This window comes from Synchytrium microbalum, assembly GCF_006535985.1.
Source record: "Synchytrium microbalum strain JEL517 chromosome Unknown SmJEL517_scf0010, whole genome shotgun sequence".
Lineage (NCBI taxonomy): Eukaryota > Fungi > Chytridiomycota > Chytridiomycetes > Synchytriales > Synchytriaceae > Synchytrium > Synchytrium microbalum.
In genome coordinates, this window is record NW_022158359.1 from 81,619 (window position 1) to 142,566 (window position 60,948).

Genomic DNA, 60,948 nt, shown 5'->3' on the forward strand with positions numbered 1-60,948 from the left:
CATACAGACTCCTAGCTGGAATGTTTCCATAACTGGCAAAATTATCTCAATCTCTCTCTTTTTGATCACAAACACACTGTTGCAAAAAAGGTGGGAATGTTGTCAGATGAAGTGAGTCTGATAGGTGTGGTAGTATCCAGACACATGCCATGCTTCGTCATCCCCATTTGACGCGATAGCCAGTATACGAGTAGCACGTTGGCCATCTTTTTCAGAATAAGAAATCTCTGCAAACTAGAGAATAGATCAAATGTCAGAGACAAAATATTGTCCAAAACACATTGTGCAGATATTGTGGAAGGGAAATGGTACCGCTCTACAGCTGTCAGTAACTCTGAGAAGCGACGAAATCGCATCTTGCGTCGCCATTTGCTTCAGACAAAAAGGACTGTCATTTGTTTGAAACTGCAGAACAACACGAAGATTTGACGTGCCGCTTCTAACAGAGCAACTCAGAGTATATTTGATATTGTCTCTAGTCTCCGAAAATCGCCTAGTTACCAATGATCTTACGCTTGACTGACCGTCACAATCAGTTCCTTGCAGCAAACAACCAAACCAACCCAAACTTCTTTCCAACACTCACAGGAGGAGGGCAATTCTTCTTTAAAGCTAACGTTTCCCGTCTAGCTGACTTGGACTCTGCAAACAGGGCAATGTCAAAGAACGCAGCTTCGTCATGGTTGGACACTTACAACCAATCGCTCTCAGTGAGGCCGATGCTGACGAAAGGTATGTTGAAGGCAGACCTTCTCGCCGGATTTGTATTTCTCTCTTGCCAAATGATGAGAATACACGTCTTGCCACCATACATCTTGTTGGGAATCCTTCTAACTGTCCAAACATTCATATTATAAGGAGTAACTGTGGGATCTATCTACTTGATACAAGAGATCGCTTCATCGACTATCGCATCATCAAAGCCGTCTATTGGGCGTGCACTGAAGATGTTCTTCTATGGTGATAAATTCTGAAACGCGGTTGCTCTGCACACGTACTGAATCGCTGACTTTATTCAATTCCAAGGACTATTGGTCTCGGCGCCTGTTGGTCATCGGCTCAGCGTCGTTCAATCGAAAGTCTTTGAAGGCAGGACAGGGAGACTGTGGACTATCGTGCAACTGTTGTCAGGTATGTCTTTGAGGAATCACATCTCACTTCCAAAGTCACTAACCCGCTTTTGATGTAGGAAATCTTGTACTCGCAACTATACAAAACACTGGTTAGTTTGCGCACTCTTGGGCACTTGAAACTCTGATATTGAAAGACTCTTCTAGTTTATCTGGCCTCGATGGCAATCCTAGCAGGCGAAACAAGCTTCTCCAAAATCTCCCAATCCATACAGAGAGGGCTGTGGCCAATAAGTAATTTTGAATTTTCAAAGCACTCTGTTGCACCACGCAGCTCACCCACACACTTGCTTTTGTGTCTGCAGTGAAGGTTACCTGGTTAATCAACCCAGCAGCCCAACTGTTCGCCATAAACTTTCTGGAAAACAAGTACTGGGTTCCCTTTTTTAATCTAGTCGGACTGGTAGTTGGCCTTACGATTTCGACTAGTGTGAAATTGCAAGCAGCTCGGATCAGACGAGCTCAAGAGTCTAGGAAGGCCCAATCAGAAAAACAAAAGAAGAGACTGTCACCATGACCATATGTTGAATATTGAGACTGTACATAATAATCTATTTTTTGTCGGCTCTAAGTACAAACGCTTGCACCTTGAACCTCCTCGTCACTTTGGTGTAGCATTATCACCAGAGTGATGGAGTGCAGAGCAGCGCGATAGACCTTTGGCCTAAACTGCGTATATCCGGGACTGTTTCGCTGCAGTGGTGGTGCAGATTCATCGATCGTGCACCTTGTTAGTTTAGTCGATCATGCATCTCGTTAATGTAAACAAGCATCGTGTTTGAGGTTTGAGACAGGACGTATTCAGTGAAATCCATAATCCCTCCTATTTTGCATTGTACATCGTCAGTTCGCCCTAGTGCGCCGGAGTTCTCCCAAATGCCTTGATTATGACATCCGAAGCATGGGTTGTCACAGACGTGGTAGGAGCGCTACAAACAACCAAGCGGCACCGACCTCTTGATCGAGTGCACTTTGCACTGAAGGACAGCCTCGCAGGAAGCACTGTAATCCATATTTTTGGTTGAAGGTCCCTCGACGATACGACAGGCAAAGGGAATCAGACATGGATTCCCAAATTCATCTCTGCGAGACACTGGAGACAGCCAGGGCAGATCTAATTATCATCGCAGGATCTTCGATTCAAAATTTGAGCTACGTTCGAGTTGAATCTCGTGCAAGCAAAAGGTACCATCGCAACCAACACATTTTGCATGTCAGTTCTTTTGGCTCCCACCCAAACCGTCATGCATAAAACTAAAAGACATCGTTCTATACTGCTCTAAAGTAGTTGATCCTTGCTGTTTGGTGGACGTTCCCCGACGTTCTGATATATTTGACACGTTTATTATATTCATCTGCCCGATTCTTACACCGCCAGCTGTCTTAAATGTAAGTTCATTTCGAAAAAGAGTGAAAAACCACACACATCAACGGAATCCAACAATTCCCTATTTTTCCTTTTATGTTTAAGTGTTTGCTCGCAAGTCTAACACAACATTCTTTGATTCGTTTTTACAACAACACAGCATGCACCTATGTCAAGAGGACGCAATGGAACCATCTATGCAAGTGGTACAAGAACCGGCTTCCGAATCGCCGGAAGGAAGCAACCGTCAACATGACAATGACTACCAGAACGCGTCGAGCCAACCCACCTCGCAAAGCAGTACGATGACTACCGAATACAGCCGAAACTCTCGCTTACGATCTCGAGCCCTTAACGTACCTCTTACCGGTCAACCACTGACGCCTTTATGGTCATAACACTCGGACCGCTACTCTTTCTATTACAGACACTCAATTTATTTCGCGTCAGAGTCAGTTTGTCTGCACTGTGACGTTTGGCAACATATAGAAATGAATTTGTGGCGGTTATGCCCAAGAATGTCAATAATAATACACACCAGCTTTACAAATTAATAATATACAATACCTTCCCTGTGAATAGAATAGACTACACTAAACGCAACAGCATCAGTAAATTGGGGGTATCAGACAACGTCTTGCTTGCAAGTGTAATGCGCAAAAATCAGAGTTCTCAGACATCATTTATATAACTGAATTGTTTAGCACGTATTAATTATTCATCTACAAGGTATCTAGAGAAACTTTAAACTGTGTTTTACATGGTCAGACAGCATCCACTGCTAGGCTCTTTGGTTTCTTGCGCTGGTTTGGTTGCCTCTACTGGTTTGGTTGCTGTCGTGGGTTCCTTTGCGTCCATTTTCACTTCCAATGTTGTTGGCAAAGCACCCTTCGACACTTCGGCCTGAGGCTCCAGCTTCTTGTCCTCCAGCACAATTCTCGAAGGAGTAGTCCCAAAAGGACTCGGTTCTCTAGGCGTCTCTTGCTGGAGAATAATAGTACCCATAGAATCCATGTTCCTGACATTCTTGCCTTTGCCTGTCGTCGTTGCGGATCGTTCAAGACTGAAGGTGCCCATTCCAAAAGAGAAGGCGGGCAGTTCTGGTGGTGTGTTGGATGCGGCTACTAGGTTATTTCTACTGCCCAGATCGGCTTTGCTTCCGGCTTTGGAAGATTTGTTGATCTTCTTTGCGGAGGATGCTTGTTGTGATGAGGATAGTTCACTGATAGTGAACTGCAGAGATAGGATTTCCTTGCGGTATTTTTCGACCTCGTCTTTTTGTCGTGTGCTGTCCGTCTGTATTAAAGTCTTGAGAACTGTGACTTCGGAGGTGAGTTCAGAGACGGTTTGTTGAGCAGCATATAGCCGTTTCTAGTAGTGAAACCGTGTAAACATAATTCTTCCTCAGTAGCATATTTGCAAAAGCTGTTACATACCGTTGCCTTATCTTCTGACCGTGCAGCTTCATCCCTCTCACCCCTAACTTTGGCCAACTCGGTCAACAAGATGCTTTCCTCCATCTTGGCCTTCTCAAGCCTCTCCCGTAAGTAATCGACATCGTATCCACGTTCAGACATAATGCTAGCCTGTGACTTTTTCCGAATACGTTCGTCAATGACATCCAATGCTGGTGAAGCGATAACTGATCTTGCAGGTCGAGCGTCAGCAATATCCATTTCACTTTCCTCCTTGCTATGTTTGTGAGATGTTGAAATGTCTCCTTCTTCTTCCATGATTTCGGTTATCAGTGTTGGTAACGGTGGGAGTATTGATATTTCCTTGCTGTCACCGGTAATGGTAATAGTGTCGGCCTCCTTCTCCGAGTATTTACCTTGATTTGAAGTGGACGATGATGCTACTGTTTCGTTGTGGGCATCCAAAATGTCGGCACTCCCAACCAACATGTCAGTGGACGCAAGTATGTTTTCCTCGACTACGATTTCATCTACTTGCTCCAGTGACTTGATTTCGGCTATACTGGGCTCATCGGCACCCGAGAGTTTGTCGTTTAGGTCTGTGCTCGTCATGTATCCATTCGATTTCGATACTTCAATGTCCATTGTTGCTATAACTTGACGTGGTTTGTCCAACACGATCAATTAATTAAATTTAGGATTTACTGAACTAATAAGAAGCGAAATGACGCGTGAAAAATTGGTGTGGTTGCTGTGGGTGAGAAGAGAAAAGTGTAACCCAAACCTAGACGAACCAGTCAACGAAAACCAAAGCAACACACACTGGCCAACGTGCTTTTCGATATTAACGAAGCGACACGCTTTGCATTTATTCACCCTCTGCATTTATTTGATCCAACACAGCACACAATTTGAATTGGAAGACGTGGTTTCTCCTCTACGCATTGGGATCTCCGGGATGCCCGTTGTGAAGCAAATGGCCACCAGATGCGACAGCTGGTAAATGACTTGGCAGCTTTTGCAGATGCACTACAGGTCCATGGTGAGCAACACAATAGTGTGGTATAGGTCTCACAAATCTGTATGGCAGTAAATTCATCTTCCTTCTATCAGTATCAGTCGAATCATTGACATTCAAAGTCCTTTTAGCTATAAAGGAGCGGTATCCATATGCGAATGAATCGGCATTGTTGGGCTTTTCTACAGGCTTGACTGGTAGCGTTTCAGCCAAGAATTTGATTTGCTTTGGCTTTTGGGATTTGTGGGCTGCGGCTGTCTCAGAAGGTAACCGCGATGGACTCCAGTATCCTTGACTATGAACGTAAGAGAGTGAATATTTGTAACCTGAGAACTGCCGATCAAAGCAAGTTGCACACGTTTACCTAGCAGATGTAGTGTACTTTGCTTCAGCATCAGACCGGCTGCCTTTGGGCTTTCGACGACGGGGTGGGGGTTGAATGACAGCAGTATGTAGTCGAACTCGATCGTCCTTTTTCGTAGCAGTGCTGATATTGGTATTGGATTTCTTTGGCGAATCGGGCGCTTTCTTTCGTTTCTCTACAGTATCTTGACCGGGGTTGGTTGTGGAGCCTTGTAATGGTGTAATCGCTTCTGATGAATCCTCTGTCAGCTTGATGGCCTCATCTGATACGGATGCTGATGAATCTACAGGTGCATCGGGTTCTAGTGCAGACGCATCAGGTTCTACAAACTCACTAGAATCACTTGGAGATGACTCTTCTTGGTCTAGGCTAGCTGAAACAGGCTGTTCGTCTTCATTTGACATAATTAGTCTAGGTCAATGTTCCAATCAAACCACTGTAGGTCGATGTTCCAAAGAAAGGTACGGGCGGCGCAGTTCCAAAACCTGGAAATCCTTTTGGATCAATCTAGTTCAGTAGTGAGGTTTAATCGAATTTTCGCTGCATCCTCTTCTCCTTCCGCTTGTCCTTATCCAATGATTTTCTTCAGTTTGCGTACTGCTCCAGTTTCCTTTGAACTCACATTTCTTGCCCTTCTAACCCATAGAGAGAGAGAAAATGCAGTACGTATCGAACGATGATATAGCAGATCTCAAGCCTGAAATTAGTATTCCTGAGGGATGTCGGATTCTCGAGATAAATGACTTTCCGTCATTGTCAATTGGAATTGCTGAGTATCGAGAACAGGGAACTGGCGGTACTGTCTTCATTTTCAAACCTAAAGATGGACAGCCGACCATGTCAGTGGATGATATTCGTGGTGGAGCTCCTGGTGAGTCCCTCTTCGAGCTGTCGTGGAAATCACAAGTGTTGTCGCACGGTTACATTTCTGTTGCCATGTTTTGATGCGTCAAAGTCGCAAGTATTTTGCGACGAATGCTCAGTTTCAGACTCAAAATTGTCTTGTATTTTCTGGTAGGTTGCTTCAGCCCAAAGTCCGCCACTCCGTCTGCTGTTGGATTTGCTGGTGGTAGTTTAATGGGGCTAGAGTTTTGTACGGGTGTACATGCCGAATTGTTCAAGCAGTTTGGATACAATCCTGACTGGAGAACTCTGGACAAGCGAGTCAAAGCTGTTACATTCGTAATTGAATGAGGTCCCATTCTTACTTACACACTTACTTCCAACAGGTTTTCATGCAAAGGTGCCATTATCTACGATTATCCTGCTAGAGCTCCGAGCTCCGTTTACCCCGACAATCGTCTAGGTACAAGAAGAATTATAACACGATTGCGTTGAAACCAGTATGTTCACGCCAGAGAATGATTAGGACGAGCTGCTGTGAGAGCGGCCAAACATGGTAGCTTCCCTATGGGCAGAGTTGGTGCTGGGAAAGGAGCGACATGTGGCAAATGGAGCTTTCCTAAGGGAGAAGTGGAATTTGCTGGTCAAGGAGGCGCTTTCATGGCCATAGGCAAGATACGAATCGCCTTTTTCACGGTTGTCAATGCTGTTGGTGCTATACATGATCGCGATTCCAAGGTCGTTCGGGGTGGACTCAAGGACGGACAGCGAATCTCATTTGGTGATGATTTGAAAACTCAACAAGCTCCTGGTGGAAACACTACCATCTCTTTATTGGTTTGTGTTGCCGGTTGAAGCGCAAGTGCACAGAAGACGTCGTCGCTAAACTATATATGATCTTCGTTAGGTCACGAACGCCATCATGCCGAACGAGTTTGTGTTTAGGCAAATCATTCGACAAGTGCACTCGTCAATGTCCCGTGCCATTCAGCCATTCCATACTATATCTGATGGAGATGTCTTGTATGGTGTGAGTACCATGGAAGTACCCGTGAATTTCAATGAAGGGGGTCGATCCAGTGCTATCACACACACCGCCAGTACTGGAAGTAGTAGTGACAAGGACGTTGAGGAAATCACCAGTATGGCGTTCGCGCACTATTGTAGTGAGCTTGCATGGGATGCGGTTCTGAACAGCTTTGATCCATAATTTTAAATGTAGACAATAAAAGCTCGTCTTAGTAACCCGTGAATTTCAATATTAACAGGACAATAACTCGTAAATTCGTCTCTAAGTATGTTTGACGAGAATTTAGTCTGATCAATGCAATTTCATCGTCAAATTCTGTATGTATCAATCAACAACACTACATGTTACCGTTCCAACGATTAACTCGTTCCCTCTTCAGCAAACCCCCTGCATCAGCTTTATCTTGTACCTATAAAATGTCTACTCTAAGCTTCGTTCACTCTGACAAGGCACCAAAAGGTATGAATAGCTGTAATTTCTTTTGAGACTGAGCAACGATCCAACAAAGTTTTTAACAAACGCCTTCATTGTAGCCATTGGACCATATTCTCAAGCTGTGATTGCAAACAATATGATCTTCTGCTCTGGTCAAGTCCCCTTTGGTGGGTGTTTCCTCTGACATCAAAAATGTAGCAACGTTGTGGTTTTGACATCCTGCACATACCAGTTCCTGAAACAATGGAGATCGTCGAAGGAGATATCCAAGTTCAAACTCGTCAAGCTCTGACAAACTTGAAGGCTGTGCTTGAAGCTGCTGGTTCTGACATGCACCATGTTGTCAAAACTACCGTTTTCATCAAGGACATGAATGGTACAGTGTTTTGGCTAATGGGAACGTTTTCTTTGACAATACTAAGTACATCCTATGTAGAATTCGCCAAGATGAACGAAATCTACGCCGAAATGTTTGGAGACCATAAACCAGCCAGGTCAACTGTTGAAGTCGCTCGTCTTCCAAGGGACGTCAAGGTTGAAGTCGAATGCATGGCTATTCCAAAGTAGATCGTTTGATTCTGGGATCTTTATACATTTCTGGTGCCATCGTTTACATACAAAGATACACTACTTCAAATCTACAAGTGACAAGGCCGACATTGGTTTCTGATTCTTTTGACGGTTTTTGTTACTGGGGGAAATCACGGAAAGTCTGTATTCCTGGCATCTTGTTTTGCTCTTCAACGTGAAGGAAGATTCCTCTTTGACGTGCATATGATGATTTGAGGGTTTTCTCGTCGACGGAGATCTTGAAAATCTGCTCAGAGCCATAGCAAAAGCCTGTCGTAGGGATTTTTCTAACGGCTCCTGCAGTAGATGTAGGTGGCAAGTCCATAGTTGTCCATCCTGGTAGTTTGTAGTCTCGTTCATGTGAAGTAATGTATTCAGCACCATTGCTGGCGGGGGTCTCTGGTTGTTTTGCTGGTACTCTGTGGGAACACGAAGAACTCAACATTACTTGTTGCATCTCAGCAGTAACAGACACTGGACGTACCTTCTACGTGCTAACTCCGAGTCTTCCAATTGATTCTTCAGACCGTGTCTTGCTCGACTCTTCATTACGCTACGTGTTTCTGTTGAGTGAAGGTGAGGCTTGAGATCATGGTATCTTCACGGTTATTCTGCATATTGTGCTTGCCTGCTTCTCGCACCGGATCGACCATATTCTTCACCGAGTTGGTAGTGAGAAAACGCTCATTTGACGCAAAGCCATAATCCCAGGCGCTACTACCAGCTTCGAAAGCACGCAAGTGCTTCTTGGGTATCTGAATTCCGTGAGTATTGATCATGTTTGAGTCGACGGGGTTGAATTCAAAAATTTAAAAAGTGTGTTTCTGGTTGTCCAATCACGTATAGGATCCTTAAGTTCCGAAGATCTCGAGAGGTTTTGAAACTAAGTCTCAGTAAGTCTCACTTTGGAAAGATCTACAAAGGCAACAACGCGAGGTCAAAAGCATTAAAACACGTCGTCCTATGCGGTCGCTTACGACAAATGTCAAAACACGTCCTCCTATGCGGTCGCTCCCTCTTTATGTGTAACTGTTCCCTCTAAGCCGGTTGACCGATTTCGATGCTGGATCTTCAGCGATCGTCTCAATTTAGTGAACGTATGTGCTCTCCAAATCGTGATCTGCTTCTTTCTTCAACTATTCGAATATCATCCACTAACTCACCATCACATTGGAGCCATGCTCAAGGCTCTAAAAAGAAGCTTACTCAAGCAAGCCACAAATTACAGCTCAAGGCCCTTCCATCTATGCCAAATACCCCACATCTGTCGCTCAGTAACAAACTTTTCAAATACACGCCCAAAACCAAGTTCACAATCAAGCAGGAATGCGCAAGTGTATATCAAGTCTAGGCGCCCAAGTAAACCTTCATACCCGAGCATGAGTGGACCAATGTATATAAAATCAAAGCAGTTGACAGTGGGTGATGAATTTCACAATCAACCATTATTGGGCTTCTTGATGGCATCTAGCCTACACTTTTCGAAAAACGTGGCAAGATGGAAGGTGATCAAGGCTGAAGTCACGATAGATCGAAGTGGCAAGACATTTACTGCATCGGCGGATACGAAGGTGTCTACAGGTGATGTAGTTAATGTGATGATGGACAGCTCGCCGTACAAACTGGTTGGGAGGACTAGTAGGAGCGCATCTGAGAAGCGTGATGGTATTAATGAACAGATTGCTGTAAGTTTCTTATTGTGTCATCCAAGTTCACTCCGTTTTTATATGATCGATTGGCTGAAGCTAAAGCTTTTTGTAGGCAACGCTCGAGAAACTGCAAAACTCGTAAGATCATGTTGGATTGATTTTCAGAACTCTGTGTTTCAACTGTTGGAATCCGTCGCATAGGGTCTTGTATCGCGATGCAGACATCTTGGCCATCAATAAACCACATGGCTTGCCAGTGCAAGGTGGCTCCAAAGTCTGGATCCATGTCGACAGATTCCTACCAGATCTCAAATTCGATTCCGAGAATGTGCCCAAGATTGTGCATCGTATAGACAGAGTAAGTCTCGGTGATAAAATGGCAATCCGTCGTATTAACGCACATTAACAAAACAGGATACTGCTGGCGTGGTATTATTAGCCCGAAACGATGCAACAGCCGCCCGACTATCTGACCTCTTCCGCAACTCTGAAAACCGTCTCGAGAAAACATATTGGGGCATCCTCGTCGGTCGTGTCCCTGGTGTCCCGTCGTCATCATCAGAATCAAATCCAACAAAAGAGATTGTAACAGGCATAACTGAAGTGAAGGAACGTGGAAGAGACTATATGGCTGTATGTCCCGCACCTAATGAATTGATTAATGATGGGCAACTAGATCACGAAAGTAAAACTGCTGTGACAAGGTATGAGATTGTTGCTACGACACCAAATGCGTCGATGATACACTTTCATCCCATCACGGGGAAGAAGCATCAGATACGGGTTCACGCTGCTTCGGTATTGAGGGCGTCTGTTGTTGGGGATTACAAGTATGGGAATGGTGTCAGTGACAGATTGAAGGTGAGCTTGTGTCTTGGGATTGAAAAGCATACCGATGAATCTTAACACCTTTTTTGGTCGTATCTAGCCCCTATTTCGAGATCCGAAAACGATACCACTACACTTGCATCTTCGAGAAATCACGCTCAAAGTATTCATCCTGAAAATATTACTTTCAAAGATGCGATTCGTTTTTTTGTCTCACTTCATTTCTCCTTGTTTAGAACTGGTTTGGTCCTAACGCTCACTTGAAGATCACTGCACCTGTACCAAAATACTTTGAACAGACAATGAGACTGCTGGGATTTGACAGGCGCTGAGAAATGCTGTTTGCATGTTGATAAAAACACGCTGCATATGTATTTAGGTATTTAATTTAAAACAATGTTTGCATCACGTACTAGAAAGGACCTTTGTGGTATGTGTCTATAGTTATATATGGTAGTGTGGTGTTATGTATACGCTGCGTTCGGGAGCTGGGGTAAGTTCCTTGACCTATCCATTAGGTCGTCTTTGACCGCATCTTCGAGGTTTTTCACCATTGCTGGTAGCCTGAGAAAACAAAAGCTTTGGTAAGGGGGGATCATAAACACGACCTTTGTATACAAAAATCATACACACCGTATTTTTGAAACCCATGACGATATCCAAGACATCAGAGCACCCTCAGATGCACTGCCAGGATCTTCAACATACGTCAGCACGACCTCCGTGCCCTTATTATCTCCCGTAGCCCTCATAGCGATAGACTGCCGAAACACGGGCACCCTCACAAAAGTCGAGTCGGTGACTATCCCCCTGTGCTCTGGTTTTGTCTCGCTAAGTATCACCACCGTCTCTCGCCCATCATTCTGGTGTAAGAAATGCTGGTGTCCTATAGCATACACGTATTCTCGTGATTGTAGTGGAAACGGAAACGGTATTATATGGGTGTATATGCCTGGTTTGTGATGGCTTATGTTTGATGATGGTAGGTGTTGTTGGGTGCTGCTAATGTCTTCGATTCGGGTGCTCCGAGGCGGTGATTTGCCCCATGATTTCGTGTATTCGTATTCGGCAAATCTAGGAAAATGCCACCGTTTAGCATTAATGTTGTAGGATTCGCAGAACTTTTAGACCTACACTTTGGCTAACGTCCTTATAGGATATTCTTTTAATGTTCCAATGAGACGATATTCGTTCAGCCGAGTATCGAGCGGCCATGGCCGTTTCAGTATTGAAAATCCTCTAACATGGGAATAAGAAATGGGTCAACCTTTGATTTGGTATTAATGTTGAGATCAACGATGAACTCTTTTATGATATGTTGGATTGTCATCAAGGCAGTATACATATGACATTCCTAACTTACCGAGCTTGAAATATCTGTCTGGCATTGGTAAATGTAGCGAATCCGTCGTCCAGATCTTGAGCAACTTGGAAGAACTGGTTGTTTGTAAACACCATTTTGTCAACGACGGTCGCTGTTTTGTTACCAGACATTTAAGATTTATAGATGCCAATTGATCAGTCTATAATGCCTCTAGAAGAAACTTGCGGGTGGTGATGCGTGGGCGGAAATTCGAAAGTTTAATAGTTAACACGTGGAGAAACGACGCAGATGATTTGTCGGCGTACCCCAACCTTGGTAGAAGAGGGAAGGAGCTGTTACTGAGGAATTTGAAACTTTTGCTCCAATTCTAAGGTCTACTTTTGGTTGTTTGATCTTGTCTGCAACCCTAAACGTCGCCAGTCCCAATGAGACGAAAAAAATCCATGTCAACTTTTTTCTACTTCAGTTACAGAAAATACAATGAGGAGATATATATACAATGATCGTCAGTACTCCATATACGCCCAATTCTTGCCCTTCATACCATACTTGGCTGGCCCTTCTTCATCTTCCTCGGGTGTACGAGGATGGGTGATGTACATTTCCAAATGAGCCTTCCACAGCACCGCCATGGTCTCAGCAAAGTATTCAGGTTCTTTCGCTTTCAAAGTCGTCAATTTTTTCACTCCTCCAAGGTACGTCTTTTTCGTTTCACTGCGTTTGTTGTGCCAGTAGTTGTCAGAATGGGTAAGACAGTAATCAGTCTGAAGAGAGACAAGGATGAGTTTGTCATTGTTCACATATCAGGTTGAAGTAACATAAGGGTCTTACAAGTGCCACTACAAGAGCTATGGCGTGGATAGGGAACTCTGTCCATCCTAAAACCTTGGCATGGTCACGATATGCAAAATGTAGAGCTCTTGCAAGGATCGGAGATTGGAAGACCTGCACGACAAATTGTTGTTTTTGTGTAAGCAGCAATGCCAGTAGGGGTTCTAACAAACGAGAGGAGAAGAAAGCGTGTTGTCACCTTCTCATTCTTTCCGTCTTCACCACGGACATAAAGAAGAGACTGGGCAGTGACGATTTTCTCACATGCGGTTTTAAGATCTCCTTGGTCACTCTGATAATCAATAATGACTTCCAATTTCTTCCCTATCTCTTGTTTTATTGTGCTTCTAAACTTTGAAATTTGGGTTTTGACGGCCTTGGGAGAATGGTGAGAAAATATATACACGTATTGCGAAGTGAATCAGATACATCCAATTGACTCACAGATTCAGATGAGATATGTTTCCTCCACGCATTCTTATCACCAAACGCCTCAACTGACGCATCCTCCACATAATTCGGCACTTCCCAGTCCGGCCATAGGGATTCAGTAGCAGCTTCTCGACGAAAGACGTTCCAAAACCTCATAACCTTGTCTTTGATGTCTTCGACTTCCACTTCCTCGTCAGACTCGCATTCTTCAGCCTGTTTGGCCTTGAGGTGCTCAGCATAGCGTTCCATAGCCTCCAACTTTGCATTACTGTTTTAAGGAAACGGCAAAGGTGTTAGAGGCGATATCGGCCCATCGTTCCAAAGACTTCATTTCTCATAGCTCCTTGGTTTGACAACAAATGGCAAAGCTTACGCCCATTGCTCAAAGTGGTCTAGTTGAGCGTCCATCTTCTCGACTGCACTCAAGACTTCATCTTTTACTGGTGAGAGCCTTGGTTTCTATTCACGGCAACGAAGTTAAATGTTAGCAATCACGTAATATGAGCTACCTAGTGACAGAAGGGCTGGATGTCTCATGAGAAGGTCCAAACAGCACACAGTTCCGCAAAAGTTGATGTCAGGGGCAATACAAACCAAATCTGGCCGACGTCTTCCAACCAAAACAGATTGAGTGTAATTTGATCGAGGCGTCAAGCAATCGAATCGTCCGAAGCGTCATTTACCTTTCTTGGTCTCTCCATTTTCAGCAAATCACCAAAAAGTCAGAAAGCTACCTATCAGAGCGCACTGCCCAAGGGAGGAATCGTCCAGCGAATAAAATTATGAGTTAATTTGTTAGAGAAGATGTCTAGACGCCGGCTTCCTAGCATCTCATACGCAAAGCGTATGGTTCTGCTGGAGTTTGTACTGACATGATCAGAGCTTAAAACAACGATCAAAGTGTATACACACTACTATCAAGGAAACACCAACAATGAACCAAAACATTTTCGTGAATTATCTAAAATAAATCATAGTTGTCCGATTTCAAGCGCTGTTGAATGCTAAAACCTCTCGCATCTTGCTGTAGCGGCAACTTGCGCCAGCGAAAATGTGTTGTAGGAGGCTTTTCGCTCAAGGACTATAGATCTATATACAGAAGATGCACAGCATCCTCAAAACACTAAAATGTCGCCGAATCCACGTCTTCCTGTCGGTTATGAGGGTAACTTGAAGCTTGCAGTCCGTGTTTGTTGTGGTTTTGGAGCGCCAGCCAATTGAGTCGGTTTCCCATCGAATTAGTCGCTCATTAAATAGTCCATGATAATCATGTCGCTTATTCACTTCTACGTTTGTCTATAGGCGCATCATCACAACTGGCATCAGAGCCAGAATTGTTGGAAAGCTCTTCTTCTCCATTCGGTGGGAATGTAGAGGATATAAGCACGGTGAATATGTCAACTTCCATAGATACGCCAAGGAATCATTATGATCCGCCTGAAGAGGTTGTGGAACCAAAGCAGTCAAAAGTCGCAGCAGCACTAGAAAACCAGGAGCTCAATGCTCAGGCCTCTCTACTTCCGGATGTTAGAATTTTGTCATCACCAGATCTGTCTCCAGATAATCATAGTGGGGAAATTAATGTTATGGATCCCCATATAGCTGGATCTTCAACAAATGCTTCACATCCTCAGCCTAATTTTGGATCGACGTCTACTGTGAATACGGGTGACGAATTCACGTCTGTAGATTTTCTGAATATATCGGAGCCACTTACCTCTGGCGGTGCTATACCGGCAAACGACACAGGCGATAACCATGTAGCTTCGCCTGTTTCAGCATCAGCAGAGACATTGGCTGAGACGGCAAGTCCTGGTATAGAAGAGAAGCCACTACTAGCAGATCCGGGGAAGCTTGTTTTAACCGTTCACGATGAGATTGCACAGCGACGGAGATGGAATCGCAGTAAGTTTTACACAAGTTTGAAGCCTACGATCAGATTTCGTTCCAAAGGTTTGCTTGATGAAATTTCAAAGTATTCCAAATGAAGGCTTATATTTGTTCTCTTAGGCTGGCTTATATGGCTCGCATTCGGCCTTACTTTGGTGATTGCTGTTGTGGTCGTAATTGTCGTCGTAGTGTTGCAACAGGCGAACAGAGGTACTGGTGCAAGTGCCTCTCCTAGTGCAACAATATCACCTTCGGCGCCATCTCCTATACCCACAGGGCCGGCACCGTCTCCCGCAACAGGTCCAAACGTGTTTATAAACAGTGCTACGTCTGGACCAGTGGTTGATCCTGTGCTGAACTCCAATGCCGGTGCGCTCTTCACTACCACAAAACCAGCTTCTCCGATATCAGCCTACGGAGTTTCTGAATCAGGAGTCCATTTTGCTACAATGCAGCATCAAACTGCGAACGGATCAATCGCCTGGCAAATCAAGATTGGAAGTGGCGGGCAGATCTACTCCATATTGGACTCAAATGGGCACGAATATATAGGAACCAATGTGCAGATCTCTCACGGTGAATGGATTGATCGCGTATTACAGCTTATTATGGTTACTACGACTATGAATCCTCTACCGTTTTTGCAACAAGCTGGGGCTTATACTACGTCATCTGCTCCTGCCGGAACAGCTCCCGATTACGCTCCTGTATTGGCATCTACGTATGTGAATCAAACGACACGGTTGTGGAGTTGGCCAGGACAAAGCACCAACAACCAATGGAGCTACTCCACAAATCAATCTTATGAAGCAAATTGGTACGACCATGCTGTCATGTTTTGTATATTTCTGAAACTCTAGACTTACGCAAACACCGCTACGAATAGGCTGATACAAACCGACATAAGAAACGTCGGAACAATGGGTCAACCAGGCGTCACAGCAATCGAAATCGCATATACAGCTGTAAATTACGGTCTCGTGAACTTGGATTGGGGCAACTTCCCTTGGCTGGTCACAGATAGAACATATCTTCAACAGCCAATCATATCGTCGTCGTCAACAAACCTGTCCACATACGACTCGTTCAATCGTGACTGGCAGCAATCTCCCAACCCACAGGCTTTGTCAGATCTGAATGGTTGGGTTGGATGGACTGATGCGGTGAACTCTTCTTCAGCGTTTAGTTTAGTGTACGGCAATAAGATAACAGCAGGTGTAATCCAATTTGGGAAAGATGGGCCCAACCCGCTAAATGTACTGTCTGTTGATCACTCGACTGGATATCCCGGGGACACGATAACTTTAAACGCAGGGTCGACATTGTTCCACCGTTTCTATCTAGTGTTTTCAACTGTCGGTGTTGAAGCTATGACTACAGTCGCAAACTCTCTGGCCAGCAACTATGCTACTACCGGTATCGTCAGCTATACCATCGCACAAGCAGCCCACATCGATAACTGTGCGTTATTGGCTAGCCACAATATCTCTACCTGCAACTGGTACCCGTTAGACAGGCCGACTATACGACCGTTACCGATAATCCTAATCAAGAGTAAAATAAATAATGCAACATATGTGACAACATGGACTTATATACTTGGAGCTACTACAGACGCTAATTACTATGGTCCTCGGATGAGCACTACAACTGAGTATGTGGGCTTGTTGGGATGGGGCATTAACTCAACTAGCCAAGACTCCTCATTACCTTCTGGCCTGGTAAAGCTGTCTACTGTATTGAGTTCTACCGTCTTTCTCGATCCAACTAGGATTCATCAGGACGTCTGGGTTTTTAATTCTGCAACATAAAAATTTGTCAATTGTAATATGTACCCATCGCCTCTTCAGATCACGCATCACTCATAGAAAAACGACAAAAGACGGAACAGAAGTTTACAAATTCAAATAATATAGTTTCTATAAACGAACTCCATGTCTATTTACAAAGTGTGTGTTCTCGACGTTACTCTAGAGCAACAGAGCAATTCGGCACCTGATACTGGTTCTGCCATGGTTTCCGTTGCAATATACATGCAGTGCAAAAGTTTACAATGACTTTTTCATCCAACTGTAGATCAATTATTGTTCCTGCAGTAGCATTCGTAGTTCTTGCTGAAGCAAAAGCAACACCACCCCTCTTCCTCCATCTCATACCAGCAGCCTCAACACCCATCCCAAGCGCAATCCTCCCAGACATTTCAGACACTGCCGAGCAAATCCGTCGGCTAGATCCCTCCTGACACATTTTATGATGATGTCTACTAGGCTTGACTGATCCATACGCCATGTCATCTAAAAACGCCAGTGACATTTCATACTCGTCTAGGAAGTGGATTGATTGGTCGGCACCTGATAGTGATGCTGCTTCTTCACGTAGTTCATCATTGGCGGACTTCATTTCGGCTAGGGAGTATATGGGAGACGCTTTCCGGAGTGAGACGACAAATTGGCCAGTCCAGTTAGAGTTACACCAGGCTCGCATTGAAGATATAAGGCCTCCGTGTACGTTGATTGGAGGCAGTTCGACTAGCAGCAGGTCGGGACCAATATCTGAAGTCATTCCGCTCTCAGACGTTATACCATGGACGAGAGAAGAAGCATTTTTAAGGGAGTTGGCATCCTTCAATGTCCTTCCAAATCGAAGGTCTATATATGTCAACTAATCCAAACAAAGGGGTTTCAAAATAATGAGTATCCATACTGTAACAAATACATAAGATCCAAGCACAAACCTTCAGATTCAAACCAATCATAACATCCACACGACCATTACAATTATACACTAGCGGGTGCGTCACATTTGCAGCAGCTTCCCCACCTAAATAATCCACCAGAGCCAAAACGTCCCCTCTGCGAGTAGAGCTACCTGCAAAGACAATCCACACATCATGTTCCAGCTTCTTTACATCCTTTAGTCCTATATCACGATATAGACAATCTTTTTGTACCCATGCCCAATTCATCGCCGTACAGATGCCATGAAGATTTGAATTTGAATCTACACAACGTGCCCATCTAGCTGCTGCGAGATGAGTCATACCAGAGCAAGCTGATTCCTTCCGTCTTTGGAGAGAAAAGAGTCAGTGAATGTGTTTGCAAACTTACGGCTTTTTTCGTGTGAGGCGGATTTGGACTTACACAATTCTCTCCTTGTAACTCCCCCTTTCATCCACCACCTATCCAAAAAGACGAAACAATATGGTCAGCACAATAGTCCAATTTGTTCTGTGATCGTTGTCAATTGAGGCAACATAAATCCCTTTACCTGCACGATATCACGATGTACATTCCGCCACACTTGGAAACCCTTCGCGTCAGCAGAAACCATATCCACAGTCAAATTATACATTCCGGGATCAAGCGGAGTGAATTCAGCACGATCCGGACCAGCAACGTCTTTTGTTACAGGTATAGCGTATTGAGCTTTGGCGCCTCGTAGCAAGACATGGAAAGAATACGGCGGGATTGTCTTTGAATCGTAGTCTTTCATAGCCAACAGGATAGCTTGGGGCCTTCCAACTACGATAGAGCTCTCCAAACCTTGAAGGGACAAGGTAAACGCCGGATACGACGTGTTTTCATGCCTGGGACGTGCCGGGTAGACTAGATCAAACATTTAACGATTAGCTTCATTCGACAAGCTACCGTAATACACAAAACAATTCCAGTTCTTACAATCCACAATCTTGACTCTTGGCCTTTTTTTGCGAATTGATGTCTTGGGGTTAACACTTGGATACGAGACTTGATTGATGGCTACACCTGCTTCTAGACCTAATTAAAAGTTGGGCATGAGGGTTTAAAAGCTTAGAACTTGAAATTATTGACTTTGTACCATTGGTCTTGGCTATAGCTGCTGAGGATCTGAATAAATACCACAAGAGAGCAATGAGCAACAAAGCAAGAAGTAAATTCAGGCGTCTCGCATCCCAACGCGGGCAACCATACATCAGGCCCCCCTTCCTAGACCTAGCAGCAAAGTCGAAACAATGGCTGCCAGAGTTTGATGATCAGGTTTGTTTAGAGTTTTCAGGCAGTCTGGAGCGTGTTTCGGGAGCAGCTTCTTCTAATCAGATCCTCACGGCCTTCACTATTATGAACTTTGTTGGTTTCGTGATGAATAGAACCTCCCATCGTCGTTTGCGATTTGCGACTCTCGAGGAAGGAAAATTCACGTTGCCCCCATAAATATTCGCTGCATCGTACATCAGGACTATTCAGGACTCGCGCTCTGACTCTTCCTACCATCCATGACAGTGCATATTAACCTTTGCAAATGTCCGAACGGCTAGTGCTATGGGTCATGTCAAAACTCAAAAACGAGCACTCGGAACAGCACAAATTACTCACCCACCAGACAACCTTGACAAGCAAGCCAAGTCAACAAATCCAAATCTTACAATATTAATACTCAAGACGCTAGTTGCTCATATGTAGGTATCTTCACAACTTTAAAACGTGTGATGGTCACAACGAGTCACCTAGTTTAGCAGATCCGGTATAGTTCTCACTCCCACCTTCATCGTTCTCCACCACCACAGAAGCTAATTTATAATATAAAAGCTGATCCCGGAGAATTGCAAGAGGCACACCATCAACCCCAGCATTCCAATATGTAAGTTAGTCTTCTCTTTCATCTGTGGTGATGTGTTCTGACAAAAGTGAATCAACAGCTCGTCAAGAATCTCAAAAGCAGTTAATTTTATAGTGTATATCTAAATAAGATATTTTGAATCCCTTCGAGCATCATGGCACCGTCAACTGCAACAGACTCGACGTATCCAACCACTGGTAATCATCTTCACGTGCAAATGTCCTTGAGTGAAGAAGAAGCAAACTTAATCACATGTCATTTCCCTCAATAGAACTCGTAGTGCCGTCATGCAACACTCTGAAACAAGCTCCTCACATGACTAATGGAAGACCTCGCCAGCCGAGGAGTCGGGCATGCTCGATTGATCTTAAACTGCCGGCGTCACCTTTAGTCATTAGGCAGCTATGGGATCTGACGATGGTGGTTAGGCCATCACTAAGGCCTAGCTTGTAATTGTTGCTCGACAAGGCTTGGGACCCACAGCAGAGTAGCAGAAACCCCCGCGTAATAGCAATCCCCTCCCAAGAAAAGAAACCGGGTATATAATCTCAGTAATCAGTTATTCGGCCTGATATAGTAAGGTAGATAAAGTTTTGTAGATAAAGTTTTGCAAAAACGACGACATAAAACTCCCCAAAAACTAAAATTCAATAAAAGAAATCGTAATACAAGAAGCAGCATGTTCGATTTAGCATAATACAGCAGTTTAAATGCGAGCAAAGGAGTCAATGGCGAGCTTGGTCTTATCCTTGTAATCCTATTGTTTAGAAATAACACGTCAGCTTCAACAAAAGTACCAACACACGCCTTCGTTATAGCAAATACTACGTACCTTCACGATTCCTTGAATAGCCTTAAACTTTTCATGCGATGCATCTCCCAGCAACTGGAACATAATGCTTTCCGAGGATGCGACAGTACAACCCATTGACCTCAGAGCTTCAATTGCGATAGGGATCTCACCCTTATTGATGGACGATACACCATCAGCCAAGATGACGACCTTGATGCCTTCGTTTAGCAAGTCTAGAGAGGTCTGGTATACACACACATGTGTCTCAAGTCCGGATATAATGACAGTCTCGATCCCATATTCGGCGAGATAGGTCATGACTTCAGGGATACACATGGAGAACTTGGATTTGGGTTTGTTTAGTTTGGCAAATGACACATCGATCTCCGATACTGTCTTGCCGAGACCTTGAGGGTTTTGTTCGGTTACGATGACGGGCATCTGTAGTTCTTTAGATACAGCGACCTAAATGAATGGAGATGTGTCAGAACGAAATCATTGCCGGACGGCAGACAAGTTCTAGAATCATTATGGCTGATTCAAACATGGGACACAAAATATCAAATGTTGGTTCACACCATCTTTGCGGCCGTAGAAACTAGCTTGTCGAAGGCATAGATGTGATTTCTAACAAGAACCAAAAGTTTTAGGTTAGTTTGGTTGCTCCTTCTACATCTTTGGTTTGAAAATTCACTTTCCCGTCCAACAACACATTTTGATGACATACCTAAACTTTTCTTGGATATCGCAAACGAAGAAGGCAGTCTTCAACGGAGTCATTCTTGTTAGCCTTGCAGCGGTAGCCATCACTACGTACGATTGTCTTAGTCGGTCAAGTGAACCAATTGAAGATGAAGTGATGCAGAAGTCCATCAACACTCAGTCCACAACAGTCTCATCATCAAATTATTAAGATTTATTCCAAAATATGATATATATGCAAAGCAAATTACCAATTTTATGTTGAAAGCAAAACACATATGTGAAGATCTTCGTAATCCCAGAAGTTACATTACTGCCACTGAACCTACAATTACGACACGACCACGAGTGGCATTCACTACTTGAGGTGCACAAAAAAGACACCAACCCGTGGCTGTCTAAAGAATCCAATTAATGCATTGCCCTGTCTCAATATTGGGAAATCAATTGAAGAGAATGGCATATTCTCGAGGCACCATCGTTCCTTTCTCTCGGCATCATCTTTATGTTCACCAGGTACACGAGCAGGTTTGCTTAATCGTGCACTAGTAAACGTGATACCGCCATCATTACTAGTAATACATATAGGTAGATCAATCTGCACACTACATCCCAGTCCTGAGGACACATTTTCCGATAATGTTTTACAGTGAATGGGATTGAGCCTAAAGGTGCCGTAGAATGTAGTACTGTAGATTGGTGATATTTGGATTGATGATGACGTGTCATGTGTAGTCTGGGATACGATGCATAGTTCACATTGATAGCCTTTAAAACGGGTATTGGAGCATAGACCTCTCATTAGTTGACCAGTTCGCAATGGCGTAGATTGAGTTGGTGATATCGGTAATGCTTCTTCAGCTACTACTGCGAAGGCTCCCAAAAACTGGGGGATACCTTCGAACAAGGGCGGATGAGTGAATGTGTCTATGGCTATGACAGGCAAGCAGCGAGACGCACCTGGATCATAAATCCCAACAATACAAGGTCCACACCAAATACCTTCATACTTGTTTGGTACCGCTATCTCTGAACCTCGTATTATTTCAGTCTCTGAGAACGTCACTAGCTGCGGTATGCTGGTTCCCAGCCAAACGTCGGTCTTGAATCTGTGCGATGCACTCCCAGAACTGTCAATACATCCTTCCAGTCTGGTCAATGAATCTCGAAGTGTCGACCACCTGCATACACCAGAAAAACTATCACGCTTCATTATTCCATTAACACTTGATTGACCAGATTCAGTTATAAGCACTTCCATCGGATATGGCTTGAATCCATTAGTAGCTCGGTCTAAAACGAAAGACTTTTAGCATGTGATGCCACAGTCGAGACTTTGTTGAGTTTCTTGCACTTACCTAAAGCGTATCCTTTCCAGCCAGTGATGCCAGAATCGAGTCTTATATATAACTGCTTCCAGTTACGCTCAAAAGACTCGTGGTGCATTCTGCGACATTGATCATGAATATTCAGCCAAAATCGGTTCTGTGTTCGTGTACGATATAGATATTGATCCTCAGAGAGGCGACTCCAAAATCTGCAAGTCTGGCCCAAAACGGAAGACGTCGTTGGTTCGAGGAATTCCAGCAAATGTCTACATATATGCAGTAATGTTTGATTAATCGTTGTTATAGACGAGGACATGACTCTTGCCATATAGGGAACCAACTACTTACAAGCATAGTTCTTCGGAAAGCACTGCAAATGCACCAGTGAATGGTCTTGTGATGTTTGGTATTGGTTGCGGATCCTCATCGACGAGCGAAGAAGTAGGGTGTCTACTTTCACTTTCTAGCCTTGATATTGAGTCTAAATCCATATCTGAACTGCTCTCGTCATCGTCTTCATCGGGAGTTGAATGGACCAAACCCATCGTTGCCGTGTTTTGGTTTGCGATTTGCTTTGAGGAGGCTTGTTAGCTTAAGACTAGATCTACATAGTAAGGTGCCTTGTAACAATCATACCTATTCCTTTTGAACGGCCTTGACTTGCCTAGGATCAGAGTACCTGTTGTCAACAAAACAACAAATCTAGACACCGTGTAATAGACATTAGAGCCTTTTGTGGGGGGATTTAGACAGCTAGAAGAACTTGTTTTCATGTATAATTAGGCATGCCACCAGTCACTCAGATTCAACAGTCGCTTGCTGGAGGCCTAAGCCATTCGAACCAAGATGACCAGCAGACATCTGCTGGTCATCGCGTATCCAAAGGACCAATGAATAAGAGAAAAGCTGGTGATACCTTCTTGGATACATTCTGTTCGAAACGCACTGCCCAGGAGACCGTGGCCGTAAGCAGAACTACAGTTTTACTGACAACTAAATGCAAACGCTGACTCACATTGCTTGGTTTTTTAATAGTGCAAGGATTGCAGGCTTAATGGAAGAAAGGTACTTTCAAACTGATTTCACCACTGTCCTCTTACATGCTTGACATTTTGGCTCATTCGGCGTCCGTCACGTTCTCGTTTTGCACAGTGCGATGGAACTCGTCCATGTGGAGAATGTCAGGCTGGACACAAGTCCAATTGTACTTGGGATATAGTTCAAACGAGACCTTCTATTTTATCTACCCCACCCGCCGAAGATTTCCCTAGAGATCTGGCGAAAACAAGACCTGAAGTATTTGAGCTAGGAGCTGGAGTCGAATTGTTGCAATCATTTCCAGCAATTCCTTCTTTTGACTTTCCATCGCCTCCTCATGAAAATTATTGGCAGACGCTGGAATCGGTGACTTGGCCGACTACACCTCCCAGAGTGTCGGTGCCTCCACAAAGTACAATGCCCTATTACATTCGCACGCAAAACGAAAATTGAAGGTTCTAAATCTTTCTTTCTTCATCTCGTGTAGTTCAAGCACACCCTGTCGACTGTGTTGACATCAGAGACCTCATTCAATCATTTTTCACCTTTATATATCCCATCGCACCGAGAGTTTCTTATTTGCATCCCCCAAGCTGGCTGAACCTTGATTCAACTAAAGCCAAAAGACCCCTGTTGCTCAATGCTATATGTGCCATAGGTTTGTGGAGTTTGCAAGTCTTGCGGCTACTGTTTACTAAGGGCATTTCACATTCAAACAATAGGAGCCACAGTGTCTTCGCAACCGTCACTAATACAATTTGGTGTGGATAAGTGCACACGGGGCAAGCCATACATCGACACCTGCCGAACTCTGTTAGCTGAAGCAATCAGAAATCCCTCCTGTGAAGCCGTCCAAGCATTAGCCCTATTGAGCCATTATCATTTCCGATCGGGAGATGGTATGAGCTTCGACTTTGAAGGTCTTCCACGTCCCCTTTTGATAACTCGGTCTTTGTCATTTAGGACATCTGTGCATAGAGTTTGTACGATTCGCATCTAGGTCTGTCACTCTGGATCACATTCATCTCCTCACATCTTATCTCAACTCACCTCTACACATATCAAACAATAGAATGATGATGGCTCTCCATATGGACGAAGATCCTGACATTTTGACACAGAAAGGCCTTTTGGCGCCTCAGACCTTCCTAGAAGAAGAAACACGCAGACGGACATGGTTTTGTCTTTACGTTCCTGAACGAGGTTGGTTACCTTTACAATATCTGCCCCGTCGCTTCTCCTAACATTGGTGTATCACAGCCATTGCACTCATGACCAACACTCCATCGATAACGCTGAGAGATACACACGAGCTGGACGAAGTGTCTCGTGTCACTTTCCCTTGCTCTCAGGCGACATGGCTGGCCATTGATCCTGAGACTGGTGGTGTCCCGCCTTCCGTTGAAACAAGGATGGTTGATTCTGTACAGGCATGTATAGAGAGTTACAGACTTTACGGACTCGCTATACGAGTTACAACGTTATACAACGCGGACTCTTGGAACGTTGTAAGTTTGGTTTCGTTCATTCGTGGTCCTTCAGCTTATCATCCTTCTATTCATAGCCAGGATACATTGGCACTACCAAACTATCTGAATTTCCAGATGGTAAACTGCGTTTCAAAATTTGCCAAAAAACAAGATTTAAATATTTGCGCTTCTAGATGATTTGAAACGGGAACTTGTTCTGAAAAACTTGGATTTTCGACCGGTTATGGAGCAACGTCTCGACGATTTCTATGGCAAATTGCCTGCGTACATGAAGCCCGACGGTGATGGACTCCAAAGCTGGTTTAGAAGGGTAGTGCATTATAAAAAGCAATTGAATGGAGACACAAACCCCTTCAACGTTGTCTTTTGCCATCTGCTGTACCATTCCTCGATCATTGGGATTTTAAAGGTAAGAAGCAGTCGAATTTGGATGTACATAGTCGCCACTTACAACGTCATGTATTCTCTAGCCTGAAGTGATTCTGGCAATAAAGACTATGAAAGGAGACGAGGCTTTGCAGAATCGTAGTGTTCAGAAAGCTAAACGATCTGGAATGCAAATATATAGTCTGATTCAGGAGATCATTGTCCCGCTGAATCCACAATGGTAAACGAAAACCGGAGACGCCATTTCTGGTTTAAATTTTCTTGTCGTGATTCTGACATGCCGTTTTTGTTTCATTGAGCAGGGAAATGATTGGAGAAGCCTCCGCTTTCGCTGTTGAATCCGCTATCAAGGTTGCGCTTTTAACTTGGTTGTTGGTTTTGCCTCCAGAGTCTCATAACCGAGTCTTCTCTCTGTGTTTAGGTGCTTGCAACACTATCTGCGCTCCCGGGTCATGAATACTTGCTGAATATGGCGGATCTGATACTCAAGGCCTATGAGAAAGTGCAACCGACATTTTTATCACGTGTGTTGCAAAAAACGTCGAAAGAGGCCATCGAGAAAGCAAGAGCGCATCTTACTCGCAAGTCCAAGTAAATCGCCAGACAATTACATACTGATTCCACTTTCCATTTGCATAAGTATACGTAAATACATCACTATATCGACTAATGCGACACGCAAAGGCGAAGAATCACGCGAACTAGAAGATCTAAGGCGGCCATGCATTGTGTATAAGTCAAATTGGAAGATTTGATCCTTGCAAGGCTTGACTTGAGATGACCTGCTTTGATTTGTTTCTTACTGCTGGTTGCTTGGATGCAATGTACTTAACTTGGCTCTTTGGCTCTTGCAGCAAACAGCCTTCCCCGCACAACTTCATATAGATAACACAACACACAACAACAGGGAATGGACCGGACCAGCCTATATATTCGCGGTCGCATCTTGTGTCAAGACTCTCGCAACCTTGTTGTCGCTGCCTGCTGGCATGTCCAGCAGTTTCCTACGGATGGCCAGAGCTGCATCCAAATCCCTAGATGGAATGAAATTCGAAACAAATTTGGCTCGGAGGGTGAAAGCAAACACCAAAGAGGTTGTGGATAAGGCCGAGACTCTTCTTGCCAACCATCGAACTGTTGTAAGAGCCTTGACCTCGATCTTTTTGTGACGAAGGTAATAGAATCAAAGTTTATCTGGTCTGTATCGCCTTTTTATAAACTGATCCTGAATTCGTAGATGCCTTTGCACACAGAGCATGCAGGCCTTTATCATGATTTGTTGCATTACACGTGATAAAACACTTCTTGCGAATTTCGTAAGGCAAAAGGGAGGCCCCGATGATAGCGATCAAGTACTACTGAAGCTGCGACAATAAATTATCTGAACTTGACTTCTTGACATAACCCCCATTCAGGTTTTTAGTGTGGTGCTTGGACAAATTGTCAAGAAACCTATCTATATGATACCTTCACCCACGATCAGGAATATGAGAAGAATGAACTTCAAGCTACGAGTAGCAGAAGCAGTAAGCTCGTATGCCTTCTCTTCAAATTCCGCTGAGTGTGTCCTAACTGTGCATACTTTTGTTTTAAACTTTTTCAACAAGTGCCACGAATGTCGCAGACGCAAAAGAAAGGTAATTGAAATTGTTCTTTACTTGTCTACTTGATTCTTCATGCAAGCATCCGGCACGCTAGAAGCCACTTTTCTCGCAGAGATGCCTTCCTCATCACTCATCACTGTGGTCCAATTTAGTGTGATGGAGTAAAGGAACCAGTTTGCGGACCTTGTAGTCGAACAAAGAATGCTCTCTGTACTTGGCAATCTTTATCTGCAGAACCAAGGCCGGATGACGTTCCGGTTGAAACCGTGGAAACGAGTTCCGATGGTCCCGGCATGGCTGACCAGTCTTATTCATTCAACAACACGACCATTGTTAAATCTCACTACCAACGTCGCTCGAATTCACTGCTTTCGAATGAAGGATCTGAAATGTTTAATGTGGATATGTCAGTCCAGTCTCATTCGGAATGGACGTATAGTTTCCCAGCGCAGAGCTCTGGCGTATTGCCGCGTTATGGTATGTATCAGGCTGGCGCAGCGAACCATTCTCTTAAATGTGCGTCTTTAATTCAGCATCTTGTCCTTTAGCGCAAGTTATAAATCCGCTGGATCGAGTCGATGTTAGAGAACTGCACCAATGCTTCTTTTCGGTTATATATCCTGTAGCGATCATGTCGTGTCATATTCATCAACCAAGCTGGATGCATGCCTCTCCTCTTCCCAATAACAGTCCACTCATTTCAAACGCGCTCTGTGCTCTCGGTATGTAGTGAGCGTTGAAGGTCCAAGCACGGATTGTAATAGCCAATTTATGGACTTTTAGGTGCCACGGTGTCTTCGCAGCCCGGACTGCTTCAATTTGGAGCCACTCCAGCAGAACGCGGTCAACCATACATTGAAAAATGCCAGGCACTGCTGGTGGACTCGGGCCAAAAGCCCAATTTGGAAACTGTACAAGGCCTTTCTCTCCTTTTTCTCTACTTTGAGCGTCTGGGTCAAGGTACGACCGATTATCTGCTCAAATTGTGAAAACCACTCAACTGTTTCTTCCCTTCAGTGCAACAGCACGTGTATTATCTCAAAATACTATCGGCCATGCTTATGTCTCTTGAAATGGATGAGGACCCAGATATTCTTATAGAAAGGGGCTCATTGTCTTCTAAAACTCTTTTGGAAAAGGAAACGTGGAGACGCATTTGGGCCTCCCATTTTCCTCCTGAACGAGGTAAGATAATGAACACAGAACCAATGTTATGTGGAAGTTCTAACATACCTGACTACCACAGCGATGGCGCTGGTAACCCATACTCCAGCGATTACACTTCGGGACCCGGAAGAGCTAGACGAAGTGAATCATGTCAGGCTTCCGCTTTGCGAAGCTACATGGCTGGCCATACATCCCGAAACGGGTGAATTATCCAACGATATAGGCAGTAGCGAGGCTCTGGACTCTGTCCAAGCTGTGTTGGAGGTCTTTCGACTATACGCGCTTGCCCTCAAGGTGGTGCATTTATACAATATGGAATCTTGGTCACTGGTATCATATGAGCAGCCGATCAAGCTACCAGAGTTCCCTGGAGGTTTGTGAAGGCATTATTGCGTCAAGCTCAGTGTGCTCACATGCACTTTGTTGTCTCTAGATATGTTGACCCGACAGCTTGTCGTAAAGAACCTCGACTTTGGTCCATTGATGGTGCAACGCCTCAATGACTTCTATGCTCAGTTGCCACCGTACATGAAGTTCGAATGTACTCACTGGTATTCAGTCGATAACGGACTACATTGCTGGTTTAAGGATCTTATGCACAAGGAGAGAAATCCGTTCAACGTCGTGCTAGTGCACTTGATCTTTCATACCTCAATTATTGGTATAGCAAAGGTACGTATGTATAGAGCGCTGTTCTGTGTTGTTACCACCCTGACAGATTGTGTTTTTTTTTGTTGTCGCTGTTGTTGTCTTAGCCTGGAGCCATTCTAGCTATCCGAACACTATCTCCAGAAGATGCTGTCGCAGATGGTAGTGTGCGGGTGGCGATGAGCTCGGCGATTGTGATACATGATCTCTTGAAAGACATTGTGTTGGTGTTTGATCCAACCTGGTGAGGGCGTCTTTACTTGCAACGACCTCCTTTGTTAGATTCCTAACATTTTTCATTCGACAAACAAGGGAGAGGACGGGCCCAGCCGCTTTATTTTCTGTTGAATCGTGCGTCAAGACTTTGGCAACATTATCATCGCTTCCTGGCATGGCGAACTTCCTGCCAATGGCCAGAGTAGCGTCCAAATCCCTAGACCACATGAAGTTACAAACACACTTGACTGCCATTGTCAAGAATAACACAAAGGAAGCTGTCGATAAGGCGGAAGCTCATCTCGCAAATCATCGAACGGTCGTCAGGCCATTCACATCGATTTTTTTGTAAAGGCGTACAACGTTGCACCAGCAGTACATAAACTAGATACAATGGTATATAACACATGAAATACACGAACTCTCATCACTCTCATCTCTTGCACAACACATTCAGTAGTGTTTTAAGTTACTTTCTATTTAAACGACTCGACTCTATACATAATATATTGGGAGCTTCCACACTCTCCGAATTAAATATTCACCCTCCACGTATCCCAAAACAACTTGGAAGCCTGGCACTGCTCCACAGTCACTATCTTGACTAGACCTTCGAGCGACACAAGGCGGAACTTGAATGACTTTGCTTCAGCGGGTGCAGCAGTGGGTGATAATGACAGGCCACTATCCCGACGTTCGAGTCCTATTCCGCCTGTGGGTGAAGGCAATGATTCAGGTTGTTGGGTACTAGTGTCGGGTGTTGCGTATCCTTCTCCTACGGGATCAACATTTAAGACGTGCTTTTCCCATTCTGATCCTTCGACTACTTCGAGGAAGTCGGATAGTGTTGGTGTTGGGATATTGTTCTATGGAAAAAGAACGCCAAGGTTGAGTAAATGTAGCTGGCTAAGAGCTTGGCAGGAAGTTGAAAACTACGAGATTTGCTAACTTACAACGTGGGTAACGAAATTACAGGCAGTAAGGCCATCTCTTTGCGCGGGCGAGCCAGAGTAGAGTAGTGATATGTATACACCTTGTTAAAAAACCTCGTCAGCTCATTGTTGTCGGAAACATAACAGAAACGCAAATGCTTATCTCACCTTTTGGAATGGTTTTGATGGTGAAAGAGAGCACACGGTGTGGTATCTGGAACACAGCTCCAGCCCAGTGCACGATATTGATAGACGGTGTACCATTCAGAGTAATACGAGGTACAGATACAACCATTTCTTGCCCATCACGTACAATAATCATCTCCGACATTGTTGATTGCGGAGCAGAAGAAGACTTGACATTCCACATATCAGTCATTTTCGTAACGACTTCGCCATCCAATGATAAGATCATGTCTCCTTCTTGAAGCGTATGATCATTAAATGCGTTATGAGAGTCTGTAGCTGGTACTCTCCTAATTGTGATGACTGTGTACTTGTCATCTCCCACAACCAAATCATCGGATTCCTCTTCATCCATTTCCATAGCTTCTAGACGTAATTCGGGTTCACTGCTAGAGTCATCTATAACTTCAGCTTGGCTTTGTCTCTTGTTGATGATGGCTTGAATCCACTTTTCAGAGACACCCAGTGGTCTCGCTTTATGGAAATACGTTTCAGTAAGTTCTACATCAATCGTGTTTACTACGGGATGGGCAACGACTTGTGTGCTGTCACCCATAGCGAGCTGACGTTGTTGTTCAATAACCAGTTCAATAGCTTGATAGAATTTAGAATTTTTTGATAAGCAGTAGCCAAGATATGAGGATGATTCTGGTGATTTCAGCCATAGAGCTCGTGCACGGCCTTCATCGTCGACCAAAACACCTGCTTCGTCATTCATGGGTCGATGAACACTCGGATGAAGGAGAAAATCAATAAGATGACAGCAGAATGCAAAATGAAAGACAAAGGAGAAGAAATAGAGATACTTACGTCAAGAATTCGTCAAAGTTCATTTGACGGAATTTGGGTGGTGATGTGTCATTGAAGACAAAGTAACCTTTGCCCTTCACGTGAGTCTCGCTTATCTTTGGAAGATGCTATAACAATGATTTCTGTAAGCGTTATGATCAAAACTACACAAAAGGCAAACGAACGCGAACACGTACAGTAATGGAGCTAATAGAGAATTGCAGCACGCTATCACCAATAGCCAAGGCTGGCAAAGGCGAGATCTCTATTGCCTTGATGGCAAAATTCACAGATCGGGGGTCGAACTTGACGATAACCAAGTTCTGGACGGGGTCCATATATACGATTTTGGCTGGCACATGGACACCATTTCCAATAACACAAAAGACTCGACCCATACCAGTAGGGATTGTCGACCTGTCAACCAGTACCAGTCCTAACTCTGCATCGACAATAACACCAACACCATCAGACCATTTTGAGTTTGTTCCATCCAAGCCGACTGGAGAATGCCATTCCACCAATATCATAGATGGTAGTAAGGACGAAGCGACCTTGGCATGACGGTTTCGTTTCTGAGGTATTTTTACGTATGAGGCAGTGATTTCTGGTGCTATGGTGGTTTTGCTGGGCAAGAGTGCTGGAATGGCAGTGTAGTTCCATAGTCCAGTTGAATCTATTCATAAAAGCGTTAATGAGGTAAACCATCCTGTAGCTATATAATACGACGACATACCATCTCGAGATGCCATTCGCAGACGACCCCATTTACTCTCTACCAAAACGACTTTAACAATCTCTACATTCTTCTTGGTCAAGACATAGTAGCGAACAGGCACTCTTGTCCCATCAGAAATGGATCTCATTACTTCAGCGAATGATTCAATATCGGGAGTTTTGATGTGATTGACAGACACGATTATAGAATTGGTTGGAATACCAGCTACACCCATCATATGGCCAGCATCAGCTACAAATGGAGCACCAACTCTATGCAAGAAGCCTCTGGCTAGTTGAAAGCTCAAAGCATGGATGGTTGAGCCACCGATTTCATAGAAGCGACTAGGTTGGACGGAGTGAAGACATTGGACTTCCAAATCTATATTTACGACCTTTTGATCACGGAATACAGTCAAAGTGATCATGGAGTTTACGTGATGATCTGGATTAGGTGCTCGGGAGTCGAGTTCTTCGGCCAATTCATCCAAGCGAGCTAAGCATTTACCATTTACTTGGAGCACGATATCACCAGTAAACAAGAGACCATCAGCTGCACCTTTTGGAATGACGTGCTTTACAGTCAGTATTCCGTTAAGTTCAGGATAGGTTTGACGGAACAAGGTTTCCGTCAAAATGGGTAGACCGAGTCTTCTAGCTTCGTCATACTGCTTTTGAGCAAATTCTACTTGTAGTGTTCCTCGAGGAACAAATTTGCCTTGTTTGATCAAGTCCAATGCTACCTTGATACCTGGTTGCGATTGATTTTTAGAGTTGTGTGAGGAGAGTGCTAAACGAACTGCAATATATTGGACTTACGAGGTAGAGGCAAGAAGAAGGAAGATGCAGCTTTAACCGAGCCGCCGGCGTTCAAGGCTACAGCGTTTCCGTGAATATCAATCACGGGAGATCCAGATGAACCACCAGAAGTGTTTGCTGATGCTTGAATGTAGAAAGTATTGAAGTCACAGTAGGTCCCGATGCCGTAATCGGGAGGTGATCTGTCTAGCCTGTGGAACAGAGTTGCGATGTTACAAAGTGTTTGGAATTGTAGCAACAATATCAGCGAGATTGATATACGGCCGCTTACCTAGCAATGATACCAGACAAGACAGCAAGCTTCTCTCCAGCGTCAGATCCAGGAACCTAGTGTTCAAATGTCACCTCCAAAACCCGGCATCGTGCAGCGCATTTGGACCAACCTTTACAGCCAATCCGATCTTGGCTGACTCGGGTACCAATGGGACTTGAGTTAACTCCATGAATTTGACTTTAGACTTGTCAAATTTAATGAATCCAAAGTCATGAATTGGATCACTAACACAAAATGACGTGGCATTTAGATATCACTTTGTTTTGGTCGTTTTTGGTTTAGACGCGATGAAAGGATCCGTGATTGTCTCGAGCACTGCCTCCGAAAAGACTGATGCCGGGTCGGCTGACTCACCGATAAATAGGATGACATGGCACTTCCTCACTGTTCTTGAAGCAGATACGTCCAATCCAAGGAGCATCAGTAATAACATGCTTGTTTGTGAGAATGATTCCGTTTTCAATGTCAACGATAAAGCCCGTCTAATGCGAAAGCAATGTTTGGCTGAGCGCAGTTTCAAAACGAACATTTGGAATTGGATAACAAAGTACTCACAGCATTGAATGATCCAACATTCCACGTATCAAACTTGCGACAGACAATGAACTTGATGGAGACCAATGACTTGATGGCATGTTCTAAAGTCTTGGTCCAACGTTCGTCTTCTATATTCTTGGGCTCATCAGCCGATGAAACAGGTCTTGAGTGCATTGTGGTAGTGTGGTTGATATCCACGTTGGCCGAAGCCGAGAGGGGGACGGTTGAGGCTTCTCCAATTCTAGCGCTTGTATCGGATGATGACATAGCACGAGATAGTGATGAGGTCTGGAGATGGCCTAATATGTTGTGAATGCGTCTAATGGAAAAAATGTCTGCTTTTAAGAAGCGGATTACCTAACAGAGTGTTTGATATCGGTTAGATATGATGCGAGTAGGTCTCATGGGAATGTGTCGTCCAAGTCGCGAGTTTGGCAAAGAGTGTTTGGGTATCGTTTGTGAGCAATTGGAGTAGATCCATACAGTTGAGCAGCGATTTCAAGGACAATATGCATATTAAATATGTTATCCGTATCAAAGGGACGCACGCGCCCATTCACATTCCATGCATCCCCAGCAAACGTGATAGACACCACCAGTCACAACAAAGTTGACCTACCAAAGAAGGAGGCGAACCGATATTATATGGCGAAACCCAATTAGAAAATGTGTTCGTTTTCGTTATCTATCAACTGGCTCGCGTATGTGAAATGTTTTTGGTGGGGAAGGGAGGTAAACAACAAAGGAAAGGAACATTTGGCATCGATTTTGGACTGGTGTTCCAAATTGCTATTTAGATCCAGACCCAGAACCTCCCGACACGAGAAGCAACATACTACTGTTAGTGGAAATTTATGTAGTCGGTGCCATCCAAATATAAATATTTCCTTGTTAACCTAGAAGCCCTCCTCATTGGAACCAAAGCTCAATGTTCAAAACATAAATAAACAATGATTGCGACAACATTGACGCAGTTGTTGCCAGACCAGGCTTCACTAGACAATATCCATGCTCTGGTCGATCATGCACTGCGTTCCCATCTTCAAATACAAGCTAGGGTATGAACTCCATCACATGTCCATCGTCTACTGGAACTAACCAAACACACTTAGCTCCAAGAACGCAATGCCACTACTCCCCGACGCGTCAAGGCTTTGTCGGAGGCTGCGCTCAACTTGAAATCCACTCTATCCGCCATCAAGACTGAAATCCGGGACTTGAGAGCTCTCATCAACCAACTGCTTTCATCAGGCACTCACGAAACCATTCGCTTTGTCAAAGAGAGTCGACGCGTCGCTGATCAATTACGAAATGTTTGCAACTATTTGGCTACTGTATCCAAATTCGTCAATCTCAAGTATGGACTGTGGTTGATGGTTTGGCAATTTCCACAAGCTGACGATTTGTCGCTTTGATCAGAAACCTGGTTGCAAATGACATTCCAACGTTGAGCACATACACGGAGCTACTTGCTCTCCGCGATGGAATACCAGTCTCATCAAATCGCCTGAGACTGACAGATCATATTGGAAGTGTGTTGATATCAGTCAAAGAGACTGTCACAATCAGACTATCCACGCAAGTAGAAGCACCAGTTCTAACCTTGATTTGATAATATAATTAATCCTGCTCTGTTGATTAGAGCTCTGGATCAACGACTTGTCGGGTTGGGGTGGCCGACGCAAATGGAAACAACAAATCTGGAAGCTATGAGGCCGTTTCGAGACACGTTTCATGAACTAGTCATCCTGTAAGTACTTTTTTTATCTGGTGCCGAGACATGATCTCAATCTTGAGAACTTCTGTGCGACTTAGGGAATCGTTGGATGGTATAGAAACTGCCACAGCGTCATCGCCACGACACTTGGCAGAACCACCAACAGCCATCAAGTGCTTAGTTAAACCTATATTACTACGCTTTCAGTATCACTTTAGCGGTGATAGGCCGACAAATCGTCGTGACAAGGTATAAGACGAGCCCAGTATTTTTTTTTGTAGTCAGTACCAACATCAATTCCACTTATATGTAGCCAGAATGGATGTTCAAGTTTATACAAAAGAGTATCTCAGATCATGCAATGTTGCTTGCACAACATATTCAACCACTCTTCCACGATTCGCCATTTAGCACGTTGGACGCCAAGGTACTTCAAACATCATGATCACATTGTTCCCAGCTTTTTTCGCCTTGCTCAATAGCTTCCTTTCTTTTCGCAGAACGAGTTCATACAATGTCTTGTCATTGCCATGATCGACAAACTCGTTTCTGAAGCTTCTATACGAACAAAGGATCCCAGCTTGCTCTCACCTTGTATTAAAGCAGCAATCGACTTTGACAGAACACTGTTAAATACATTCGATTATCAGCCGCGATGGACTGGTACTGGTTCCAATTCTTGGAAGGGATGTGCATCTGTATTTTTGGATGATGTGGATGTGTTTGGAGCTTGGTTGCAGTATGAACGTGAACGTAAGGTTCGAAAATCAGTCTCATCGACCACCGCAGTGCTGATTTACTGTGTTTGATGTAGGTGCCCACAAAGCTCTTATTGGTATTGTTAGCTCTCCAACAGCCTGGGACTTTGAACAAGGCGTGGAGGATCAAGATATCATGCCTACCTCTTCATCTGTACAGTTTATGAATTTGTTTGATACCGTTACTGGTAATTTGCCACACATTGGTCCTGCCTCCTTGTGTGTGCCCTTGCTAAGAAATCTCAACGTCTAGACGTATACGCGCAGTTACCCAGTCTATCTCATCGATTGACCTTCTTCACCTCACTCACACTTGATGTGCTTGAAGACTATCTCTCTTCATGCAGAGACGTGGCAGAGAACGTGTATCGTAAACTGCCATCAGTCTCGAATATCGACAAAAGACAAGCAACAATCTCAACTAGGATCGAAACCCTTTGTAAATGTGTGTCTTCACTTGACTTTGTTTGTGAAATGCTTCGAGATCGAGCTGAAAGTGATGTAAGTCAGTCTAATTGGCGTTGTGTGACGAGGTCTTATTGATCGTCCACATTCACTACAAAGTTCTTTTTTTGCTAGTTTTTCTTGGATTTATGGGATCACATTGTTACAGCCAAAGGCGAATCTCCAGCTAGAGCTTCTGGCAAAGCTACTAGTTTGGCTTCAACGGCCTTCGATGATGTTATGCGTGCTTATGACGGCTGTATATCTCGAATATCTGAGGTCATTCAAGATGTCGCCTTCCAAGAGTTTGTTGAGAGTGTATGGATGTATGAAAAGAAGTACGTAACATCCTATACTACCCTCCACACTTGATTCTTGTTGTCAGTCTGACGCTCTTCAATTCAACGAATAGAAAAACATGGGCAGAAAATCTTCCATTAGCAACAACACCATCACCTGAACTGCTACCGTCATTAAGCATTGTCAAGAGTCATCTTGATATCATTCGAGCCCATCTGCCATCACGAGTGTTCAAGAAACATGTCTTGATACCTCTAGCAGCACGCATTGATGATCATCTGTTCCAACGTGTCGTTATGAAGAATCGATTCAGCAAGATGGGAGCCAGTGCATTTGCTGTTGACATGTGGCAAGGTGTCATCAGAAGTAAGACTTGGGATGTTGTTGCTGGTGGAGGTGATATTGATAAGGGTGTGAGACGCGTCGAGAAGCTGTTTGGAAGGTATGTGATATATCATCCAGTGCCTTTTTTTGTCGTTTGTTAATGATGAGATAAACCAACACTTGGTTTAAGGATTGTTGATGCTGCACACTTGTTGAACTTGCCTGCAACTACTTCAACTGGATCATTATCTATGACAACCGTTGTACAAGCTTTGGGGAGCGTCAAGAATCCTGTATTAGAGGATCGTGATGCACTGAAGGTTTACAAGCTGGCAGCACGCGAAGTGATCGAAGTGTTGGCACGTAGAATAGACTTTGGCTGAATTCCAGAGCTACATTATTATGTATATATTAAATTATCAAATGCTGTACACTGTATGCCCTGTTCCAGGCCCTGTTTGTATTCGGATGTCTCTCGTTTGTACATGTTTTATTGCGCACTCTCGCTCACCTCGGTAAGCTCTTCCAGTGGATGAGGATCAAGTCGAGGAGCATCGTCATTCGATAGAATAGGTGGCAAAAGACTGCTTGGCATTCTGGATCTACTTGGACGCAACACTGCCTGTCAAGGAACTTGGCATTTCATTTGTTTATCGGAATTGGAAGAACTGTAGAGTTTTAAGGGTGTAAAACTTGTCGATGTAAGTAGAATAACATCGATGCAATCATTTCAATATACTTGAATCACATTTTACATCTTATCCCCGCTGGAATCGAACTAATCAACGTGTAATCGATAGAGAAATTGCAATAAAATGACACATCACTTGTGGCTACGAGCAATACGGATACCGTTAATCATTGTCACGATCTGTTTAATACTCTCCCTATCCAGCCACATTTTCCTATATGGAAATGATGACGAACAAACTCAACAACAGCCAAGAAGGATGTCCTCAGCGTTTAAGAACAACACGCAACTGCATGCAGCGCCATGGGGTGATCTCACCGCTCGCAGATGTGCATTATACACGTATTTCGATGCTCAAGTATCAGAAAGTGGTGCTTCGTACGAACACAAGCAGTCTGATCAGTATATTATCAATCTGTGGAAGGGTGTTTGGTGGCGACGTGGATGGGATCCTATTGTTCTGGGAATAGAGGATGCTAAACGGCATCCTAATTTTACTGATTTGTTGGCTGTGTTCAATATGATGCCTACTGTTAATGATCGCCACTACGAGGTATGCTGCTTTGCTTCAATGCTTGTTTTGTTAGGAGTTACTGACAATCTACATGTAGACATCGTGTTATCTGCGCTGGGTGGCATTACAGACTGTTGGAGGTGGACATTTTATGGACTATGATATCATTCCGACTGGGATTCACGATCTTGAGTGTGAGGGTACCATTGTCGCTTGTAAATAACTATCACACTGACAGTATTCAACCAATAGTTGATCCAGAGATATGTGAGATATCTGTATTCAACCCTCGAGCATCTCTAATGGTCAGCAAGGGTGACGCCAGCGAGATTGCAGGCCTTATTAATCTCTTTGTGGACTATAACGTATCAAAGAGCAAGTATACTGTCGATGGCCTCGTTCATGGTAAACACAGTGTAAAGTCAAGAGATGTGAAGACAAACTGACTCTTGACGTTTTACACTAGTCTCGGATATGGTGATTTATATAACATCCAAATCATCTGGAGAGGGAGTGTTTCATCACCCAAACTATTTGCATATCTCGACAGAGTTTATTATAAAAGTCACCAACGACACCACCGGGTATCGAGCGAGGAAGCTCGAAATCATGAAAAGGATGATAAAGGAAACCGAGTTGCAAAACCTCAATATCTGGTACATGTCTCTTCCCCAAGCTTTGGGTGTCCCGGTAGCCAAAATGTTGCAACATGCGACAAACCATACATTTGCACCTGGTATTGAGTTTCCTCTAGATAAGTGTTTAGGTCTTGAACTAGATTACATGATGAGCTGGAACCGCAACAAGTCGGCGAGTCGGCCATTTATAGTGATGGGTCTTCGAGATCCTATAGAACGAGTGTATTCTGAATGGAGGAGAACGGATCTCTTGACCCTACATGGTAAATCGCCACCATGGTTGAACAATCGGGTTGCTCAACATGTAGCATTGATGGGCAAGTATAATGCATTGCGGCCACCACCGCCACCTGGAGCAAAAGGTGACGAAATCGTATACGTGAAACAATTCACGGCGGATATAGTGCCATTGTCAGAGTATGCGAGGTTATCGGTGGGTGTTGATGAGTCAGATACTGGTAGGAGTGGTGGGAGAGCGGTGTTTGATTTGGCACGGTTGGAGCTTGAGATGGCTGCTGGGATTATAGACAGCAACTCTTCATCAGTAAAATTGCTACCAGAATCTGATGACGAGATACTAGAACTAGCAGTAAAAGCACTAAGGACACGTGTAGCAGGTCTCATCTTGAGAGAACAATGGCAGGATTCCATGTACATGCTGGAATTCGCCATAGGGTTTGATTTTGTGAGAGATTATGATCCAGATCTGGGGCCAGGATGTGAATTGTCAATGCATTCACGATTGTCGCGTGAAGAAAGGGAGGCAATAGAGGCCCATCATTATTTGGATATTCGGTTGCATCGACATGCAGTGGAAATATTCGAAGAGCGATTGCATACCATGCGACGTGTCAAAAGTACGTATTTATATCCATAGTCAGTAGTAAATATAAACTCGAGTATAAACCAGTCCACACGCATTGTATATCTGTTTGACCGTTCCCTTTCTTCATCAAAACTCGTTCTAGCGTCGAGGAGAACAGATCATGCCACGAGAGATTATCTCATTACAGGTCGGCCAATGTGGAAATCAAAGTAAGTCATCGAAGCTTGGCTCTTCCTTGTCGTTCTAACGCTTTACAACCAAACCAATAACAATTTATGTAGTTGGTCAAGAGTTTTGGGCTGGACTATGCGCGGAACATGGTATTAGTCCAGATGGTATATTAGAGGAATTTGCTACTGAGGGTGGAGATCGAAAAGATGTCTTCTTTTATCAAGTAACGAGTCCAACCATTTAAATTGTTACGCTGCGCATGATATTTGAAGATCTGACTGAAACCGTTGAACGTTTAGGCTGATGACGAGCACTATATACCACGTGCTATATTATTAGATTTAGAACCACGGGTATGCAGTCGTTCTTAGTTGTTGGGACTGTGTTATGGTGGTTTGGACGAATACTCACCACAACACCATAATATCTAGGTGATCAACAACATTTTACAATCACGATATGCCAATTTATACAATCCGGAAAACATATTCTTGTCAACGGATGGTGGTGGTGCTGGTAACAATTGGGCAGCAGGATACTCACAGGGCGAGAAGGTGTACGAGGAAGTGATTGAGATGATTGATCGTGAAGCAGATGGCAGTGATAGCTTAGAGGTACTAGAAAATCATTTCTTTCGTTTTTTTCTGTTCTTTGGAACTGATGTCGTGTAATGGCATATAGGGATTCATGCTACTGCATTCAATTGCAGGAGGAACTGGATCTGGCCTTGGATCCTATCTGCTAGAAACTCTAAATGATCGATACCCAAAGAAGCTAGTTCAGACCTATTCAGTGTTTCCAAACAATGAAGAGACAAGTGATGTTGTTGTGCAGCCATACAATTCTCTCTTGAGTTTGAAACGACTTACTTTGAATGCTGATAGTGTCGTAAGTTACGATTATTTGGGCATGTTGGCATAAGGAGCGATTCGGGAACTGATCTAGACTTTTCTCTTGTTCGAAGGTGGTCTTGGATAATGCTGCACTCAACAGAATCGCTGCTGACCGACTGCACATCCAAAACCCAACTTTTGCTCAAACCAATCAACTTGTGAGTTGTGATCTCAAACGGAAGAAGCTATCGCAGAATGGGACTTAACTCAGTTTGAATCAATAGGTGTCGACAGTCATGAGTGCAAGCACCGTCACTCTCCGTTATCCAGGATATATGAATAACGACTTGGTGGGGATGATTGCCTCATTGATTCCTACACCACGTTGCCATTACTTGATGACAAGTTACACGCCCTTCACTGGTGATCAGGTTGACAAGGTATGCAAAAAAAACATGTAATATTATGCGGTAATGCATAATTCTTGAATCAGACGAAGAGCCTTATGCCTATATGCGCCATTAGGCAAAGAGTATTCGAAAGACCACAGTATTGGATGTTATGCGACGATTACTTCAACCGAAAAACAAGATGGTGTCCACCAACCCGACAAAGAAGAGTTGCTACATATCAATATTGAACATTATACAAGGGGATGCTGATCCAACTGATGTGAGCAAACTGCGTCATGTCAATAGTGGCAGGCAATAACATCTCTTCATATTTCCATACAGGTACACAAATCACTCCTGAGAATACGAGAAAGACGACTAGCTCAATTTATTCCATGGGGTCCAGCATCCATTCAAGTTGCCTTGTCTCGCAAGAGTCCATATGTACAAACTCCTCATCGAGTGTCTGGGCTCATGCTGGCTAACCATACATCCATTGCATCTGTACGCATTGCAAAGAAATAATGATAGCACTGCTTTAGTCTACAGGATCTGACCTTGCGCTTTCTACTTAGCTTTTCAAACGTACATGCGATCAATATGATCGACTACGAAAAAGGAATGCCTTTTTGGAACAGTATCGACGGGAACCCTTGTTTGCTGATGGATTGGAGGAGTTTGACTCGTCAAGGTACGGTTTTGGAAAGTGATGATTGTGTGTCATTACGAGAGCTTATGTCCTTGCTTTGGGTCTGTAGGGAAGTTGTCCAAGAGTTGATCAATGAGTATGAGGCATGTGAATCACCAGATTACGTAAACTGGGTAAGCTATAAATTGTTATAGCTCCTTTTTTTATCTACTAGCTTAACGTGAGCTCATATGAATTCTTCTCGCTAGGATCCAACTATGGCAGCTGGCACCTTAAACTCCGCGCCAAAGGTTGATCAAAGTGCACGATTAGGCTAGACCGTAGCCATGTCTCGAAACGCGTCAGTTTTGATGCAATGTAGAATCTGTTAGCTATGTGAAATTTATATAAATAAAGATGGTATGCAGCGATGTTGTACTGAAACGAGATGCCTGAATACGTAGGGTGGCGTTACTATCCTGTCAAGTATCAATAGGTTCGGATGAGACTAAGCTCAGACTTGATCGAACTTTGTCCATATTTTGTACCTTGCACTTTGCTTCAGTTTCACAGGTGTACAGGCCAGTTCTGAGTAATGCCGCAGTTGCTTGTAGGACCTTGAATCCGTACCAAGAAGGGACTGACCGGTTGCAAAAAGTTCTTCTCGAACACAAAAGATTCCGATTCTCTCTTTTCGATAGTTGCACGCCACGATAAATCTTAAAAGAGTCATAAAATCGAGAAAACATGTGCTAGAGAAAGTTACGCCAAACAACGAGAGAAACTTACTTTAATGAAAAAAACTGTAAGTCTGGTATTAAAATTGATTATTACTTTGAGACGGGCGACGAGAAGGTACAAAGAATTACACTACAATATACAGGTGATGAGTAAATATGACGAAGCAAACAAAGGCCTCAACATTCTCGATATACCAGATGATGCAGCAGTATTTGAGCTTGACTCCTTTATAGCGGTATTATATCGCGGTGTTAACCTTCTTGTCAGTGGTATAGCTGGCCTGATATCCAAAGTTCCAGACCTTATTGTGGCAGTGGCCTTGAGCTGATCAAGAAATGCTGGGATTTCCGTCACCGCTATATTAACAGCACATGTACGATGTCGTGGTTGTGGTTGAAGCATACTGGCAGAAGCCATCTGTGCTGGAAACGCACCACGCAGGGGCAAATGGCCGATTCCACAGTTTTGGTAGTAGTGAAAGCTTAATTCTAGCCAAGAAACGAGAAACTAGTTAAGAGTCTTTTTCCAAGCTTTCAAGCTCTACAACAGCAGTTAACTCCAGTCGCACCTGCCCTGAATATGCTGTCCGTGCCCTTGGAAGTTTAAGTTTCAGTGTTGGTAGTGTTTGGCCTCAAATGGTTTAGGACATGGAAAGGAAAAAGCGCGAGTAATGACAACGAGATGGTTTGATAATGGAAACGATGACTCGGATAGTTTTGGTTTTACTGATGAGTCGTTTTGAGTCAAACCACCACCGACGTGACAAGGCATAGTGGCACATGTGAACAGAGGTTTACGACGTTTAGTTCACATGCAGCAAAAGAACCGAAATAGGGAAGAACATCTTGAGAAAGTCGGTGGTTTAACGTACTAGCATTCGAAAAATCGATCGCTTTGAATACACAATTTACGATGACCACCGAACTCCTGACGTGCTTTCCGATAGAAAGATACTGGAAACATAGTTAACAGACTTCGTTGCAGTGTCCTTTTCTGAGATTCTGAGCAATCAATCTACATCCAATTCTAACAACACTTGTGTTCATTCGTTGCCGCAATTCAGAGAACTCCTCTTAGCAAATAACCAAATCTGCAGATAAGAGCTATGAAAAACTAGGTACTAATTACAGGAAATCGTCTCCTACTTTTACGAAACTTACAATATATGATTTCAAAACTCCAAATTTGCGAGTCACAACTAACACCCATTGGAGAATTTGAGCACGCGTAGAGAGGGGATTACAAATAGTTTGATATTCGATTCGACAACATTATGACTATATGAATCTGGTGATTATTACAGGCATAACAACAAAAGACGAGCAACAGAGGGGGAAGATTAGACTCTAGATACAGTTGATGCAGCTGCAGGATTGGCGGTTAAGGCAACCATGATACTACTATAAAGTGGCACCTGATCTCGTTTTAGTGGATTAGACGTTTCCTCGGTGTTGACTCCAGCATTCGTTGTCGTAGAGGTAGTTTGGTTCCATTGGAACAGTGCCGAGATTTTCTTGCCACCAATCTTGACAGCCTTTGCGTGGTGTGGTGGCTGCTGTTGCATACTGGAAGAGCTCTCCGATCTAAGATGTACCCGATTCAACAGCCTCTCGCGCGAGAAGGTGGCCGGCTGACTGGAGAAAATTTCTGAGGAAAAGATAGATAAAAGAAGTTGGTTTCTTGAATCCTGCAATGTGGAGAACACTTGTAGTCAAGTCTTTACCTTTCCAGCAACCTCCTGGCCTTGCGCCACGGAATTTTATGCTGAATTGATGGTTGAAAGTATGATGAACGAATCCATGGATTGTCGCCATGGATGGTGATTCTCGATCTTTCTTTTCCCCCCTTTTCTGGACCCGGATAAAAATAGGCACGAAGGAAAAATAAAAGATAAGACTTCGGCTTTGTTTGCCGAGACCAGATGACGTTTCACCTGGATCCGATTAGGATATTTTTGCTAGTTCCTCTGAGATTGCCAAGTCTGACATTGGTCATTGGCAGCAGTCCCAGCATAGATTAACCAAACATCCGTCGATTCCAGTCATGATACTGAATTCTTGACCGGGATGCACCTTTTACAACACCCTTCCTTACTGCAGTTGACTACAAACGATGCATCGAAGCAAGATGACAATCCATCGTCTCGATCTCTCCCTCTTTCGGTCAGTTTAACACTGTAGGTAGTAGGTAGGACTATTAGGTGATGACGGTGTAAGCAACTTCATTGAGCATGAAGTTATATGTAGATAGCCATTATATTGAAAATGTATCGTTTGGAGATCAACATATCAGGAGGAATATCTAAAATCGTGGATTCAAATTGATTCCTGGAGGTATCAGACCGAAAAGTACGTTTTGACGTTTTGACCGATACTACATCCAGAAAATACTTGCAAACTAAGTGGTAACAGGTGTACTGATGTAATCTATCCCTTATTTAGTGGAAAATGGATCCAATGTCGTGTCCAGTACATGTTTTTTTGAGAGGCCTTTCAGACAAGTTTTGAGTGTGTTTTCAGCAGAAGCTACAAACAAATCCAAACATACCATCGTTAAATGATGAACATCGAAAAATGCGTATTTTAGTAACCCATATCAAAGTCGGTGACAGGAATTCAACGCTTCTCACAAAAACGCTCGCGATTGTCGTTTTGTACTTTTTTTGTGGTGCTAGTCGACCTTACGCTCGGTAATAGCATCAAGTGTAGTAGGTATACATATTCAAACGACTGTTGAACAATGACAAATTGCCAGACAGGATAAAAAGCGATATTTGTTTCAGGTGCAGATTGAATTGTTTTCAGCACGAACGGCAAACTTGCCAAAGAAACCCATGCTCTGACTAAAACGGAGAATTTGGAAGGATCACGGGGTATCTTAACCAATGATCAAGCTAGAATTCAGAACGCTCTTTGGGTGTCACTTTTCACTCTTTACTGAACAAAACTTGAAAAGATCTGCTTCCGAGAACTGACGCAACTTGGCCGATTTCAAGGAGTGAACAAAGATGGCTGCTGAAAGATACAGAACTATCTTTTATTTTCACACAGTGTCATGTTCTGTTCTTTCTGACTGCTGAGCTCTACCATCAAAAACCAAAACTCTTATCACTTACCAAGATCCAAACGACCACAAGACGCAATGATGTGAAGGAGAGCACTTGATTGACCCGGACATCGGAAAGAAGAGTTTAAACATATTTGAATAATGATTTGTGCAGTCTGGTAGTTTAGTTGACTATTTAAGGGATATTTGACTATTTGAGGATGGCAAAGGATCTTACAAAACTTTACAACGTGACGATAGCATCAGAAACTAAAATTTGATACAGTAGATACAGAGGGTGAAACACGCCTTTTACTATTATATTGTGGCATTGGGCCTCTGATCCGATCCATATGAGATGTGCTGGCGTTGATTCCAGACCATACTTTCATGATTGTAGCAGTTTTGAGATGTTCAAGAAATGCTGGTATATCTTTCACGTTCATGTTTATAGCAATTGTGCGTTGTCGTGGTTCATGTGGCATCCTGAAAATATTATCGAATCCGTAATAATACTGTAGGAAGTGTATTCACAGGCTTGTGAAGCTGATTTCACCCAAAAAGCTGAAAAATTCAAGAAAGTAAAAGTTAGATTGTTTGGCCAGCGTAGAAGGACGTCTTTAATCAAGTCGAACCTGGCCCAATATAATATCACGCACTGGCGGTGCTCCTGGCAGTTTAAGTTTAATGAGGTGTTTGGCCCAGTAACATCATTGTAAGACCAGGGAAGAAAAAGGCTGGGTAATGATAACAAAGCGATCTGGATTACGTTTAAGTAACCGGCTCATCTTTTCGGCCAGCGTTCTGAATGGGACCTCGGATCCAACGATCCAAAACGGGCACACATAATTCATACCGGCAATACAATCACCTCGAGCAGCAAAATGGTCAGCGTCAACGTAGACTGAAGCCTGGATGGTGTTGCGGGTTCCATGGCATTGACTGGCGCAAGCCTTCTTTGGTTAGGGCAACCAACTTTCACAGTCGTTTCTACGTCATGGCCTTATGGCTTGAAAGGTCATCTCCAAAAGGATCTTTCGCAAATTCCAAGCAGCCCATTGTTTGATGATGTACGTAAAAGCGGTCGAGTGCTCTAGTACGTGTCTTCCAGAATAGGATTCTTGTTCATCGATTCTTGCTCCTTTCGCCTCTGGCACTACTCTTTTGTGTTTTCATTTTTGCATCGCTGTTGCCGCAATTGAAATTTTCGAGGAAAATTCCAGTCAAGTGGTAAAGACGAGGGCCTTGAAGCATTTGATTGCATACATGAAATGATAGTCTCCCTCATTGTATGTTGCTCCTGACCGTTTCAAAAACAAAAACTGTTGGAAAACAATGGAGAAACATGTGTCAAAAACAAATAAGTCGATCGAGAGCAATGGAACACGTTGGTAACTACAAACATGAGTTTTAATCTGGTGTCATTACTATTATTGAGACTGTGCTATTACTAGATATAAAATATGTGGGGTGGCGAAATTCACTAAACGTGACAGGCCATCAGATCGAGCGAGCGAGACAGATAACTTAAAACCTAGATATAGATGATATAGATGCAGTCTTTAAGCTTAGATCACTGATGGTGCTACTATATTGTGGCATCAGGCTCCTTGTCAGAGCCATGGATGCGTTGGCGTTGATTCCCGACCAGAGATTTGTGTAAGTGGCAGCGTTTTTGAGGTCTTCGATCAAAGCAGGGATCTGCTTCACGTTTATATTTATGGCACTTGTGCGTTGTCGTGGTTGATGCATGCTTGACACGTTGTCTGCTGCTAGCAGTGTGTGAAGAGAGTAGTGCATTTTTTCTTTTCGATTTCTCCGGGAAGATCGCTTTGGAAGGTTTGCTAAAAAAGTCAACGAAATAAATGATTTAGCATGGTTTGTACGATTCACAACAGCATCTGCGTCAATCCTAACCTGTTCTGAAGGGTAGCGTTTCGGTTGTATGAAATTTAATGGCAAACGTTTAGACAGGAGAAGTTTGATTTAGCCCGCCGGGAAAATGATGTCAGGTGGAGTTAACTAAGATGTTGTGATTATTGTTCCACCGCAAATCTCCAGATTTTCAGATCGTCAAAACAAACAAAGCAATGGAGCTTCTCCAGCCTTCTAGCTCCCACGATCCCGGCCGGCACGTCACGTCAGAAAAGCGTGACATATCTCTTGAAATTTGCCTCAAGTTGCTTGGAATTTGGTCAGATGTCAGATGATGTCAATTCAGATGACAGATTTGGCTGCTGGCTGGAAAGAAAAAGTCTGTGATGTTTTGATGTCGTTTGTTCCAGAAGTACCAAGTACATATACTCTATACCAAATAATGGAAATCCTGATAGCCACCGTTCGTGGCTTTCTTTCATACTGGCAGCTGGGTGATCTATCGCATAATGCCACGCCTAAGGCTCCCAAGCCATACCTCGAGATTCTATGTGAAGCACTAGTCACTTCTGTGCAAAACGAACTTTGACGCAGAGGTCAACCAACAATGGGAAAAGCCAAGGTAAGGAATGGTCCCTTAGCGATTGGCAGAACTACGAATCCGTAGAAAGTATGTTAATACCTCTTTCCCGTCCTTCAGAAGAAGCAAAAGGAACGAGCAGTTGATAACAAAGATTTGCATACCCGAATGAACTTTTTGCAACAAGCTTCCTTACTGAAGTCGACTACAAAAGATGCTTCCAATCTACATAATCCATCTTCTCGACCTCTTCTTCCTCTGGGACGTTTCTACGCTGTGGGGATGCGCAACATTGCATCAAAATTGGTGATGAGGGTGTAAGCAATCTTTGTTGCATTAAATGGACGCCTTGTGGCTTTTATATTGAGTATCTGCCTCTCAGAGATCCACTTGTCAAGAGGAATATGTGCAACAAGTGTGGATGCATGTTGATTCCTGGAGTGACTAGCAAAGTCAGAACGAAAAGTGTGTTTCAATCAACCGTGTTTGCCATCATTGTAAGTTGGGTCTTATTGCGATGTTCTGATATGTCTTTTTATTATCTTAGGGAAGCACGGATCCACAGTCGTGTCTACTACATGTCTCGAGTGCTTGTTTCAAAAGAATCTACCAACCAACCCGAAGAAACCATTGTTCAATGATGTTCATCGAGTGGATGAGCCTGTTAATACGTGATATTCGTGATTAAAGGCAGGATGCAATGGTCCTCATTATATGGGAGACGGCTCAGAAATTTTTTTCTGCTGGTCAAACGCGATAAATAACTTTAAATGCAGAGAAACGATAATTTATTACAAAATTACAGATAGCTGGAGAGTAATCTTTGTTTCTAATGCAGTTGAAAAGGACTCAGTCCGTCCCTACTTACAAGTCTGCAATAATCTGTTTTGGCACGATCTCTAGAAAACTCTGCGGGCAGGACCGGAGGAAGTAGTTCAACTCGCAGCCTAAAGTTATGCCCATAATGTCACGTAACAGTCCGTATTCCTTGGCATCGTTATCAACCACATTACAATCAACAGCACGAGCAATTTTATGGAATTCAAACACCTTCGACGGAGACGTTTCATACCACTCTCTACAAGCAGATTATGAGTCTGAAAGCTTGACTCCTTCTACTGTAATTTTGGGCCTTATTGATCGCATCAGAGCGGTAGATTCTGCGGGTAGCATTTTCACAAGTAGGATATCAGATGGTGAACTGCTGCAACGATGTAAAGAGATATCGTCCATGTTTCCGGATGCTTCAGATAGGCCAGGTACGAATTTTTTTGTTTCCTTGTTTCTGTCAGCTAGACTCTTGACTAATTCTATGTTTTACAGCACTTTGGGGCATACCTTTTGCTGTTTCAGACTGTATTAATGTAGCAAGAATGACAACGGATTGGGTATTTGTACTCTGCATGTGCATGTCGTCTTCTTTCTCAGACAAATCCAAATCACTGACTGGGATCAATTTCAAAGGGCGTGCCTGAATTTGGTACTCTCGAACGTGAAACAGCACACATAGTGGAATTGTGTCTTGGATCTGGAGCCATATTGATTGGTAAAACGCATCTCGACCAGTTCTCATCTGGTCTAACTGGCACACGAACAGCTACATCACCAGTATCATGCTATTACGGACCACCACATACATTCATACCTGGAGGCTCTTCAACTGGAGCAGCTGCAGCAGTTGCTAACGGTCTAGTGACATTCTCATTGGCAGTAGATACGTGGGGCGATGTAGCTATCCCAGCATCGTTGAATGGACAAGTTGGTTTGAAGATGAGCAAAGGAGCTGGATCTTGCTCTGGTGTGTTGGACAATTGCAAATGTCTAGATTCGCCTGGCATTATAGCTTCATCAGTTGCAGATGCTCAGGTAGTGTTTGAAGTCATTGCAAAGTACGATCCCAGTGACATCTTTTCAATATCAGTTCCTAAATGTAAGTTGAAATCAACGGTCTTTAAACTAGGCCCCAAGCCAACACATATTTTCAAAACTAGCACCACGACAAAGCATTGAAAAGATATTCAGGATTGGTTTCCCACCGGCAGATCAACTAGTCTTTACAGGGCCAGATGCTGATTATCGCAAAATATTATTCTACGCAGCTATTGACATGCTTGAATCAATCGGGGGTGTTATTGTCGAAGAACCAGATCCGAGATTTGACTACTCTGTCTATAACCGTGCCAACGCTCTAGTCTCCAACAGCAATCTCTATAAGACGGAGAGACTCGCCAACCCACGATTGATCCAATTCCTCCAAAAGTATAGCTGGATGAACTCATCTGTACTTCCAATAGTCCATAAAACCCTGACAGATCCGATAACCCCGTCGAAAGACTCTTCCACTAACATCACAATCGGCGCTACCGACACATCATCGAACCTCGCAATGCTGAATTCCGGAGCTGAAGTATGGGCGACATCGTACGCCCTCAAACGGTTACAAAACGAACATGTCAAACACTTTCGGCCCGTAGAGGAATCAGGTGGTCTAGATCTTGATTTCTTGGTAGTACCAACAGTGCCGAAACACTATAGTATAAAAGAAACAACCGCCGACCAGCTTGGCACAAACCTCGAATTAGGAATGTACACCAGGTTTACAAATCCCCTAGATTTGTGCTCGATTACAATCCCAACCGGTTTTGTATCTGCAGATGGAACGCGTATAGTAGATGATCCAGATGATGACGATGATAATCTGGACGACAACGAAGACAATGGGGCTGGTCTGTTTTGGAACACGTCTGGACAAAAGTCTAAAAGTGTGACTGATAGGCATCTCAAGTTGCCGTTTAGTATCACTATATTGGCACCAGCTGGGAGGGACGCTGATTTGTTGGAACTGGGGAAACGGATTGAAAAGGCTAGAGGGAGAGCAGTAGAGAGTGAAGATGTAGAAGAACCAGATCATCCCGTTATGGGAGATGTAATGTAATTGAATAAGGTCTGTAAATAGAGCAACAATCAAGCAGGCTTTCGTTGTACTCGCTTAAAGGGGCAACTTTGAGGAACACTATGTTTATCATGATGCAACCATTTCTTATATATATATACGACGGCTTTGCTACTACTGCGACTACTTAGCAGGTACAAGCATATCAACCAACCAATCCAATGGCACAATCTGGGTTTCTGGACCCAAATTTGCATGTTCCAGCTAACAGTACGGAAGCTTGTGAGCTTCAAACATCAACATAAAAAGCCTGGTAAACAAATTGCACATACCAAGTTTGATACAGCAGCTTCATCATGCCCACAAACCAAATGTGTCACATGTTCAGAGACCTGCATGGAAATTTCACCACCATATGCGATCACACGGCGTGCAAATTGACGTTCCAAATCTGGTGACGATATACCAACCAGATGGATAATGCATCCTTCCAGCACATCTAGGAACGGATTGGGCACCGTAAATACACTGTTTGTACTATTAGTACTATTTGTGCGATGGCTGTCTGGTTGTTTGATGTATTTAGATGACACATCATTCTCGAGCTCATCTTCAAGCTCTGTGTCTGAGCCACTTTCAGACGGACTCGTGTCTGTGTTTGGTTGGTGTCTCGATGATGACGAAGCCTCGTCGACCATTACTACATCATCGTCGTCGTAAGCCTTGAAGGTTCGCGGATGTGGTCTTGACGAGCCACGTCCGCCTCGTTGATAATAGTATCTGTCACAAGAGAGAGTAAACACATCTGCTCACGAAATTACTACACATTAAGTGGACAACACTCACATCGAGACTGGCAGTCCCTGATTAACAAGACACTTTCTGATCAGCCTCTCAGTCTTGTACCAGTCAAATCCAGGCGTCGTCTGCCCCAGACGTGGCAAATGAATAGATGCATGCAACGACTTGGCAGCTTTTGCGATACTATTCAGAGCCTGCTCTAAGTCCGGGAAGCGAATAGGACTGATTGAATTATCACGACTCCGTTTCTGAGCGACTGCTAGAGCAACATGTATATTGGGTTGTTTTGATGACTCAATCAGGTGAGCTGAACCTTGAAGCAAGTCGTCGTTTTCTGACGCTGCTTCATAGTATTCGGAGCAGTTGCCAAGAGAAGATAGTGCGGCAAACACCCCTTTACCTGGCCAGTACCCAGAATCATCACAGACACTAAACGAAAGGACGACGTAAGGTCGCTTAAAAAATGATTGGGTCTCCTGCAGTACTCACTGTATAATGATTGCTTGGCGTCCGTCATTCACATGTGGACGTGATACATCTCCACTGACAAAACTCAAACGACCATCATCTCCCTCATCATCAACAACATCACCATCCGGCACATTTTGATCTTGTTTCGATACAACTTCCAGGGATCTACTCTCGTATCCATTCTCTGCCCATTTAGTAAGTTTTCTCTCATGTTTCTTTGCAGCATTTTCAGCTTTGCGTCTAACGCGATCAGCTTCATCTTGTGCAGAGAATTCTTCGTCATTTTCAGCAGGAGATCGTTTGCGCTATCATGACAATTGAATGTTAGCTTTTTGTTGCTGACTTTACAGACACAATAATACACAGATATTTCAGGATTGTTCACCTTGGACACAGTAAACTCTTTCTTAAAGGCATCTTCCTTGAGCTTTTCAAAGGCTACCTGGTCTGCCTTATAATCATGACCCTCATACATATAAAAGTTTTCAGGTGAATTTTCATCTTCTGATACTTCAAGTAGTGTCTGTATCGCAGCATCATCAATACTCTTCCCATCCAACAAGTCAGAGATTTGTTGAATTGTCATGTCATCTTCTAATTCTTCATCAGACATGACCTTCTTCAAACCAAATTGTAGCATGGAGACTAGCTCGTCAGTCCCATTTGGAGCCTGGAAGAAGGATGGGTTCAAGGTTTGCAGTGCTGATCAAAGATAATGATGGTTTAGAGACTTACACTCGATGATTCATCCGGGACGGAGGTTTCAACACCCTTCATAATATCTCGTGAGAGAGCCAACTTTTTCGTAGCTCTGCGATAGATGATTTCTTCTACGGTGTCACGCGCCAGAAGTCTGAATACCTGAATTTTACATCTTTTAGCTCAATTGTGCAAGTGCCAGCGATTTCGAATTCCTAGATACCTGAACGGTCTTGGTTTGGCCTATCCGATGAGCTCGTGCCATGGCCTGCTGATCCATTGTAGGATCTATGACGACAGAAAATTCGTGAGTCCATTGTAAAAAGAGACTCGCGAGTCCATTGTTTTCTTGACTGCGTGCTATCTTGGGTAATCAAGTGAAGCTTACTCCAATCCGAATCGATGAAAATGACAGTATCTGCTGCGGTCAAATTGAGTCCAACGCCTCCAGCTCGTGTGGACAGCAGGAACACAAACGTAGTAGCTTTTGAAAATGTCTTAACTGCGAGATTACGTTCTTCCCCACGTACAGACCCGTCCAATCTTTCATAGGAGTATTCTCTATAGGTGAGATAGTCTTGCAAGACATCCAGCATATGTGTCGATTGTGAAAATATGAGTGCTCGACGATCACGTTTCTTGAGTTCACTCAATAAGCGATCCACAATGACGAGCTTTCCCGAAGCATCAACCAAATGCTCGCCAGCTTCGTATGGCTCGGGCTCGACACCTGAAAACATGTACGGGTGGTTTACACATTTGCGTAGTTGAGACAAGACATTCAGTAGTTTTGATCGTTGGGTCTTGTCGAATAATGTTGGGTCTTTCGATAAAAGTGATTTATATTGGGCACGCTGAATCTTGGTGAGCGCTGTTGGTGTTCAGCGATGTAAGCAATCGATTTTTTATTCAAAATTGGAAGGACTTACGAGTGTAAATGACAGTTTCTGTAAGCTCTGGCAACGTTAGTACGTCCTTCTTGTTCCTCCTCAACATGAACCTACATTAAATTACAGTATTTGGATACCACCCAGAAACCAACGATGTATTAAGAAAACGTACGGTTTTAGCAACTCTTTCAACTGATCCATTCTCTCCTGCTTCTCATCTGCACTGACTCGTCCAGGATCAAACCACTCAAGGAAGCGATCGACTTGGTCTCCCCATATCTGAGGATTTGAAAAGCGAAGCATGGCATATAGCTCATACAGATTGTTTTGTATCGGCGTGCCAGAGAGTAAAACACTATGAGGTATATCCAGTGCTTCTAAGTTTTGATAAAAGAGAGAGCTTCTGTTCTTAAGCCGGTGAGCCTCATCCACAATCACCAAGTGCAAGGACAATGTGCCAAAGTATTCCACGTCCTAATGTAAATTCTGGTTTCAATCAATTGGCTCATACACAACAGCAAGGTGTTTGATCCGTATACGGCGAGAAACTCAACAAAACAGCAAGCCGCTTAATGTATACACGGCGAGGAATACAGCAGCGGACCCTTACAGCATTGAAAGTCTCGGGTGTCGTGACAATGACATTGACATCGTTTGTGATTTGCGAACGGAGAGCATCACGTTCTGGACGCGTTCCATGATGTGATATGAATTTCAAGGCTGGTGCCCATCTTGAGAGTTCGTCCGCCCAATTGTCAAGAACCGACACAGGAACAATGACCAAAGTCAAATGCCTCTTGATGGATGTCTCGTGCAAATGAGCAATGAGCCCAATAGCCTGAATAGTTTTGCCCAGTCCCATCTCATCAGCTAATAGCCCATTTACGTTGGATCTATATATGCTAGCCAGCCATCGTACGCCTTCAAGCTGCAAGAAATCATGTCAGTGACTTTCAAGCAGTGACTTTTAAAAGTTGATGCCAGCGACAAACAGGTAGTAAGGCCATGCCTGGTAATTACGAAGAGTAACATTCTGTAACAATTTTGGCTGATTTTGAGGGTCTCCAAGACGTAGCGTTCCTGCCACTTCCGTGATGCTAGCAACCAAGCTTTCTCTGTCAGTCAGTTCTGTAGTTCTAGACGATCGACCCTTCAGGCGCTTTGCAGAGCTAGCCTGTTTGTCAACGTTCCATTCTTCATCGTCTGAATCGTCCTTCCTTACTCTCGACATTATTTGAGGCACTCTGTGGTCTTTTAAGCCAGCTGGTTTCACTGTGTTTCAGTGAAATACCTCAGTGAATTTTACCAGCAGCTCGCGTTTGTAAACGATGGTAACTGCAAATCAGCCATGCTCCTAAGTGTTTCTAGGTCGTTCGAAATTGATTGGTGCGGAAGAGACTAGAGACACCTGCAACAAACCTCAAATTCAAATTCTCACTTGATCGCGATCTGGTTTGACCAAGAATACCTACACACACAACTAAAACAAAGCCGATATCAAAAAAGTTCCCTCTCTGCACGCCATTCTTTCACCATTTCACGTATACATTGGTGGCCCTACCCAAACTATTCTCCACCTGAAAAAAACATTCCGTAACACTATGGCAGTAACAGCCTCGATGACGACACAGACTTGGAGACAGGACGTCTCGGTCCACCACGATAAGGAAAGCTCTGCAGACTCTTTGGACTCTATAAATCAATCCGATCAGCAACAATACCATGAGTCACGTCACAATCATCATAATCACGACCGTGTCGGAAGTGGTTATAATTTCGCAGCCGACGGCGGTCTATCCGATCCAATAATTCAGAAATTACTAGAGAATCGCCCAAAGATGAATGATGTTAGCGATGCTGACGAAGAAGAGAGGAAAAGAAGAATGTGTATGTTGTTTGCGGCACTTCTATTTTTTTATGAACAAGGGAATTTGGTGGTGATACATCATTCCCCAAAGATACGGACACCAAAAACTAACATTATTTCAATTATTCTAGATAATATGCTGAGACACTCACATCACTATAAACGATTACAGGTTCGTGATGCCAATACAAAGTGGGGAGAGGACTTGCAGGCTTTGGATGCTGCACTAGCCTCTGAATCCACCACTACCGACAACTCTACTTTATCTCCACCATCAAATTCGAACGAGAGTCATGGTACTCGCCCATCATTTGCACAAATACACCAGCAACAACAACTTCAGCAACAAGAACAACTTCAGCATCAACACCAGTTGGAAGTCTCCCCATCAACCACATCACCAGCATCGTCAACCCCCGACACATCAGAGCCCTTCCCATCCACAGCATTACGATCACGATCAGTCCTAGACTCCATAACAGATTCCCCCCAATTGAGCAGCATTCTCCCAACACCAGCAGCACTATCACGACGAGCAAGAAGGGTCTCATTCTGTGTCCAACCACCAGAAGTAATCGCTACTCCGTCTTCGGTAGAATCCGCAGGTCGTGATTCTGAAATTTCTAAATTCTCATCACAACCGTCGACATCATCAGCATCCGATCTATCAAGTCAATCTAAATCATCGTCTAGAGATGACATTGTTGTTACTGATGAACCGGAAGACGAGATTGAACCTGCTAATATGAATGTGGTAACCTCAAGCCCAACGTCACCGGATGACCACAGGGGTAGTAAACAATCTTTATCATCGCCAACGGGGCGACTTAACTCTGTAGACGAGGGGGAATGTGAAACTTCGGCGCCATCATCACCGCATGGTACCAGAACACCAAGAATATGGGATGGACTACTTAAAAAGTTGAGAAGGACTGATGGGGGGTCCAGTGCAAGAAGCTCTTCTCAGAGCCGCCAGTAAAACACGCCGAACCTAGTCTTTCTTGAAAAGGAAGAGTGCAAATCTTTATCTTATTACAAAACATCTTGTTGTTTTTCGTCTCCCAAAAAAACCTCTTCAGCCAAAATAAACAAAAGCACTTGTCTAGCTTAAACAAAAGTCCATTTTATGCAAGTTTGATGTCGTCCCACTATACATGATGCGAAGAATCTGGCCATTTTTTATATTACATGATGTCGTCTGACAAGATAAAATGAGGTTCCTGAAATTACAATCATTGCTGAAACAATGGCAAAAAACCAGTACAAGCTTTCCTGTCCTTGCCCTGGTACCTAAGCGTGGAATAAACACGATGAGCAGTTGAATTTGCACAACCAACAAAGAAGAGCCTGACGACTTCAAGTGATGAGACACCTCCACAACAACTTACCAAAACGTTCATACCCCACAATCCAGTTATGACGTTGAGCGGAACTAGCACTGAGGCTAGAGCCGTCATTCGCATGACAACATCGTTAGTCTTGTTGGATGCTTGAGTCAGTTCAATTGTTATAGATGCAAGATAGTTTGAATGAGATCGTGACAATGTTGCCTCATAATGAAACACGTTTTGAAGCATAGTGAGTATATGATCTAAATGATGAAATGTCTATTTGTTAGTTCATCGACAAACAGTGCCCAAAAAAAGGGGCTAAATATTCCTGCGATGTACCTTGAATGTCACCAAGATACAGCACAGTCTCACTACCAGGCGCAACCCTCTCACCACATCTCTTGATGATGGTTTTCAATACATCTGGTTTGGTAGCCAACAATCTCATCAACTGATTCACATTCTTTCGAGCCATACCAACTCGTTGCAACATGTCTGATTGTTCAGATTCTTTGAGAATCAATACTAGATCATCTATGGTGTCTACTTCTAGCTCTGTGTATCGAAGAAGGGGCTGGAAGGAGTCTGTTATGTCGTCGATGATGGCATATGATATCCAGTCTACAAAGTGTTAAAAAAAGTCAAGGATTATCCCATAATCATAGGCTCTATTGTCCAATTCTTCACCTGGAGATAAAGTCATCCCATATGGCCGCAGTTGTTCAATCCTTTTGAGTACATTAAAAGTATGAGGCACAGGGCGATGGTGAAACTACAAATTTAGGGAGAAAAGGAGGTCAGTTTGAGCACGGAGACTGTTCCGTTCAAGGAAAAACAGAGCAAGCATTCACTCACAGAGAGAACGCATTCTCGAAACACGACTATAAACATCTGAATAGGCTTCAAGAACGCAACCTCGTGTTGCTCAAATGTCCGAAACACCACGAAATAGTAGTTTCGAAACACTTCGCACTTTTCGCGAGTTTCATCGGCCTCAATGTCTTCCTCCGTCAGGGGATGTATGTTGAAGAGCTAGGACGACACTTGAATCAGTAGATATTTGATAAATTGCGAGAGATGGTTTAACTTACTCTACATAGTACACCCAGTTCTTCATGAGTCGGCAGAGTAACATCAATCCAAAAAGCAGACTGTCGAAGTATTTCAGAGATTGGCTGATCAAATTTAGCAAAATCAAGGGCTTCAAACGAGTTCGATTTGAGAACGCCCGTCTTTTCAGAATAGAAACGAAGCGTTCATCTCGTTCTTGACTATACATCTACAATTCATATGCGAGTGAGTGTCCACATCACATCGCGAGGCTTGACATGTCACATATCTAGATGCTCAGGGCGAGGTTTGTTACCTTTCTCAAGAGATTCTCGTGGGGAGTAGAATTACCAGCCCTTTTAGTGAATGTGGTTGGTCGTAGTTTGGGCGAACCTGTAGCTACAGGATTTTTTCTATGATGACGTTAGCCTAAATGTCTCAAAGGTAATCCAAAGCGTGCAACGAATATTCACCTGGGAGTCTGTAAACCAGCTGCCATTATATGTTGTTGGATAGTAGTAAAGTCCATTTCATTGATTCTAAACCAATCTTCATCTCCACCCTCATCATTCTCATCATCATCAGCTGTACTGCTCTCAAACCCCTCCGAATTACGATGGCCTGTGTCGCTGGTCGTCATTGACTGTGCTGGTGGAGGTAGTTGTGTCAATAGAGACGGTGATGATGGTTGATGTCTTGTTGGTTGTGATGGTGAAAATGCGATATTTGGTAGTGACTGTCTAGGTAGACTCTTACTTAGACTACCTCGCCCTACATCGTCTCCTCTTCTATAATGACTTTCTTGAGCAGGTGATTGCATGTGACTTGTTATCCTTATCGGCGACGGTGAAGTCCTCGACCTAGCGTCCTCCTCCTCTTCATCGTCGTCGTCGTCGTCACCACGGTTGTTGTTCTCCTTGTCAGTTGCCGATCGTAACTCTGGCATTGACATTTGCACGACAGATTTAGATCGTTGACGTATAGGTGCATCCTGATTATTATTGATGCTGTTATTACTAAAAAAGACGGGCCCAGAGGGAGGTGGTTGGAGCTGTGTCCATCTAGTACTAGCTCTTGGAGTGGAGGACAGATAGTGCGAATCATTGTGAAAGGAGAATGCGGCTCCAATATCCGTGTCGTACTTGTTTCCAGCAAGACTGTTGTGAGAAGATCCATTCGAATTCAAATTGTTTGAGCTGTCTCGACGTAAAAGTGATTTTGGGGATGGGCCAGATGGCGACTTTTGTGGAGATGGAGAGGAGAGTGGGCCGGGGGCAGTCTGGCGATGGAATAAAGTGTTTATTCGAGCTGTATTGGTGGTAGGCAGCAATGGTGATGTTTCACTGCTGCTATCGCCTTCCAAGTTGAAGATATCGTCTTGGCTACTTTTGCTCATTGTGCTAGTGGAGATAAGCAAAATGGTAAGTATGTTATCACGCATATAGATACGCTAACGTGCATGCCTTCCTCTTCCCCTATGATCTAGCTACTAGCTTTATGTGTTTAGGTTTCTGATCGACATGTACATTGGCTGACTTAAAAGACAAGTAGGGTAGTCGCTTTCGATCGCGTATTTACGCGAATTCAGAATTGCAGTCATTTTAATATTTTAGCATTGATGCACTTTTGGTCGCTGAAGTCAGGATTAGGTGTCTGACACGCTTACAGCTGGTATAATCGGAGATTCTGATCATTTTCGACGTGGATGCGGACGCTACGGATTGTCCATACACCTTTGACTTGGCGTTCTGAGCCTGCAACAAGCAACTGTTTTTTCCACAGCTTTGACCAACAGAACCACTCTCGGATTTTCTCCCCATCGGTCTGCAAAGGAGGCCGGCCATTCTATTGAGGTTCTACCCTACTACGAGTAACGCTCCTTGCTCTCTCCTTCTGCACTGAAAACTTTCCACTTGTGCTGCATTGCCACTTCCTTGAAAACATTCTTTTTTTGACCTATCAAACAACGCAGAGACAATCGCTTATTTGTAGCATATCGTGCATCATCATCTCGCTCTCGGAATATGGGTTGGCCGTGGGTGCCGGATCCACCACCACCACCAAAAATCCCTCCAAGTGCTGCTCCACAGTCTACTGCTCCAAGATCTAGTAGATTCCCATCTTATATTGAATTAGCAAACGATGTACCCTCTCTAACTGTAAACTCCATCCTAGGTCCAACAACAACCACCCTACCAAATACGCAGCCACTGACATCTCGCAGTACGACAACAACTACCGGAAACGTGCTTCTCGGGCATGCTAATGTAGGACCCACTGCTACTGCATCGACCGGTCTGTCGTCTCCTGTGTCGTTTTATAGCGATGCTGGTCCTTATATAATACCGTCACAAACTGTCAACGAGGCAAACCCAAGCCCAACTGCTTCGAACCAGATAATAATATCTTTCCCTGCTGAAGGTAGTCCATATATAATTCCTTCACAGCCGTTAGTCAATGAGCCAAACCCAAGCTTGGCCACGTCTACGCACCAAGCATTAACATTTATACCGTCAGCAACAATATCATCTGCTCCTATAGTAATCGAAGAAAGCCCTGTGGCAGTAATCCCCTCTCAGGTCGTACTAACCTCACCTTCAGCTTCGCCTTTAACTGGTGAACCCTCTGCGGCAGCTGTAATCCCCTCCGGAATAATACTAAACTCACCTTCAGCTTCACCTGTAACGATATCATCTGCTCCATCTGTGACGGGACAATCGGTAGCAGCACAAATCATTCCTTCACCAACGCCGGAAATAATACCAAACTCGCCGATAGTTGTAGCTCAACCTTCTGCTGTACCTATAGTCCCTTCACCAACGACGGAAATAATACAACCCAGCCTCATAATACCAACATCACCAACACCATCATCAGACCCTTCTCCAACTCCATCTTCAGATCCTTCGCCTGCTGCATCATTAGGGCCATCGCCGAATCCTGCAAGCATAACACCACAATCGTCACCAAATGCAGCTTCTGTTACTGCAACTGTAAATCCCCCTGTACCTACTACATTTCACTGTCCTCAAGTCCCTCCTGCTCCCGTACCCACAAGTGTAGCCTTTCAGATAAGCTCGTGTGATGGATCTCTAGCTTTGGGTTGTTCAAGCACGATTTC

General features: G+C 43.8%; 9 protein-coding genes across 9 annotated transcripts in view; 4 read left to right on the forward strand and 5 right to left on the reverse strand.

Moving 5' to 3' along the window:
* The window catches only part of SmJEL517_g02381 (uncharacterized protein), a gene marked incomplete at both ends in the record, with an annotated part of 3,548 nt that extends 3,518 nt beyond the window's left edge, over nt 1-30 (reverse strand). The window contains one exon of the mRNA XM_031168309.1: nt 6-30. Coding sequence (XP_031025723.1) covers nt 6-30 — 25 coding nt within the window. The remainder of the gene's footprint in view (nt 1-5) is intronic.
* Nucleotides 31-7,582: 7,552 nt separating this feature from the next.
* SmJEL517_g02382 (uncharacterized protein) lies at nt 7,583-8,168 on the forward strand (the record flags this gene model as incomplete). Its single annotated transcript, XM_031168310.1, has 4 exons — nt 7,583-7,625; nt 7,700-7,768; nt 7,834-7,977; nt 8,038-8,168. The coding sequence occupies 4 exons, from the start codon at nt 7,583-7,585 to the stop codon at nt 8,166-8,168; spliced, it is 387 nt and encodes a 128-aa protein (XP_031025720.1).
* Nucleotides 8,169-9,550: 1,382 nt separating this feature from the next.
* SmJEL517_g02383 (uncharacterized protein) lies at nt 9,551-10,980 on the forward strand (the record flags this gene model as incomplete). Its single annotated transcript, XM_031168311.1, has 6 exons — nt 9,551-9,856; nt 9,933-9,958; nt 10,022-10,178; nt 10,235-10,681; nt 10,749-10,811; nt 10,885-10,980. 6 exons carry the CDS (start codon nt 9,551-9,553, stop codon nt 10,978-10,980), a joined length of 1,095 nt encoding a protein of 364 aa, XP_031025721.1.
* Nucleotides 10,981-20,427: 9,447 nt separating this feature from the next.
* Nucleotides 20,428-23,089, reverse strand: SmJEL517_g02384 (uncharacterized protein; the record flags this gene model as incomplete). The annotated part of the gene is made up of 6 exons (XM_031168312.1): nt 20,428-20,478; nt 20,554-20,979; nt 21,605-22,113; nt 22,177-22,509; nt 22,575-22,663; nt 22,893-23,089. 6 exons carry the CDS (start codon nt 23,087-23,089, stop codon nt 20,428-20,430), a joined length of 1,605 nt encoding a protein of 534 aa, XP_031025726.1.
* Nucleotides 23,090-29,627: 6,538 nt separating this feature from the next.
* Nucleotides 29,628-33,615, reverse strand: SmJEL517_g02385 (uncharacterized protein; the record flags this gene model as incomplete). The annotated part of the gene is made up of 11 exons (XM_031168313.1): nt 29,628-29,960; nt 30,048-30,127; nt 30,195-30,943; nt 31,023-31,129; nt 31,199-31,677; nt 31,738-32,469; nt 32,538-32,728; nt 32,809-32,864; nt 32,921-33,035; nt 33,166-33,293; nt 33,367-33,615. The coding sequence occupies 11 exons, from the start codon at nt 33,613-33,615 to the stop codon at nt 29,628-29,630; spliced, it is 3,219 nt and encodes a 1,072-aa protein (XP_031025727.1).
* A 683-nt stretch (nt 33,616-34,298) lies between these two features.
* On the forward strand, nt 34,299-37,274 carry SmJEL517_g02386 (uncharacterized protein; the record flags this gene model as incomplete). The annotated part of the gene is made up of 12 exons (XM_031168314.1): nt 34,299-34,406; nt 34,461-34,705; nt 34,768-34,884; nt 34,991-35,098; nt 35,164-35,314; nt 35,379-35,492; nt 35,566-35,818; nt 35,880-36,011; nt 36,077-36,324; nt 36,403-36,605; nt 36,680-37,009; nt 37,082-37,274. The coding sequence occupies 12 exons, from the start codon at nt 34,299-34,301 to the stop codon at nt 37,272-37,274; spliced, it is 2,202 nt and encodes a 733-aa protein (XP_031025724.1).
* A 2,446-nt stretch (nt 37,275-39,720) lies between these two features.
* Nucleotides 39,721-41,922, forward strand: SmJEL517_g02387 (uncharacterized protein; the record flags this gene model as incomplete). The annotated part of the gene is made up of 12 exons (XM_031168315.1): nt 39,721-39,769; nt 39,842-39,954; nt 40,031-40,084; nt 40,163-40,345; nt 40,413-40,619; nt 40,696-40,782; nt 40,849-41,004; nt 41,090-41,236; nt 41,299-41,460; nt 41,532-41,647; nt 41,715-41,778; nt 41,854-41,922. The coding sequence occupies 12 exons, from the start codon at nt 39,721-39,723 to the stop codon at nt 41,920-41,922; spliced, it is 1,407 nt and encodes a 468-aa protein (XP_031025725.1).
* An 8,979-nt stretch (nt 41,923-50,901) lies between these two features.
* On the reverse strand, nt 50,902-54,810 carry SmJEL517_g02388 (uncharacterized protein; the record flags this gene model as incomplete). Its single annotated transcript, XM_031168316.1, has 12 exons — nt 50,902-50,982; nt 51,051-51,498; nt 51,565-51,948; nt 52,009-52,295; nt 52,376-52,660; nt 52,726-52,851; nt 52,913-52,977; nt 53,078-53,560; nt 53,619-53,689; nt 53,752-54,053; nt 54,190-54,507; nt 54,568-54,810. The coding sequence occupies 12 exons, from the start codon at nt 54,808-54,810 to the stop codon at nt 50,902-50,904; spliced, it is 3,093 nt and encodes a 1,030-aa protein (XP_031025718.1).
* Nucleotides 54,811-56,625: 1,815 nt separating this feature from the next.
* SmJEL517_g02389 (uncharacterized protein) lies at nt 56,626-59,223 on the reverse strand (the record flags this gene model as incomplete). Its single annotated transcript, XM_031168317.1, has 8 exons — nt 56,626-56,736; nt 56,835-57,037; nt 57,117-57,398; nt 57,465-57,549; nt 57,633-57,809; nt 57,869-58,009; nt 58,144-58,240; nt 58,301-59,223. 8 exons carry the CDS (start codon nt 59,221-59,223, stop codon nt 56,626-56,628), a joined length of 2,019 nt encoding a protein of 672 aa, XP_031025719.1.
* Nucleotides 59,224-60,948: the final 1,725 nt, after the last annotated feature.